Source organism: Salvia splendens, chromosome 17 (genome assembly GCF_004379255.2).
Source record: "Salvia splendens isolate huo1 chromosome 17, SspV2, whole genome shotgun sequence".
NCBI lineage: Eukaryota > Viridiplantae > Streptophyta > Magnoliopsida > Lamiales > Lamiaceae > Salvia > Salvia splendens.
This window is the reverse complement of record NC_056048.1, coordinates 13,831,325-13,903,413: the sequence shown is the minus strand read 5'-3', so window position 1 is coordinate 13,903,413 and position 72,089 is coordinate 13,831,325. Positions and strand designations below refer to the sequence as shown.

Genomic DNA, 72,089 nt, shown 5'->3' with positions numbered 1-72,089 from the left:
ATAATCTTCTAAAAATATTTTCAAAATACTAGACTCCTTGGGAAATTTGAATTATCATCTGTCATATCCTCGACCGGGGAGTCTGGCGTTTCATTTTTAGTTTGATGTTTTTTCTAAGTGTGGTATTGCATAGAGCATTCACATGGGGCTAGGAGTTAAGGAGCAAAATTTTGGAGGGAGGTGGCACCGGTTCGAATTTTAAATGATGACTTTATGGGGAGCCGTACGGTTACTCGCGTCACGCCTGCAACCGCCTGCAAAACCATTCATCCATCCCTATAAGGCCTATTTTCGGGCCATATCTTTTATTTTCCGAAAACTCATTTCTCTCTCACTCTAAAAATTCTCAAAACCTTCTCTCTCTCGCAATTTACATCTCTCGCTAACCCTAATCGAACAATTCTTTCCGAGTTCTTGTGAAATTTTACAGATTCCGACATGGAGAACACCACATCAAATGCAGGAAAACCCACTGGATCTGTCGATTCAAGCGCATCGACGTATATGGCGGAGTTAATGCAGAGGTTCGGTGGCCCGGAAGAGGCGATGAAAGCCTTCGCCATGTTCACGACAATAATGGAGCAAACCAGAACATCTACAGCAATAACCACTGCACCACCACCACCACCGCAAGTTGCAAAGACTGCAAAACCCCAACCTGAGGTCGTACATGCTGTGGCCGAGTCGTTCACAAGTGTATCAGAGACAGACGCCGCTGACAAACATGGGCAGGAGGCAGATTTGGCTGCGGAATTGGAGCTCTTGGCGGTTAGTGAACCAAGGTTAGCGTCTATTGGTGTATTTGAGAGGGTGACACCTGTTATTACTGTTGCGTGTGTATCTGAGGGGGTGACCCCTGTTATTACTTTTGTTGGTGTCTTTGAGGGAGAAACCCTTGTTGTATCTGAGAGTGCTGATGTTTCTGCGGGGGAAACCCCTGATGTTACTGTTAATATTTCTGGGGGGAATGTTGTCCCTGTCGTTGATGAAAAGGCTGGAAAGGGGGAAACCCCTGTTGTTTTGCCTACTGGTAATTCTGAGGAGGTTGCAGAGGGGGTCACCCCTGTTAAAAATTTTGGGGGGGAAACCCCTGTGGATGAAGAGATTGTTGATAAGGGGGTAACCCCTGTGAAGGCTGTGGGCACTGAAGCCCAAAACGAACAAGAATTGGCTGGGGTGTAAACCCCTGTTTATATTGCAGGGGCAACCCCTATGCTGTCTAAGGAGGGAAAAGCCCTCGTTGCTGATGACATTTCGGAGCCCACAGAGAGAGGGCTAGATTCAATGATAGAAATCGATGATAATCCAGTGGATACAGACTCGCCGGTGGATAAATGAGAGGCCAGACAAAGGGCCCGACAGAGCCTGAGAGAGGAGATCGAGGATCTCACTACGACGGTTGAAGAAGAAGTCTAAACCCTAGAAACAGAGGGTGTGTTAGAAGAGGACGCCCCCGGGTCTGGAGGGGAAGAAGATGACGCTGAGGAACGCCGCCTGGCGGAGGAAAGGAAACGAAAGGGCAAGCAGACTGCTTCTTCCCAGGCCAAGAAAAGCACAAAGGCCGCAGGAGGCAAATCAGAGGAAGCTTCACTCCCAGCCCCGACTAAAGTTCCCTTCGCCAAGGAACCGGCTGACCCTCCTTCGTCTGGAGAATCTGAGGAAGAAAGGACCGAGGAACCGGAAGAATTGTTGAATTTTGAGCCAGCCGAAGTCTGGTTAATGAAAGGATTGATGGAAGCCATGAAAAAGTTTGCAGACCCCAAGAGAGCGGCAACAGACAATGAGCGATGTGGGTCAGGAAAGTTGGCAAAATTGGGAAAGAGATATGATTCGGAGGAACTCAAGGAGATAGATTTTGATGTAGAGTTCCGGCACTATATCGGAGCGATCGGGTTCGAGTGGCTTCTAAAGCACAGTGACGCAGAGGTGCCGACGGATTTGGCACGCGAGTTTTTCTCAACCTTTCACCTTAAATCCACTACCGATTTGGACGCCAACTCAATCACATTTCGACTGTTCACGGAGGAGCACGAGATGAGCATAAGGGAATGGTCCCTCCGTATGGGCCTGTTCACCCATGCTGAAGACGAAGACGGTATTTGGAATGAGAGAATGGTCGGTCCGCCGAAGTTCAAACCAGGTTTCAAACCACAGTCTGCTTGGGAGTTTGTTACCCACCCGAACGTGGGTGCAGTTCAAGACCAGCTACTCCAAGGCGTTCCATATAGACAACCGCATTCTGTGATTTGCCAAACTTTTGTGAGTTATAACTTGATGGGGACCAACAATGCTGCTTTGACTACAGCCGACCTATACTTTATGTGGTGTATGGCCAAGGGCATCAAGGTTCATTTGGGCTACTGGTTAGCCCAAGCCTGCCATCAGATGACTGCTAACCTTGCTCGCCATATGTACACATGCCACCTTCTGGGTGCCTATCTCCAGCGTAATACGGTAATGAAGGTTGTGAAAGATGCGCCCGTGATACACTTTTGCGAGGCCCCTGAGACTTTCAGTGTAGAGTATTTCTTCAACAAAGGCTTGTTGTATACACATGGAAAGGAAGTCTGCTTCTATGATGTCGGCAGGGTGGAGCCGCAAGTGAAGGTCGAGCAAGAAGGCGCCGAAGCAGTTGCTAGTGTTGACTATGACGAAGTCAAAAGGAGGTGGGTCTGATGAGGAAGGAGGTAGTCTAGATGAAGAAGGAGATCAGGGGAGTCAGAGAGGAGATCGTGACCCTTCGGGGACGTATTACTGAGCTAGTGGGGCAGTCATCGAAACATACCGATAGGATGCCAGAGGCCGTCACCTTGATGATGATGATGACGAAGTGGATGAAAGAGAAGTTTCCTGAGTCGGAAAAAAAGTTACCTCTTGGCCCTGGCAGTGTTTCCAAAACGCCAGGGCAGAGAAGTTTATCTCTCCAGAAGCCCCCATAGGCGACGAAGCCCCTGACGACCCCCCATCCGCATCAAAAGCTGTGATAATGAAGAAGCCAGTGCCCAGACCAAGTGAGGCAGAGAAGGAGAAGCCGGATTCCCTGGCGAAGAAGAAAGCAAGAGTGACCGAACCATACGCCCCATCCCAGTCTGGCTCCCGCGGGGGCCAGACCCCGAATTGATTCCCCCCAAGAACTAGTAACTTTTACTTTTTCGTTTTTCATTTTTTCCTTTTATGTTTTTGTTTGTCTGTGCCCAGCATGCTCTAATCTGTATATATGTGTTGTACCTTCCCACACTTAGTCCAATCTTTGGTCTAAGTGTGAGAAGGGGTTGTTCTGTTTATGCATGTTGGCTTTGTATGTTGCGCCTTCTCCCACTTAGCCCGGTGTTCGGTCTAAGTGTGAGAAGTTTGTTTTGTTTATGCGCATTGTGGGTTTGTTTTGTGTTGTTTGTGTCTGTTTTGTGTTGTTCATACTTCCCTAATTCCCCCCTTCACTAGGATTGCTTGGGGACAATCTTGAGTGAAGTGGGAGGGGGAGGGAGTAAGTGCAGTATCTGTTTTTGTGTTTAGGAGTCTTTAGGTCTAATCTAGGTGTAATGCTTGTTTCTGTGTGTCGCATGAGCTAGTGAGATAATAAGGCAGGATTCCCTTAGTGAGAGCGATTGAAGATATGATACATGTCAATTTTGATGTCATTTTACTTAATAAACTAAAAGCGGTCTGAATGAAGTAAGGACGATAGAAAAAGCCTTAGATAACCTAGTTGTGCAGCCCTACTATAAGAGCGAGTTATAAGCCTAAACACTTTGAGCTAACATGTAAAAATGGGTCGCCACTTGATGCTTAGGGAGTAGAGTATAAAGGAGAAAATATGGGTTATGGAGGAATAAGCTGGACGAAGTCCAGAATTGGTGGTATAAGCTGGACGAAGTCCAGGAAAATGAGGTATAAGCTGGATGAAGTCCAGGGGAGAAATAGAATAGGAAAAGGAGGTGTATATATATATATATATATATATATATATATATATATATATGTGTGTGTGTGTGTGTGTGTGTGTTAGGATTGGTATACTGAAAAGCATATTTCGAGCATGTTGCACGGATAGAATTGCTTGTATACAATAAACTCTACAATCCACTTTTAACCTAAGGCGAGAAGAAGTAATTTTATCGCATTGGTGTTTGCTTATGCATTTATAAGATGTTTCTCAAACATTTAAATGTATAAAAAGCAAATAAGTCTAATTCTTCTGCATAGTAGACTGGTCGTGAACGACGTTCACAAAAGGTGACGCAGTCGGTCCTTTGTAGAAGAGAAATAGAATTTCACAACCTAGATAGGCTTTGGCTACCTATCGTGAAAGGTTGCAGTGTCAGTCTGCATGTTTCCTTACCTTAGGAAATAAACGACACTGGTGTGGTATAGCACTGAAGGATCTAAGAGTTGAGATAAGTTTTTCTTGCTATTTACTGAAAGACGAGGTCTCGGTGATTGTTATTTCTTAATCATTGTTGATATAACATTGAGCATACGATATTGATTATGCACTACTTTGATCTATCAAATGGTGCATATTTTTTGCAATCCAAGAATCCTGATATCTTGGGTAGTGGTGACTAATGTCTAGAGGTGCTAGTGTTGTTATTGCAATGAATCGTGTGCTGGGTGAGTCCAATTTGATAATATCCTCAAGAGGTGTTCGAAAAAGATTTTATTATTCAGAAACCCGGCCGGTTGGAATTTATTCCAGAATAATAAATAAAGATTTTGAACTAGACAACTCTTGGAAAAAGATATTGATTAATTAAAGTCAGATAGTAGACTTAAATTAATTAATGGATATTTATATCTTAAACACGTGAATAATAAATTAAAGAGGTAAAGCCCGGATTACTCGTATTTGGGATTGGACGGGCAGTCAATATTATTATACTATAGTGGATGATAATAATATTCTATTGGACTTGTATTAAATTGTGGCTCAATTTAATTAGTAAAAGTTCAACAGGTTTGGCCCAAGTCCAACCTCCATGGATCCCTAATCTGGCCCATCATATCTCTATATAAAGGAGACTAAATAGAAGACTAAATTAATTGATTTTAATGATAAAATTTCGTGCTCCCACTCTCCAGGGAGTGGATGAAATTTTCAGTTTCACGGAGCTGAAGTTCAGTCTTCTGCCTAGTTAAGTCCTTTCAATTGCCTAGTTAAGTCCTTTCAATTCTGACAAGCTTTGCCCACCCTAAGGTCAGATGTCAGATTCTGAGTTCGGGATACAGATTAGAAGGTTTGTGGTTGAGTACGAAGAACTTCACGTGGAGAAGGCGCAAGCAATCGATGATTCTTTAGAGAATCAGATCGGTAATTCTAAACCGTAGGAATTCATGTTTTAGGTTTTAATTCCTTTTACATGAATTATGTGCGTTCTTGGATGCAATTCAATGTTTAACATGTGAATCAATTAATCCCATAATCGGTCAAATAGATCTGTAATTATGATTTATTTGTGAATGCATAATTTCCGCTGTGCAAAGGGCACCAAACCCCAGCAATTGGTATCAGAGCCAATTTTTTGCTCTGATTGTGTGGATTAATTTCATGTTATTGAATTGCTTGAATGCCTGAGTTTCTTTGTTTGGTTCGCATATTATTTGTTTATCGCAATGATTGAACACGAGGAACAAAGAGCAATAGAAGCCGCGAAGGGGCTGCACGTCGCCAATCGGAAAACGCCTCCGTGTTATAAGTGACGATGGGCTACCGACAATTTGCATCAATTTGGTCGGTGGAATCTAATTCCAATATATGTAATCATTATGTCCATATATAATGATTATATGGTGTTATACATGTTCGTGTGTTGTTTGCAATTTGTATGCGGCATGATTAACATATGGTAATCATTACTAAGTGTTTCCTTATTGTGATAAGCTGAATATGTTTGAATCGATTAAATTGTTCGTTACATGTATTGCGGGATATCCCCAATGAATTGCGATTCCAAATCGTGGTGGTCTGTTCGAGATTTGCGGGGATAACCTCAACTCCGCAAAAGAACAAGAAGTTACCGCGGAGCGACGCATCAGCGGGGAAACGATGCAGCGACGACGACGCAGCAGCGTTGATGACGGACACCAACATGGCGGCTGGGTGTCCCTCCGTGAGCAGCTCCATCAGCAACGTCGGGCTGGGCAGTATACTAAGCAGCCCAGGTGGCGGAACGAGTGGGAGCTCGTTGGTGACGTTTCCGAGCTCGTGTGGAAGCGCAGCTTTCCAAATTAGTTAGGGTTTCCCAAATCCTAGGAACTAATTTGGAGAAAGTTTCGAAATTAGTTAGGGTTTCCTAAACCCTACAAAACTTAATTTTGGATAGATTCAAGATTAATTGTGAATAAGAATTGAGTATATCTAAAATTTAATCTTAATTAAATTATGAATTAATTGGATATTTATCCTTATTTTATGGATTTTTGGATAGATTTAATTCTATCTAGATAAATTCTAGATAAATTAGGATAATAATTAATCTTATTTAGTTTTGTCTTATGGATTTATTTAGATTTAATTCTAGGTGAATAAATCCTAGCTAGACTAGATAAATAATTAATTACATTGGATTTTATCCTTATTTTATGGATTTAGATATATTTAATTATATCTAGAGAAATCCTAGATAAATTTGGATAAATAATTAAATTTATTTCCGTCATATGGATTTAGATAGATTTTATTCTATCTTGTTGAATCCTTGATTGACTAAGATAAATTTTAATTAAGTTTATCCATATCTTGTAGATATTGATAGATCTATATCTATCTAGAATACATTTTAGTAGATTTGGATGATTAAAATCCATGTTTATCTTTATCTTGTGGATATTTATAGAATTAATTCTATTTAGAATATATCCTAGTATCTTTATCTTATAGATATTGATAGATTTATATCTGTCTAGAATATATTTTAGAAGATTTAGATAATTGTTAATCCAGTATTGTAATTATCTTTTGGATTTAAGATAGATTTAGTTCTATCTAGTTAAATCCTAGTTGAATTAATTAATATTAATTCTAGTTTATCCTAATTTTATGGATAAAAATAGATTTATTTCTATTTAGAAAATATCCTAGATAAATTTGGATAAAGATAATACAAGATAATCCTAATCTAATTGGATTTTGATAAAGTTAATTTTATCTAGAATAAATCCTAATAGATATGATATACTCTAGTTTCTTATTCTAAATAATCTAAGATAGTTTAAATCTTAGAATGATTGGATTTTATCTTCGTCTTATGGATTTGGAGATTTTATCCTGAAATATCCTAGTAAGATTTAGATAATGATAATCCAAGGTCAGTTTTATATTGAATTTTAGGATTTGATTTTATCCATGTAAAATCTAGAATAATCCTAAAAGGATTTATATAGATTCCATTCTATCTAGATAAATCCTAAATTAATTTGGATAGTTATTATCCAAATAAATCATATCAAATCCGAAATTCCTATTTTGGATAAGATAAGGAATTAATTATTTAATTAAATCTCCCTAGATTTATTAAATAATTTCAATAATTATCCAGTGTGATTAATTATCATGAAGTAAATAGATTATCTGTTTATTTGGTGTTAATCTGGTTTAAGTGGATTATCTGCATTTTCTGCTTATGTGATAATTATGCAAAAACCATGTTTAAAATGACTAAGTATTAATTACAACAGTGCGTTGTATATGGTCTCCATAAATTGGTCAATATATGAAGCAGTTTCTAATATTATCGCGACCCACCTTAGTGGGAGCAATAATCCTACGAAATAGCAAGTTCATAAGATTAGACTTCTTAATAGTAAATTGTTTAAACTAGAAGCGAGTTTCTAATATTATCGCGACCCACCCTAGTGGGAGCCATAATCCCGTGAAATTGCAAGTTCATATGTTTAAAACATATTTATAAGATAGCTATGGAATTTTGTTAGTAGCGTACGACCTTCCCTAGAAGGAGTATCAAAACAGAAATGAAATTCCTATATGCAAATATTTATGGTAAATGCTTAGGCAATATTTGGCGACCATGCCACCCTAGTGGTCTCTGGACTATCCGTCGGTATTGTGACTAGGAAATTGTTGGAATCCGAATTTGTATGACCTCCCTAGAGGCGTACTTATTTTGGTTTTCACGGTTGCAAGATACATAAATTGTTTTGTGGTTGTTTGCGATTATGTATTAAGCATAGCATGTGATAAATAGTTTTATTTCTTCTCAGCCAAATTCTTAATAATGTCTGCGAACCTTAATGAAATCAAACTCGAAGGCCAAAATTATATAGACTGGAAATGTAAATGGGTAAGATTCTCATTGCTGAAAACTTAAAGTTTGTACTCACCAATTCATGTCCTCCATTTCCTCGACAAAATTCCACAAAGAAAGTTTGAGAATGCATTTTATGCATGTACTTGACAAGTTCTTTGAGGAAGAAGATCATACTACTTTCTTTTAAGTAGTGAGACAAGTCTTGGTTTTTATTGATGATAAAGAGATATCCAATGAGGATGTTGTCCAGATTCTATTGGAACATCCAAAAGAGATAGAAAGTTTTGATGAATCTTCTGATTCAGTTACTCAAATAGTTTCTACACTCACTTCATCGCCAAATGTAATAGGAAGTGATTATATGAAGGTTGCTACTGAAAAGTTGGAAACCTTTGGCATTATATTCACATTATTACTATTGGAGGAAGATAACATGATACTTGACGAATTCATTAAGGTTGTATCTTTCATATGTCTTAGTTCAATCGAACAGGAGACTAGCAATGGAAAGAGGGAAGAGCTGAATTGTCATCAATGCCTGCTGAAAGCAAGAAAGGCAAGAAAAAAAAATATTTGGTGAAAAGGCAAAGAGAAGATGCATTGTAAGTCGGATTGACCTCTTATATAGAAGGACAATGGCTTAGATAATAATGCAACTTCTAAAGGAGAGATCTACATCCAGTTGGGCAGTTGTTGCACTGGGAGCTATTTATTTATGCTCACTTTATTGTTTTGTTTTGATGTTAGAGATTTTGTTTTATTGGTACAGTCTTGTTTAGAATGAATTTATATTCAGTTTCTAAACTCATTTATGATTCTACGATGTTCAATTTCATTTTATAATGCTTGCATTATTGAGAAATGTGGATCGAATATCAATCATGGTACCATAGAAAAACAAATTATACATCATAGTATCTAAACAATGTAACTGGAACAAGATTGAGTTTAACACAACAGTTCAACTTCTTATACACTGAACAATAAAGTATTTATGGCACTTAGACTTAAGGCCAAGAAAATACTTAGTAATTGGTCAAACTTATTTTGTCTAACTCAAGTGACTATCAAGATTTTAACAACTTGTTTGTTAAATAGCTTAAAGGTCAAGTAAGTCTGGTTGATGCACTATAAGTTAGAATCCTTTGGTGGTTCAAGAGATTCAGAATACTTATAGAGATGCAACATAGAAAGACTAGTAAGTCTCAATAGTTTACACCATGGGAGACGAGCAAATGAGTTAAGATCAGTAGTGGGAGTTAAACCCTAGTTGACTACTCCAAGCATTCTTCTAAAGAATGGGATAGTCATATAAGAAGATATCGAAGTCTCTCGAAGACAAGTTCGATAAGTGAACAGTTTTACTCAATAACACCTTATCATTGATGGGATATACGTTGGAAACAGCGAATTATACCTTAAAGAAACTACTATAACATCAGTACCTTCTACAACACATGAGTTGTGGACTAGAGGCAAGTCTAATCCAGCACATCTCAAGGTGTGGAGTTATTCCAACACATGTTTTGGAAAAGATATCCAAGTAATTGGAGTTGTGTACTGAGGTATGTTTTAAGGTTGTCCCAAATGATAGAAAAGGTACAGGTTTTATAATCTTCACGGCAAGATATGTGTTTGTTTACACGAATACTAGATTCTTTGATGAAGATTATGAGGAGAACTACAAGCCTAACAAACATAATAATTCTCAAGATAATGAGAATATCTATTTTCCATCTTAACCAAGAAGTCATACCCTTAGAAACTTATGCACTAAGAAAATCAACGTTTGTACCTAAGATTGTAAGAGTCGTGTCGTAGTGGGAGCGTTCTTTGCGAACATAATAAGTTCATGGGTCTAAAAGAGTCTTAAGACTCTGTCTTAGATCAACTTGAACATAATCCCTGTAACTACAAGGACGCAATGACTTATTCAGATAATCATTCTTGATAAGATGATAGATTCTGAATAACAATCTTAAATAGACAAGAATGTTTGCAAGACTTGCGATACTACCCATAGACTATTTCAGTCAGTGGGAGCTAGTGGACCTGCAAGTGTAAGCATGGATCTCAAAAGGCTAATAATGGCAAAGGGTTATACCCAGAGAGAATTATATTCTTGCTTGCCATTTTTACCTAAGTCGATCTGTATATTGTCTATTGTAGCCTACATAAATTAGGATGTATGTACTATGATTGTCAAGGCAGTTTTCTTTAAGTAGAAGTTTTGAGGAGATCATATGTATGGAACATCTTAACGGTTATGTAATACAAGACAAGAAAGTTGAAAGTGCACTATATTTGGTATTCTTGGTACTCTACGATGATGACATCTATAACAGTTGATAAACAACTAAGAGGGTTATCTAGCATAGGAAACTGGTCGTCTACCCAGTTTAAGGATGATGAATTTAAGATAATCTAGTTACATTCTAAGCATCTATGTCATCAGATTGCTAGAAAAAGAATGTTATGTTTCTTAAAGAATCCTACATCTACATAATACTTAGACACTTTAGCATTGGAAATTCCAAGAAAAGGTTTTACTTTTCTAGATGGAATTATCTTGTCTCTAGTAAGTGTTTTTCACATTGAATGAGATCAAGAAGAATGAGACAAGTTCCATAATTAGAAGTCTCATATATGTTATGATGTGTATTAAGTTAGATATTAGCTTTGCCGTTGACATAAAAGCATGATATCATTTTAACCATGGCCAAGGACATTGGATTGGGTAAAGAATATACTATAGTACTTGAAAAAGACTAAACGGTATGCTCTAGTTTACCAGACATCCATGTATGTCCTTTAGGTTACATCGACTCTATTTTATAATTGATCGGTGATCGAGTTATCCTCTGACTATGTGTTAACGTTAGGAGTTGAAAACTGAGTCATGAAGGAGTGTGATTACATCACAGACTCTATCATGAAAATTACAAGTGTGGTTTCATCAGAAACTACTAAGGTAGTTGTTAATCTCAGTAACTTCTTAATAGCTTTGACCGTGATTCCGAGTATGTGTATGAGTATTATATTATGTTATAAGTACCCTAGTCATATGTCTAACTCGAGGGAAACACGATCTGATAAAGCTAAGCAATCACATAGAGATGAAGTATGAAATTAATTAAGGATTAAGTGCGCAGCAAGACGTTATGGTGTCCAAGATATCATCAGAGAACAACCTGGCAGAACATTTCACAAAATGCCTATATGGCAACATGTTTTACACATGAGGTGAAAAGTACGGTAGTTCGATGTATCATGGCCCAAGACCTGCTTAGAGTATAAGTGGGAGAGTTTTGGCAGTGGGTATACTCGAAAGCATGATTTTGAGTATAAGTGGGAGATTGTTAGGATTGGTATACTGAAAAGCATATTTCGAGCATGTTGCACGGATAGAATTGCTTGTATACAATAAACTCTACAATCCACTTTTAACCCAATGCGAGAAGAAGTAATTTTATCGCATTGGTGTTTGCTTATGCATTTATAAGATGTTTCTCAAACATTTAAATGTATAAGAAGCAAATAAGTCTAATTCTTCTGCATAGTAGACTGGTCGTGAACGACGTTCACAAAAGGTGACGCAGTCGGTCATTTGTAGAAGAGAAATAGAATTTCACAACCTAGATAGGCTTTGGCTACCTATCGTGAAAGGTTGCAGTGTCAGTCCGCATGTTTCCTTACCTTAGGAAATAAACGACACTGGTGTGGTATAGCACTGAAGGATCTAACAGTTGAGATAAGTCTTTATTGCTATTTACTGAAAGACGAGGTCTAGGTGATTGTTATTTCTTAATCATTGTTGATATAACATTGAGCATACGATATTGATTATGCACTACTTTGATTTATCAAATGGTGCGGATTTTTCGCAATCCAAGAATCCTGATATCATGGGTAGTGGTGATTAATGTCTAGAGGTGCTAGTATTGTTATTGCAATGAATCGTGTGCTGGGTGAGTCCAGTTTGATAATATCCTCAAGAGTGTTCGAAAAAGGTTTTATTATTCAGAAACCCGGCCGATTGGAATTTATTCCAGAATAATAAATAAAGATTTTGAACTAGACAACTCTTGGAAAAAGATATTAATTAATTAAAGTCAGATAGCATACTTAAATTAATTAATGGATATTTATATCTTAAACACGGGAATAATAAATTAAAGAGGTAAAGCCCGGATTACTCGTATTTGGGATTGGACGTGCAGTCAATATTATTATACTATAGTGGATGATAATAATATTCTATTGGACTTGTATTAAATTGTGGCTCAATTTAATTAGTAAAAGTCCAACAGGTTTGGCCCAAGTCCAACCTCCATGGATCCCTAATCTGACCCATCATAACTCTATATAAAAGAGACTAAATAGAAGACTAAATTAATTGATTTTAATGATAAAATTTCGTGCTCCCTCTCTCCAGTGAGTGGACGAAATTTTCAGTTTCCCGGAGCTGAAGTTCAGTCTTCTGCCTAGTTAAGTCCTTTCAATTCTAACAAGCTTTGCCCACCCAAAGGTCAGATTCTGAGTTCGGGATACAGATTAGAAGGTTCGTGGTTGAGTACGAAGAACATCACGTGGAGAAGGCGCAAGCAATCGATGATTCTTTGGAGAATCATATCGGTAATTCTAAACCGTAGGAATTCATGTTTTAGTTTTTAATTCCTTTTACATGAATTATGTGCGTTCTTGGATGCAATTTAATGTTTAACATGTGATTCAATTAATCTCATAATCGGTCAAATAGATCTGTAATTTATATTTATTTGTGAATGCATAATTTCCGCTGTGCAAGGGGCACCAAACCCCAACAATATATATATATATATATATATATATATATATATATATATATATATATATATATAGGTATTTGATCAAAACAAAAATGGCCTTAAACCAAGAATTACAGACCGTTTTACATCCATTGGATGAGACAATCTAATCTTAAGATTAAAGTATTTAACCGCCAGATTTAATTAGAAAATATTATTATTTTAATTATTTATAATCTACAAAGGTTAATTAAGTAAATGCAGTATATTGTTAGTTATTGTAATTCCTATAATTGTGCTCCGTCTTCTCTCCACTAACTGCTCTTTAGTGTAGTGTATTAGCCCATAATTTCTTCTCCTTCAATCTTTCGTCGAATTTGCATACCCTATTCCAATTAATGTAGTTCTGCTTAGTCTTAACATTTGTAGATATGCAAAAATTCTCCGTCGATGTTATTATTGCGGTGTAGTCTAATTCCTTGTCAACATTTGAGTTTCCATTCCAAAATCTCGATGCTAGCCATTTCCGTTTAAATTGCTATCTTCCATCCAGTGTTTGAATTTGTGGTTCTTGTATATCTGTCAAATATATACGGTGAGTAATTTTTATGTAGACGTATGAATTTATGTTTCTGAAATTTCATTGATATTGTTTAGTGTTTTAAGAAGAAGATTTGCTCTATTTTGTTATGATATAGACATCCGGGAATGGATTATGAAACGCCATCTACTTCGCATGTAGATAATCAGTCACCCGTAGATGACATTGTGCAGAATACAGGTTATCCTTTTAAACATCCTTTGGAGAATTATACTTATATTACTTTATTTTAATCTTGCGTATTTATCAATATTAGTAACGATGTAACTCTTACTTAGTTGGCGTGTGGCTATGACATTTTAGTGCAGGCTGTTAGTATAGAATTGGTAGCAACGTACCTAATGTATGCTTATAGGTGTGTTTAGTATTACCCATATTTGTAAAGGATAGTTGTATCACTTCTATGAAGCGATTACATCCTATTATGACGTATAATCATACTAATTTTCGTTGTTGGATCTTTGTATTTAATTTATTATTTTCTTGATAGTAGTATCAATTATGAAGCGATTTCAGTTTATTATTACCTATTAGCATACTAATTCCAGTTGACGGATTATTTTTGTTTGGTATTATTTTTTGGGTATTTTCTCATTTTGAATTATTTCAGATTTAAATATTCCAGAATGCCCAATAGAACTTAAACCATATGTTGGTCGTAGCTTCCCTACTTTGGACAACACAATTGAGTTATACGAGAACTATGGGCGACGCGTCGGATTTGATACAAGGAAGAACGGTTCAAAGAAGGTTGATGATATCACCTTATGGTTTTACATGGTGTGTAATAGAGAGGGTGAACAGAAGTTTAACGATCAACAACCCAAAAGACGACGCAAATAAAAAAAATGTGGATGTAATGCTTCTGTTGCTTTCAAATTTGATTCAGATCGTGGTTACGTAATTCAACACTTTAAAGAAGAACACAACCATCCCATGGTTGATGTACAACACCACAAGTTCATGAGGCTAAATCGTCAACTTGAACCAGTTCATCAAAAATTTATTTCAGATTGTGCTGGAGCTAATATCGGGCCATCTCTAACTTTCAAGCTGCTTACTGAGTTGATGGGCGGTTATGAGTCTGTTGGTTGTACTGTGTTGGACATTCGCAACTATACACGGGATATCAGAAGATACGCTGAAGGATGTGACGCCCAAATGATCATAGATGAGTTGAAGAAGAAGAAGGAAAATTGTGATGCCTTCACGTACGAGTATGAAGTTGATTCCCGGAGTCGTTTGAATCATTTGTTTTGGTGCGATCCTATTGCCAAGATGAATTTCTTGCAATTTGGTGACATTGTTTCTTTCGATACTACGTACTCAACTAACAGGTAAAAAATTAATTAATTAAAATTGATGCATGTATCTGTTATGTTATTACTTTGTTTTATTATGACATATTATTTGATATATCAGTATGCGCGAGTAAATCTTGTATATCTCATTTTTTCCATCGAAGGTACTCAATGATTTTTGCTCTGTTTACTGGTAAGGACAACCATGGCCGTGCAGTGAGCTGGTTTGCTTTGTAGTGAGAGTGCGGATTCGTTCTCTTGGCTTTTTAATCAGTTTGTGAAATGCATGGGCATACATCCGAAGTTGATAATTACTGATCAAGACTTGGGCATGAAAGTAGCTGTTGAAAAAGTTCTTGTGAATACACGGCACAGATGGTGTATGTGGCACATCATGGCAAAGGTAGCTGAAAAGGTTCCTAAGTCACTTCTTGGAAATAATGATTTTAAAAAGGATTTGAATTCATGCGTTTGGTCTGAGTTGATTGAACCTACTGAGTTTGAAGACAGGTGGAAGAATGTGATGGAGACTTATGATCTTGTTGGCTCTGAATGGTTTGTTTCTATGTTCGAATCAAGAAGGTATTGGGTTCCAGCCTACTTTAGGGACTTTCCTAATAGTTCGTTGATAAAGACGACATCTGTTTCGGAGTCGCAGAATAGTTTTTTCAAGAGGTACACTCAGTCTAGGGCGAACCTTGTTATTTTTTTTAATGAATTTCAATAATGCAGTTGATGCCCAAAGAAACTACTCTGCAAAGCTGGATTATATGGATTATAATACAACTGCAAAGTTGAAGACAGAATGGTCGATTGAGAAGCATGCATCCACGATATTTACTGATGGTGCGTTCAAGGAAATTCAAGAACAGATCATGGAGGCTTATAACCACTGTAGTCTGGTTTCGATATCTAATGATTCAAGTATAGAGGTTTATAAGGTTTTAGATCATTTTTCAAACACATGGTCGGTCACATTATCTGTGGAGGATTCTGTTTGTGTATGTGGTTGTAAGATGTTTTTGAGGACTGCTCTTGTATGTTGCCACATCTTCCTGGTGTTGAAGAACAAAAAATATCGATTGATTCCGGAGTATCTGATTGGAGGTCGATGGTTGAAATCTTCTTTGCTTAAGGCTGTGCATGGCGTCCAAAACTCAGATGTTGCAACTCATGTTTATGTTGATGAGAAGAAGAAGGCTCAAGCAATTTTGTTGGGAGAGATGTTGGGTCTTTACCAAGCGGTGTGTGTTGATATTGATCAAATCCATGAGTTGACATCGATAGTGCGTGAAGCTCGACAACAAATTTTTGCCGACGGGGTTGTAACGTCTACAGCACAGAAGAAGAAAATAATGGAGGAATTTTATGGGGCTGAGGCACCTCAGGAAGTGGATGTTCAACCACCTGAAGTTGTCAGCACCAAGGGATCTGGTAGTAGACTCCCTTCAAGAGTCGAGAAGGCTTTGAAGCTTAAGAACAAGGCTATGCGTCAATGCAAGAAATGTCAGGAGTGGGGTCACCACGATTCTAGGAATTGCGACAAATTTAAAGAGAAAGAAAAGATGCGGTCCAGAAGAAATTCTGATGTTTGATACAAGTTTTTTAGTTTTTTAAAGTGATGTTCGTTTAAATCATTTATGTTGAACACTTCGTTTGAGAAGTTAAGAATATAGAAATTAATGAAGTTCAGTCTTTTACTGTGATGTGGCTGTATTTTTGGCCATAGGTATATGGTATGAATCAATTTTTAGATTATTATGCTTAAGGTTACATTTATATGACCATGACTTATTTTTTTGTTTATTATGACACAATAGAATAAATTCATCTTTTGAGTTATAAAATATAATCAATGTGTTATGACTTGAATGTAGTTATAGTTTGACCCTATATTAACATATTTTTGTTATGACACATAACATTAATTAGTATGACCCAAATGGTTGTCTATTATTCTAAATGATATTTGTGGATTGCTTGAAATTTATATTAACATATTTTTTGTTATGACACATAACATTAATTAGTATGACCCAAATGATTGTATAATTTGACACATTGTATACTAACAATTATATGACCTACATATGCACTCTATTATGACACAATATAGGGAGTACTGTTTATACCACCAGTTTCCGATAAACATATCCACTAGGAACCCAATAAGATGGTATTGCTCGAAAAAAATTTCATAATTTATAATAGATCAAACAGTTTAATGTTGTGTTTGATATCCAGGAGCTGTGTAAAACGCAATTCCTAAACAAGGGTAACATTGTCAATAAAGAAACGAACAAAATGAAAAACTTATTTAACCTATGCAATATACATTTGCACCGATCCGTAGTTTGCTATCATGTGTTCTACGTTGATCTTGGTTTTCTTGTTTTCCTTCGCAAAATGTTTATATGCCACATCTTTATTGAGTAACGCGCTGTGATTAATTCCTGCCAACATCAACACACGGTTGTATTTAGCTCTTAAAAACTGTAGCACACCTTTGTTTTTTGTCGTTAGTCCACAATTCCATTGTCCCTCCCTTTCACCCATGTAGACTTCAAGGTGTCTAAGCAAATAAACGCCACTGTCTTCTGCATTGTCTGTTGTTCTCCAACTCATCTTCATCCTCTGAATAGGAGCGTTTATAACCGATTTGCATTGATTGTGACAACCAATTCTTGATAAATACTTACAAAAGAATGTCCTCTGTAATGCATGCAAAGTGTTAGTATCAACAATTATTTTGTAGTACTGTGAGTTGTAATGTTTTATTCATACCAATGCCTCTGGAATACATCCGTAGGTGATTCGCAAGTCATTGTTTTCTCCATCTTTACAAGCATCTATAATCACCACTGATCTTCGTTTGAAACAAAAGCACACAGTGTAGTACCTTTTTGAAACGCAGAATGCAAAGAATACCTATTTTGTGTAATAGGTTAGTCCTCAATGGTAGAATGAGTGTTGTCTTTTGTCTTAGTAACGTACTAGTATGTTATTGACTATGTAGCAACATACCATATCTATGTCACCCCATGCGAAGTGTGGTATTTCGCTGACCTCTTTGTCAATGTTTGAGGCAAATTCGTCTAGTTTGTCTGCATCATCATCCCGGCCATTACTCATAACAACCGTGTAAAGCTGCAAATATTTATATCAGTAGGGTTAGTTATCATGTTTAGGTTAACAAATAATCGAATAGGTAAACTCACAGCAGGGTAGGTTGTGAAAAATAGTCTTTTTGGAGAGGTGACAGATTTCAAATCTTCCATATGGTTAAGTACAGAGCAGAAGGAGCTAATTACTCCACTTGAAACCTCATGATGCGGCAGTAGCGAACAGAACTCCAAGAGCATGACCTCAACTACTCGGTCATTGTAGATAATTTGTTCTCTGTAATTATTACAATTAGTTATTTGATTGAATTCAGGGCAAAAAAACCAAAATCTATGATGATATCAAAACACTTACTCATTTCCGTGGTGAGTGGTCATCAACCAGTAATACATTACTCGTTCATCTGGAGTAAGCTTTCGTGACACAGTGACTGCTCTCTCAAGAAATGGTGAACGCAGTGCATTAGAACATCTCATGTCTGTCTTGGTGCGAATGTTCATCTTAAATGTTTGTTGCCTGTCATGTGGCTAGAAGTAGAAGGTATTGATCAGTGGTACATGATGTAGATATAATTTGTTTGGTTGGATTAGAAAGTACACGACCTACCACATACGTCTACATTTCTAATTACAACAAAGCTTACTTGTTTGTTTGCAGTGATGACCAAAGCTTCGCCCAATTTTGGTTCTGATTTTTTTGTGAAAGGTGTGACAAAATCCGCATCTGCCTCATCACATTCCATGTACGCTTCCACTGCAGATTTTACTATGGCCTCCACATCGATTTCCTCACCCTACATGTTGATTTTAACAAAATAGTTCATAAGATGTCATAATAAATATGAATAGATGTCATAATGAGTATGGAAATCCACATACATTAGTATCATCATTGATTCTAAGCTGATTATCCAAACTTGGTGTCGTTTTCGTTGCTGAAGCCTCCGAATAAAATTCATCAGCAGCGTCATCACCACCGCCATCCATGTAGTCAGCCATTGCTGATTTTACAATCTCTTCAACATTGATAGTTCCTTCCTGCTTATATATTAGTGCGTATTAGGCAGTGTAATAATATGTGGATGATGTTGTTATGCCTGATATATGGTTAATAATGGGTCCATACAAGAATATGTATCCATATAGTTTGTACCTGTTCTTTACCCTTCTGATTTGATGCAACGCTAATACCGTTAAATGATGTTCCAATCATGTTGTTGCGTTCCTGTTTATCACTCTGGATAAAAAAATGTCAATACGTATATAGGAACTCAACAAGCTTTGCAGTACACATAGTGTTCTAAATTCAGTTTAAATTTTGACATTCACCTTTGATGCACACAAACGTGCTTCTTCAGATCCAACACTTATAAATGATTTTTCTGTATTCGAGCTCTGAATCATTCCTACAGCCGTGAAGCTACTAATCTCCGCCACAACCTACATTAAATATTAATATTACTGAATGTGTACGTATGTCAATGATGTACAGAAATCGCCATTGGTTTCATATTATATGGCAGAGTCAGTTTAGAAACATATTTATAGCAGTAACCAATAAAGCTATATTTTTAGTACAATAGAATTACCTTGTTTACTCCATTCTGTGGTGTAACATCACAATTTTGAATTACATGTACGTTTGTAATTTCAATTTGTTTAACACCGCGTCTTCTTGCGAGTTCACCCTGCAATTCACTATGGTTGTCGAATCGTATTGTTTATATAATGGAAAAAACCAGCTAAGTAATAGATAACTTGTTTTACAGTTCTATTCAGGCATGATCATGGCTGCCAAGTATTAGCACGGTCGAAGATTTCTCGTACAATTACGCCTAATGTATTTTACCTGGTTTGGGCCATATTAATTGAATATGTAGGTCATGAGTACATATGCTTATAATATGCCTGCATATCATGCATTTGGGTCATACGTTTAAACCGTAGGCTGATCATATTTACATATTTTAATGAACAATTCAGGGTCATTATATACACTAAACAACGTTATAATAACATATTGATTGCAGTATGATCATAATAAGCATTTAACAAGTCTTACAATATAAACAATTAACTGTACACTTCAGGTTAAAAAAAATGCACTAATCGAAGTCATAATAACATATAGATGAGTTTGGTAATAATAAGCATTTAATTCGTCTTACGTTTATAATAAGAATATTTGATTGATTCCTGTTGGGTCATAATAGTGCTACAACCAAAGTCATAATAACATATAACTACGTTTGGTCAGAACAAACATTTACTTAGTAATAAGCTTATAATATACATAATCTAACCATTAAATACATACCAACTATATGCTAATCGACGGTATAATAACATATAGTACATTTTGGTCATAGTAAGCTTTTAATATGTCATATGCTTTTAAGATTAATATTTGAATGAACACGTCAGGGTCAAAATATGCGCTAATATAGGTCATAATAACATATATACAAGTTGGGCCGTGATAATCATTTATTTCGTCATACGATTATAATATAGTTTACTTATAATAAGCATTTAATTCGTCTTACGCGTATACTATAAATATTTAAATCGCCATTCTTGGATCATGATATGCGCCAACCGAAGTCATGATACGCGCCAACCGAAGTCATGCTACGCTGATACTATAAATATTTAAATCGCCATTGTTGGGTCATGGTATACGCCAACCGAAGTCATAATAACATATATATATCAAATAATTGGCTCATGGATAAAAAAGGTTACACATTGTAACAAATAAGATGGTCCTGGGGTTCACAGTGTCATTTCAGCAGTACAAATCAGGTAGGTCTTGTGCACTAAATTGTTCAAATATGTAGTACAGACCAAAATGGTTCACCATCCAAAATAAGTTTCAGGTTTGAGTTAGCTTTTAACTTACATTCTTTTGTTCAAATGAAGGATGGATGTCGAAGGGTGGCCCATCCTCAGCAAGCTTGGTAAGCTGTGTTGTGACTTTGAACATGTTCTTCACAGCTTCTACAAGTTCGGGTGAATTGAGTTTGTCCTTCGCCAACGCTGCCTCAAGAGATGTCACCGTTTTTTTCTCATCCACCGCCGTCTCAGGAATGACCCCAATCATATTGCATGCAGTTGAACCTGCAATCTTCATAGATTCAAAATTCTGGATCATGTTTTTCAGATCAGTCATACTTAACATCAAATTATGAAGGCCCCTCGCAGCATCTTCACTTGCTGTTGCAAACCCCTCGATTGCAACTTCCCACTGGTCCTTTTCCGTTGTCTCTGTCTCTTCAAAAACAATTATGCTCGAAGGACGAGGCAGCTTGTCAGGGGCACCTCTTTCTACTAAGCTTCCCCTCCCGATAGTATGTGATGATTCAAGCTCCATCTTCTCTCTTAGCCTTAGCTTCTCGCTTGTCCACCCAAAAACTGTTGGGAAAACGCGCGAAACCAACATTTTTTGGTGGAAAACACGATCCACATAAAAGGCCTGATATAGATGTGTAACAGATTAATAGTAATTGACAATGATGAAACATATGAAATCTAATATGTAAGTCACGTATGTCTATTATATTGGTCATATTATCATAATGCTTCAATAAGTGTTGATACATCGCTTACCACCAAGAATGATATGGGTCCTGTGAAAGGTGTATTTTTTGTAGACCTCCAGCTCTTTACTGCAACAGCTAGTGTCTCCAGCACATATGCACACCAGTTGTACTCTTTCACCACCGAAATATCTCTGAACAAATGGTCTATATGTGTCCTACACTTACCATCACCACAAGGATTAATGAGTACTGTGTCAACTATTAGAAGGAAAACCTTCCGAAACCACTCGCTGCCAGTTTTATACTTTAATGCCTCCTTAATCAGGTCTTCTGGTAGAACACGCTCGACATGCTTCCCAACCCGTCGAGCCACCTCATCAAAGAATGGTTTCTTCTTTTGTCTGCTTACGCGGTTGATCAAGGTTCCCCCGATAGGCAGCCCTAAAGTAACATACACATCTTCTTGGTATATTGACAGACGTTGGTTTTCCAACTGCATAGTGCAGTCTACATAGTTGAATCCTTTCACCAGGTCATACGCCAATTTTCCAGGGACCTCTGCTATTCCAAAATGCTGTAACTCACCAAAACCCATGTCAATCACTTCATGCAGCTGTTCTTTGTTTAGCGATTGAAACAACTCGATTATTTTCCTTGGACTGGTTTTCAGCTTCAAAGCTTCGTGCCTTACATTTTCCTCATTTGTCTCTCCCTTTTCTACCCCCTCCCCCACTTTATCCTTCCCTTTGTTCACCTTATCTTTAGCAACCTTCTTTGATCCAGGGACCTTGCTTGGTTCTTCAGCATGCTGTATTTCAGCTTGTTTGTCTGCTTCTGGATCGTTTATTTGCAAAACCGATTCTTTCATGCGCTTAGATCCTGTAACAATAATACCAAATCAAAATATATTATTCATATTTGTTTATATTAGCTGGGGTATAGTAGTGGCATACCTTTCGTCTTCTTAGGTGTATTCTTAACCGCATCATTGTCTTGGGCATGGGATGTATCTGCATTCACATTTCTAGTCGTTTCCAGATTCATTCTTTTTAGGTTTTCCTGGGCCCGGGTTCTTTTTCGTATAATCAGTTCATTAGCTTTGTTTAAGGACAGTCCAGTCCTTCCTACAGCTACACATTGTGTTACATTAACAGAAATATGATCAAATTAGTTCAATTGTATTCACTAATCATACCAAACATAGAAAGCGATTTTTGATTTTGAAATTGAGATATAAGCATCATAACAAATCAAAAAATTATTACTCAAATCATTTCAAATACAGCAATGTGGTCTTAAGTTTTTTATTATACTCACCTTTTCCAGATTGAGAAACAGGTTCAGCTTTGTCTCCAGTAGGTTTTTCCACTACTGCAACGTTTTTTGTTGTAGGCCTCGTATCTGAAAGTATATTCCAGATTAGTGCTACTTGTACAGAAATATTGTGCAAACACTAAATACAATGACATTCTTATAAACACATAGTATCCATCAATGATCACACCAAATTATTTCAACAAACAATTCATAATTTCAATATTTCAGTTAGAGGTAGAAATGACATGCTCCAGGAGTAGTATAATAGTGAGAAATCATTATACGTGCATTACTCATTGAAGTTTAAACTGCATACATAGTTATTTGTTTTCATAAATGTCCAATGTACAGTTTAGCCATAATAATCAACTCATTATTGAGACATATTGTTCACAACAAAACAGTTGTTTAATACTCACATCATAACAAACACAGCAAGATATGCACGGTATATTCATGTATATACCTGTTCTAGTTGTTGAAATATGTTCAGCCGTGTACTTTTTTTATCCTGTCTCAGTGTTTTGTTTACTCTTTAGATATTATTTACAAACATTAAAGTCAATGATACTTTTATACACACACAGATGCCACCCATGTCACACCTTTTTTTCCTACAAACAATCACATGGTTCTGAATAGCAGAGATAGTTAATAATGAGTTGTTCCATCTTAAGCCGTAGGGGTTTAACACAACCAAATGCGTTTACATATATCATCCCAAACATCACAACTAAGTACCAGTTGGGAAGATCACAGACCGTTAACAGGAATTGGAGTTTTTGCATCAGCCTCCTTCCCTTTGTTGGATTGCGGTGTTGTTTTGTTTTGTGGTACAACCCCTGAAACATAATCACATTAGCTTTTAACTCAACATTTAAAAATTCACATAAATATGCCTGGTAGCCAAGCAATTATTTTTCTGTTCTGTATCTCTTTATTTTGCCTTTTTAAGAGTGCATCGGTACAAGAATGAAACAAATTAGGCATAATAATAGTTAATTATGTCATGCATAAACTCGTTTGCTTCTGTGGTTGGTGTGGATGCAGAATGGCCTTTTGTTTATTAAAAATATCACAATTACATACGCTGCTTCCAAAATTGATATGGTATTACATCATTAAATAAACTAGAAGGGGAAAGCAATTTACTGGTTTGAGCTTTGGGGATCCGCGGTGGCTTGGTTTTAGTGTTCATCCTCTGATACACTGGTTGAACAAAAAAAGTCGTTTTAGGTATGAAGTATTTGAAAGCGGTGTAGGCAATGGTATACTACAAACATCTAACCTTTTCCGTCAGTCGTTGCAGATCCAGATGCCCGAGTATTCACCATTGCCGTCGTTGATTGTTGGATTTTCCTGGTCGTTGCTTGGAGGAATCGGGATAGATTGTCTGGGCTCGAGCGCTGATTGTGGATGGTCGATTTAGGTGAACTATCTGACGCTTCTTCGATTGAACAAAGACTGGTTGAAGTTCCTAATTGTTGTGCCGCTTCAGAATTTACAGAGGTAATGTTTGATTTAGGTGATTAGGGTTTTTGGGGGGGAGGTAGATATATGGTGGGGGGAGAGACGAAGTGAATAGGCGGGAACCGAACATTAAGGTTAATGGCGTGTGGAGTTATGATCCCTTGATTTACGCGAAGAAAAACCGGAACGTCTGTTCATATTTTTTTTGTTTCCATTTTACCCTTTTATGCCTCTGTTCAGTCTTATTATGACATAACAAAATGGTTGTCAAGAATAAATCGTGGCCGCCCATAGTCAGATCCTACGCTCCAGATTTGGTCTGTATTTTTTTACTTAAGGACGTATTTTGATAGATGAATACCCTATATATATATATATATATATATATATACAAAAGGGATAGAAAACGAAAAAATATCCTTAAGGGCAGGAAGCAATCACAACCTGACCCAGGAAATCAATAGAGAAAATGAGTAGTAAGAAGGAGAAACTCTCATAACCCGACGCATCAGTGGTATAACTTTAAGTTTAGAGCGCTTCGATCCTAACATCCCTGGTGAGGAATGAGTGATCGAGCGAACCTAACCGCTGGGAAATCAATAGGCTATCTTGACGAACTGACAGACCATTTAGGTAGAAGAGGGTAGGGGGAGGATTTGAAGACTGTACACGATTGGATAGAACTTAAACTTGTGGGGACGATCGCCTAAAAGTTGAAACTAGTTCATGCTTATGTGTTGTGTTTTGTTTTTCTTTGTGTGTTTGTTTTCTTTTGTGAATCTGTAGTTGTTTAGGTCTAGGAGTCTGTGCCTTGTTTGTGTCTTGTTTGTAGAGTCGTTCATGGGAGCTGTGCATTGAAATTAGGTAGTCGTTTACACGGTCTAGGAAGAGAATTTAATGTTTCGCAGTCTTGATGACGTTTGATCTCAGCATGTTTACAGTTTCCTAGGTCTAGTGATTACATTTCTTGCATAGGTCTAGTAGTAATTAAACCTCAACCCAGTTTGCGTGGCAGCAACCGCCCTTTTACAGAGTCTCTAAATGCTTTCTTACGTGTCCATCTTCGTGGGATCGACCCCTGCTTCTCTATACTAATCCATAGTATTCGGGTTGAGGGATCTTTGAAGGGGAATTTAGTGTGTACAACGACAAAGTATTCCGTGTTTCCTTGAGTTCCTAGACCAAGTGATCTAGTGGATTTATCGGACTTGGCATCTCGATCCAGCATAGCACATCATAACACACTGTCGTATTCCGAGCTCTTCAATCGCTTTTCACATGCATATAGCTAGATCTCTAGCACACAAGTGCCCCGTTCAGGACATACATATCCTACTCATATCACATCACATATATATACACTTCATTTTCAAGAAAGCATAGCACATTTAGAGCACACACATTCATCCATATTAGGTATTAATCAATTCACATGTGCACATTCAGATAGCCCGCTTTCGTCATATAAAACTTAACATATATATCCATACGATTTATCAAAATCAAATACAAAGGATATATCCCATTCTTATTCATAACCAACACATTTACAGATCACAGAACACATATGTTATGAAGGGGTTGGCAGCGGAAGCGTGCATACAATAGCCAATTACAATTATTTTATCTATTTAGCAGATTATTCAGATAAATTCTATTCGTGCAATTTTCACATGTATCATCCTCAAAAACTTGAATTAAAACATGCTTTAGATAATAAATTCCTAAAACATGCTTTCTACGGAATTAGCCAAATTACCTTGCGGATTCTCCAAAGAATCGAAGATGGCTTGCTCCGTCTCCTCGTGAAGATCTTCAGTACTCGACCTCGGATCTTCTGACTGGTATCACGGACTACACGCTGATATTTGTGTGGGCAAATCTCACCAACGTACTAGGACTTGAATAACGAAGACAGAAACTGCTCACGGAGGAAGCAAAAAATTGTCCTCTCTCTCTTAAAGTGTATTTTTTGTCTCCTTTATTCTCCTATTTATATTAAGTCACTTATTGGGCCCAGTCAGGGATCTAAGGAAGAATTTGGACATGGCCTCACCCAATTAGCTTTTTACTAATTAAATTGAACCCACAATTTAATACAAGCTTATATTGGAATATTACAAGCAGCTATAGACTTAATTAATTAACATATTTCGAATTCCAAGAGTAGACTTAGCAAGAAACTCTTATTTATTATTCATAGAGTAATTAAACTCCAACTAGCTAGGTTCCGAATAATAAAACCTTGTTTGGAGCTCCTCTTGTGGATGTTATCAAACGAGACTCTCCTCGCGCACGATTCAACATAATAGCAATCCTAGCACCGCTAGATAATGATCACCACTACCCAATATACCTGGATCGTTGGGTGACGAAAAACCCGCACCTCTGGTAAGTCAAAGTAGTGGATACTCAATATCGTATGCTCAATGCTAACGTACATTGATTAAGAAATTAATTATCAAGACCTCGTCTTTCAGTAGATAGCATAAAGACTCGTCTTGCTGTTAGATCCATTCAGTGCTATACCACACCAACGTCATCTTATTTCAATAAGGCTTAGAAATAATCGGACTGACATTGCAACCTTTTACGATAGGTAGTCTAGGCCCATCTAGGTTGTGAAATTCTTATTTTTCTTTGTTTAGAACTGACCGTGTTACCTTAAATTGGACGACGCCCACAACCGGTCTACTAAAACAAAGACTTAGACTTTGTTACGTTTGCTCATACATTTAAACATGCAATAAACAACCATTAAATGTAAAACATAACAACATTATGACAAAAATAATCTGTTGCAATCATTGGAAAATAACAATTAGAGTTTTACAGTATTCAATCACTCGAAAGGTGATTTCTAGTATACAAAACCCTAACATGTTATCCGTAGGCTAATACACATTATCATATACGCATCATCAAATAAATTATAATAGACATTATCACATCTTTTTTCACTTATTTTCCTAAGTGTGCTTAACGATAAACAGAGGTATACATACAAAGCAAAATGCACCCGCATGGGGTCAATCAAATCCTCCCATCACACCAATCGTCACATCATATTATTTCATTCAAGATGTCTATTTTACATATTTATAAACAAATTCATTTCTCATTTTTCCTCATTAAAATATTTAACTACTCCCTCCGTCCCATTCAAGATGGTCACCTTTCCTTTTTTGTTTGTCCCAATAAAGATGGTCACTTTCCAATTTTGGAAATGACCTTCTCTCTCCTCATTAAAATATTCAATTACATTTTTCCTCTCTAATTTATTCCACCTAACAACTCTTCTTAAAATCTCGTGCCACTCAAGAATGTGGCCATCTTGAATGGGACGGTGGGAGTACATTTTTTTCTTTATTTACTCCACCTGACAAATCCTCCTAAAATCTCATACCAGTCAAGAATGTGGACATCATAATTAAACAAAGGGAGTACTAATGAATGAATATTCCCTCATTGCAATCAATCTGAAAATCAACTATTCACTGGATTAGATTTAGTATCTTGTATACATCAATTCATGATAAGATATAAAATTTGGCATTTTCAACTTTTCACAAAAATGGCCATATTAATTAACCAAGATTTTAATCACATTCAACTAAGAATTTGTTCGTAGGGAGCAGGAATTATAGACAATAGCTAAGAAACTTTCCCATCTTATTTTAACTAAAACTTTTTAGGGTTTAGGCGGCCTGCTTTAGGGTTTAGGCTGCCAGCTTTTTCGAAGCTATAAGTCCCCGTCTTTTCAATATCAAAATTATTGACATGACATCTCATACTTAATTATACAAAACTTTGCTAAAGATGAATTATATTGGTAGGCTTCAGTGGTTCTTCATATTTTAACATATGATTTGGTAAAAATATCATTAAGATGGGCGGGAAAAATGAATGGGTCAAAACTGTAGCTTTATATATTTATAAATTATAGATTATAGACAAGGATATGATACTAATTTTACAATTATTTACTATAAAAATTATAATCAGGATCCTGTTAGGTTGAGATTTTTTTAGCTTAATTGAGAATTGAGATGCATTTTCAGCCACTCATTTCGAAATGTCAACTGCAAGTAGATTATGTCAACTAGGGGGTATTATCGTCATTTCATTTCAATAGCCAGAATATCAAATGTCAACAACTCTATTAAAATGTCAACAACTAAAAAATAACACTTATAATTCACATATCAATACCGAGAATATCAAATGTCAACAACTCTATTAAAATGTCAACAACTAAAAAATAACACTTATAATTCATATATCAATACCGAGAATATCAAATGTCAACAACTCGTATTAAAATGTCAACACCTAAAAATAACACTTATAATTCACAAATCAAATGTCAACAACTTATAGCAAAATTGAAATTTTGTTGTTGACATAATGTCTCAAATTGAAGGAAAAATGAAATAAAACCAACAAAATTTCAATTGTATCTAATGTTTATCACTATTCGGGGAAGACTTTATTACTGGAAAAAAATTCTAAGGGCAGGAACCATTAGTAACCTGACCCAGGAGTTAATAGAAAAAAGGGGATTGTAAGGAGAAACTCTCATAACCCGACGCATCAGTGATGTAACTTTGACTTAAGAGAGAATCGATCCTAACATCCCTGGTGAGGAATGAGTGATCGAGCGAATCTAACAACTGGGAAATCAATAGGCTATCTTGCCAAACTGACAGACCGTTTAGGTAGAAGAAGGGAAGGGGATGATTTGATTATTGTAGACGATCGGATAGAACTTAAGCTTGTGGGGACAATCGCCTAAAAGTTGAAACTAGTTCATGCTTGTGTGTTTTTCTTTAAGTGTTTTCTTTTGTTGTGTTAGGTGTAGGAGTCTATGTCTTGTTTTTGTTTGTAGAGTCGTTCATGGGATAACTGTGCATTGAAAGTCGCCTTATTTCTTTTTCTTGTCTTTCATGCTTGAGGGCAAGCATGGTTTAAGTGTGAGCAGTTTGATAAGGCTAATTTCATGCATAGGTCTAGGGGTTGAATTCATACATTTACGGGGTCTAACACATCGTTTTGAGCCAGGTGTGTAGAAGTATTCGCCAGGTCGAGGAACAAAGAAGAGGAATTACAAGGACCATGCAAATTCGGCGATTAAGTGAGCATTTTGGAGGAAAATGACTAGACGGAGGAGATCGTCAAGCTGAAGGGCGGAATGGAGATTTCTGTGAAGGTTTCTAGAAGATCCAATCCGCATCTATATAAGGAGGAGGGCATGCAATGCTCAGGGACTTTTGACACTTGAGCCTTTGGTACCCAGCTCACTACACTTCTGCACACTTTGGGGGATTTCTGGGGTTCAAAGGGTTTTCGTTAGGTTTCACATTTGCTTTCTCATGTTTGATTTGTGGTGCAACACCGTCCTTGCAGAGGGCGAAGAAACAATTTAATTGCTTTCATTTTATTCAGTGTTTCGAATCCTACCGAGCTTCGCTGTTCGAAGCTCGGCTCTGTTCTTACGACTTTTCGTGATTAATGCTAGTTTTATTTTCCGTTATGATGATGATGTTGATGTTTGATTTCGTTGCTGTGAGTTTCTGGAGTTCATGGTTATTTACTTGTTTTTGGATGCTTTTCGCACTTGCTTGTTGAATTGGTGCAGAGCAAGGGTTGGATCGGGTTGATCGGAACGTGTTGGTTGAATCGGAACCTTTGGAGTTGAGTTTGGTTGTGTTTGAGTTCGGACTGCTTGGATCTGGAGTGGATTAAGCATCCGACATGGAGATCTGAAATAGAGTTGATTTAATCTGATGCCTAGTGTTCGAGTTTTTATTTCCTTCCATCTAGTTTACGTAGATCTGCTTTATTTCCGGTTGATTGTGACTTTCCGGCGTCCTAGCTTTTATGTTCTGTTTGAATCGCAATGTTTACTCTGTTTTCTGCATATTCGAGTTTGAATCTGGTGAAGGGGTGCACGCAGTTGTTAGTTAGTTTATAATCTGTTATTTGCAGCTTTTTTCTTCCGTACTTGCCGTTTATGGAAAATGGTCCCCACTGCATGTTTCCTTCTGTTTGGCTAGTTTAGGTAGTTATTTACTTGGTCGAGGAAGTCAGTTCGGAAAGTTGGAGTTAAGTTGTTGATGCATGCTTAAGTGAAGTTTAAGTTTCCTAGGTCTAGTGAGCACTTTAATTCCTTAGTCTAGCAGTAGTTAACCTCAACCCAGTTTGCGTAGCAGCAGCCGCTTTTGGTCCAGAGTCTTTAAATGTTTTCCTACGTGTCCATCTTCGTGGGATCGACCCCTACTTCTCTATACTAGTATATAGTATAACGGGTTGAGGGATCTTTGAACGCGAGAATTGTGTGTCCAACGACTGAGTCTTCTATATTCCCTTGAGTTCCTAAACCGAGTGATCTAGTGGATTCATTGGATTTAGTAGCTTGACCTAAAACATTAGAACGCGCACACACTTCACATACCATCGCAGCTTTCAATGATCTTCATTTGTCTGTGCTCAACACCACCGCCATCATCACTGCTCAACCTGCACATTTTTAAAACATATGCAGGGCTGAGTACTCAGTGGACACGTGCCGAAATATATTCTAACTGAAAAGAAACTGGTTTTGTCAAGCCACTACTGAGTGAGCTTGGGGTTTTAAGAAAAATCCGAGAACACTAAACCATTTCCTTTTCCTTTATCAAAAGCGATCTATTTTCCTGGAACATATGCCATATCTGAAACTGTGTGAACTGAGAATGTATGAGCTCATCCCACATACAAACCCGCATTCACTAACTCCTGGTGAACCGAAATTCATGAACTCCCGGTCTAGTAGGGACATCGCCCTCGCTAGACAATCAGATAGGCAACGTTCAAAACAAAACATGGCTTGACATAATTTTCAGAACTTCATTTTTCTCGTAAACATATTTGGAACACAGCTCATTTCTATCGGTCAAAACCGAACACGGATATCAACAAAGGCTACAGTTCATAAGCACCTGTAAAGCAGCACATAATATCGCATACTATAAATCGCATCACTTTTCACTTTGTGTAAATAGCACTCATCACAAAGTACTGTTCATAAAAACTGTATGGTAACTGAAAGCCCACAAAATCATATAGGATAGAAAGCCATGTAAAACACTTCTCATAAAAAATGTAAGGTAACTAAAAGCCCACGTAAATACTTTTCGTAAGAACTGTACATTAAACAGAAAGCCCACCTCATTCGGTTAAAACTCCTTAACTTGAATTTTCCTGACTCCACCTTTAACTCGTGGAGATAGCCTTTTGAAACAAACAACATACTAATAAAACTCAAGAAATTCTTATACTTATAGGAATGCATGCCCTAATTAATTTCTTTTATCCTTCGTTCATTTCTAAGAAAATTTTGGAACTTGCATATTAATTAAATCAGGAAATTTATTTAATAGCCTTTCTTTCTTAAACTTAATTATTTCTGTGACTTGAGAACGCCGTTCTCCTTTTTCTTTCGGTTTCTTTTGCACCCCGTTCGCGTCCTCAAATTCTAACATTTTCTCTCTTTGGAAATTTAATACTCCCTCCCTCCTCCGTCCACAAAAATTAGATCACGTTGTGTATGGCACGGGTTTTAATGTAGAATTGGTAAAGTAAGATAGAAAGGAAAAAAGTAAGAGAGAATGAGAAAAAGTAAGAGAGAAGTAGTGTTAGTGGAATGTGGGGTAAAAAAGAAGGAGAAAAAAGTAAGAGAGAAGGATAAAAAGTAAGAGGGGATCTTTCCATAAGTGATTGTAATCTATTTTTTGTGGACGGCCAAAAAAGGAAACTGCAATCTGTTTTCTTGGACGGAGGGAGTACTTTATTTGGAAATTATTTCTTGGACAGAGGGAGTACTTTATTTGGAAAATAGATGATTAACCTTCAAACTGACACCTCATTTAATTTCGTCCCAAACTGTATTTAAATAAATTCTAGCCCAATGATGATTAATCTGAGATAACAAAATTAATCTGCCCCATCATCTAATTACAACGCTGGGCAGCAGCCCACTCCTTAAATTAAATAAGCTCAAATACTAATATATTTTTCATTTATCTCCTTGACCCAACTAGCAAATACAATCAGCCCAATGCTCCCTCCACTATCGATGCCTCTCAGGGGTGTCGAAACGGGTACCCACGGGTATCCGCACCCGATTTTGCAGGTACCCGAACCCAAAAAATCCAATTTTTACCTACCCGAACCCGACCCGCAAGGCTAAATGGGTACCCCGAATACCCGCATCGGATACCCGAACCCGCAGTTGCGGCTACTCATACCCGCCGCTGAGTGCATGTTTGATGTAATGAACCACTAACATAATTATATAGATTTTGTCTAATTAATTCTCTCAACATGACGGATGTGGGATGAGCATTGTGGGATGAGCATTCATTCCATACAAGTTCACATTAATATTTAATTTAATATTGTACTATGATAAAAGTTTAGCTTTACTTATTTTCTTATTTCTTATTTCAATATGAATTAATTAATTAATATATGGACAAATAATGGGGTAAATATGAACAAATAATTGTGTAAACAATTTCTTTAGTTTAGGCTTTTTAGCACTATACTCCAGTAATAATAATACCAAGTAGAAACCCTTCAATAAAAATAATTGTAAATATTCTATGCAAAAGAAAATTTCATTAAAATATTGCCAAATTGATATATAAATTTTTAGCAAATTTTAAAGCTTAATAAGAAATATTCTTAGTTAGTTTGGTTTACTATACCGAATTATTTTTGTTTATTTTATAATTCACATTAATGTTGGTTGATTGCTTGTATGATTTTTATCACAAAAATATGTATACGTATATGTATATATGTATGTAATCAGTGGCGGACCTAGTAGGTGGGGGTGTGGGGCTTAAGCCCTCCCCAAGAAGTTTTTTTTTAATGTTTTTCTACTTCTATAATTTTCAAAAATTTTAAAAGCTATTATAAGGCCCTGCAAAATCAATATTGATGAGGACTAAATCTACAAAAAATGAAATGGTAGGATGGACTGAACTAAATCTAAAATAAAAAAGTTATAGAGGAAATAAGTAATGACTGTGTGTGAGTGAAGAAGAAGACTTAATTTTACTAAATTTAATATGCTATTATTATATTGTAACAAGGGATGAGTTGTCATCTCTTAAGAGATGCAACGTCCACTTATTATTGCTTTAAAAAATTTGTATTTTGTGTGAAAGTTTCTTTTTAGTCATAATTCATTTTCTAGATTACTTAGTTTTAAAAATATGATTATTAAATTTTAAATTAAATAATAGTTGGTTGATTGCTTGTATGATTTTTATCACAAAAATATGTATACGTTTATGTATATATGTATGTAATCATAGAAGTGCACAATGTTTGTGGTTAGAAAATTCAACCATCAATTTCTCTCGGAAACATTGTGTTTATAATCATCTCTTCCAAAGATATCTCTTCCAAACATATTTCATTTTTGCATGAATTTTCAGTTGTCCCACATTGGAGGTGGAATGGATGGTTGTTTGAGTTTGTGTAGTATAAGTATTATAGGGTGAGTGAATGCTAGGCTATTGGGTAAATAAAAGGTTCAAACAATAATGAAGTCGGGTATTGCGGGTTACTTAGGTATACTCACTCGGGTGACGGGTATGCCTGATACTCGATATTTTCATACATAGAGTACCCAATCCCAAACCCGTACCCGATTTTTTCGGGCAGCGGGTATCCGATACCCGTCACATGTTTGGACACCCCTAGCTAGAATTATGCGGTGTTGTTTTTCTTTGTTAATAAGTAATTCCAATTAGCCGGCGGAAAAAGAAAAAGAAAAAATATGGTTTGTGTATATCCACTTAATTATAGGTGAGGACTCTCCAGTCAGCATGAGGTCATAACTACACTATTAAAATTAATCTTAAGGAAAATACTTATTCATCATTCTCAATTTTAATTCGTTAAAAAATTCTCCTACTATTACCTTATTCATTGGTTGTTCTCAATTTAATTCGTTAAAAAATTCTCCTACTATTACCTTATTCATTGGTTGTTGTATCTTTTGAGTATACACAAAGTCTTATTTTTATAATTGAACCGAAACGTTTATACTTTTGGTTTTTCTTGTAGAAAAAATAGATAGTTAAGTTTAAGCATCAATAAACTTGCTACTCGTTTGATAAAAAAGATGGTAGATGAGCAGATATGTAAAACAAGATAAGAAATATAAGTTTCATGTCAAGATATGCAAGATATGATTTTTTTTCATTGTTGTTTGATAGAAAAAAAATTAGCTAAATTTGTATAATATATTAAATAGAGGGAACATCTTTTTTGGTCCACGAGCTTTGCCAAAGTATCATTTTAGGTCCGTGAACTTTGAAACTATCATTTGAGGTCCACCAACTATAGATTAAATATCATTTGAAGTACTTTTTACTATTTCCAAGTTTTTTTGGACGAAAATACCCTCAATACCTTAAAATGTATATATTTTTAATAAATTTATCATATACTCATATTTTTTATAAATATCTTTACAATATATTTTTGACAAATTTTCTAAACATAATTGGACCTTAAATATTATCACTTAATTTTGTGACATGCAAGTAAAATTGCTTCTTCAATTTTTTATATTAATTTTTTTTAAATTGAATAAAGAACTTTTCTTTAATACTAAAAAATTGAATAAATATATTTTCTTGCATGTCACAAAATTAAATGATAATATTGAAGGTCAAATTATATTTAGAAAATTTGTCAAAAATATGTTGTAAAGATATTTATAAAAAAAAATATGAGTATATGATAAATTTATTAAAAATATACAGTGGACCTTAAATGATATTTTCAAAGTTCACGGACCTAAAATGATACTTTGGTAAAGTTCGTGGACCAAAAAAGATGTTCCCTCTATTAAATAACATGGTTTAACTTGACAAATTGGTGGGTTACATAAGCATGGTTAAAGTTATAATTTCCGTAAGATTGGTTAGGGCCCTTGTCTTATATTGGGCTTTGAGTTAAGCTTAACTATGATACCAAACAATTAGAAATGCCCAATATAATGCTATATCTTGGTATTAGTAGTTTATCAAAGATGCTTGGTATTCTTATGTAATATGATGATAAAACTTGCAGTCTTGGTTTATGATCTATTTTTATGCTATGAAAATATTGCATAAATACTTCTTTTGTCCCATTTTAAGTGGAGTTTATGATCATTATAAATCGGAACTCCTATTCACGGACGAACTAAAATGAAAAAATGGGACTCCTATATGCAGAAGGAGGAAGAACATATCTCTTCCTTTAGATATGGATTTGGCATAGGAAAATTGAAGTGTAACACGTGTTGGTGAGTAATATTTAGCATGTTAAATACTCCCTTCGCTCACGAATATGAGTCCCATTTGTTTTCGGCATGAGGTTTAAGAAATCTTAAGAAAATGGGTGGAAGAAAGTTAGTGGAATAAAAGTCTCACTTGTATATATTAGTTTTATATGATGTGGGAGTAGAATGAGTTAGTGGAATGTGAGGTCTCTTTACCATTTATGGTTATTATGAATCGGGACTCTTATTCGTGGACGGACTAAAACAGAAAAATGGAACTCCTATTCGTGGACGGAGGGAGTAACTACTCATGATCTAGGCTTCACCTTCAAATATGAAAAATATGTATAGTATGGAGTACTACTATTAAAATACTCCTTCTGCCCCATTTTAAGTGGAGTATTTCTATTTTGACACAGAATTTTATGTAGTATTGTTTTACACTTTACTCTCTATTCATTTCTCTTATTTTACTCTCTCCATTTTAACCCTACCACATCAATTTTTTAAATTCTGTGTCCAAAAAAATGCCCCAACTATCTTGGAATAGAGGGATACTATATTTATATTCCCTTCATCCCACTCAAGATGTCCACCTTTCTCTTTTAGTGTATCCCATTCAAGATGTCTATTTTACATATTTATAAACAAATTCATTTCTCATTTTTCCTCATTAAAATATTTAACTACTCTCTCCGTCCCATTCAAGATGGTCACCTTTCCTTTTTTGTTTGTCCCAATAAAGATGGTTACTTTCCAATTTTGGAAATGAATTTCTCTCTCCTCATTAAAATATTCAACTACATTTTTCCTCTCTACTTTATTCCACCTAATAACACTTCTTAAAATCTCGTGCCACTCAAGAATGTGGCCATCTTGAGTGGGACGGTGGGAGTACATTTTTTTTCTTTTTATTTACTCCCCTGACAAATCCTCCTAAAATCTCATACCATTCAAGAATGTGGACATCATAATTAGAACAAAGGGAGTAATAATGAATGAATATTCCCTCATTGCAATCAATCTGAAAATCAACTATTCACTGGATTAGATTTAGTATCTTGTGTATATCAATTCATCATAAGATATATAATTCAGCATTTTCAACTTTTCAAAAAAATGGCCATATTAATTAACCAAGATTTTTAATCACATTCAACTAAGAATTTGTTCATAGGGAGCTGGAATTATAGACAATAGCTAAGAAACTTGCCCCTACTTATTTTAACTAAAACTTTTTAGGGTTTAGGCAGCCTGCTTTAGGGTATAGGCTGCCAGCTTTTTAGAAGCTATAAGTCACCGTCTTTTCGATATCAAAATTATTGACATGACATCTCATATTTAATTATACAAAACTTTGCTAAAGATGAATGATATTGGTTGGCTTAAGTGGTTCTTCATATTTTAACATATGATTTGGTAAAAATATCATTAAGATGGGCGGGAAAAAATGAATGGGTCAAAACTGTAGCTTTATATATTTATAAATTATAGATTATAGATTATAGACAAGAATATGATACTATTTTTACAATTATTTACTATAAAAATTATAATCATGGTCCTGTTAGGTTGAGATTTTTTTAGCTTAATTGAGAATTGAGATGCATTTTCAGCCACTCATTTCGAAATGTCAACTGCAAGTAGATTATGTCAACTAGGAGGTATTATCGTCATTTCATTTCAATAGCCATAATATCAAATGTCAACAACTCTATTAAAATATCAACAACTAAAAAATAACACTTATAATTCACATATCAATACCGAGAATATCAAATGTCAACAACTTTATTAAAATGTCAACAACTAAAAAATAACACTTATAATTCACATATCAATACCGAGAATATCAAATGTCAACAACTCGTATTAAAATGTCAACGCCTAAAAAATAATACTTACAATTCACATATCAAATGTCAACAACTTATAGCAAAATTGAAATTTTGTTGTTGACATAATGTCTCAAATTGAAGGAAAAATGAAATAAAACAACAAAATTTCAATTGTATCTAATGTTTATCACTATCCGGGGAAGACTTTATTACTGGTTACCAGCGACGACGTGGCGACATCTACAAATTTCACTGAGCTCATCTCCATCTGGCAGATCCTCATCGCGCCAAATAGCTTCTCCGACAGCTCCTCCTTCGTCTGCCCCTCCGCAGCTTCTCACGACGTCAACGACGAATTCCCCGTCGGATTGACCAGATCTGAGAAGGCTAGAGAGTAAATCCTCATATTCAAGCGTCGATCGCTGCCGTAGCTCTGATTCCTTCTCTCTCATGATTTTCTTCGCGAATTCATGAACCTCATCGATTTTCCCCCTTAGCTTCTCTCCTTCTCCAAACCTAGGGCGCGATTGATCTTTCAGAGAAAATGAATGTTTGAATTGAACCTCTCACTGATCAAATTGAGAGCGTAATCGAACACCGACGAATTGCAGCTATCAACCGCCGTAACAATTGAGGAATCGCCGGAATTTACCGGCAAGCTCTCAAAAAACGCGTCGGTCATTGTCTCATCCGCCTTGGAGAAATTGAGCAAATCATCCACCATAAAATGGACGGCATTAATGTTGTTGCCATTATCCACCGACGAGAATTCAGCATATCAGCCGCGAAGTACTCCATTACTTAAATTACAGATTAAAAAAATCACAGTTTCTCTGTGAAAAAAGAAGAGTAACGGTGGAGAGAGGAAAAGTGTGTTGAAAGTGAAGGAGAGAATGCTGAAATTACCATTATACCCTTTCATAATTAATTAATTGTAAAATAAATTTTATGTGGCAAATTCTGGACCACTCATTTAATAAAAATGAGTGGCTGATAATGCATCTCAATTCTCAATTAGGCTAAAAAATCTCAATTGATCACAACTCATCATGATAGTTATTTATTAAATAATGTACCTCGACTATTTTGATCACAACCATCCAATTCAAGGATCCAATGGTTGTGATCTGCTTGAAGCTTAATACTAAAGAGTTGTGATGACCCTAATACAACCCGTAATACATATATATACACTTTACGAACAATTTAGAGTAAACACAGGAGAAATATCTCCTTGATATATATCCGTTTTTTGATTTATCAAACGAATGGATATTTTTTTTATTTACTTGATACATATATATCCGTTTTTTTACCGTTACTTTAAAAAAAATTATTATTTTTTATCCCAAAATCATCTATAAATACCCACATTAGTCATCCATTTTATACATCAAACTATCTCTCATTCATACTCGTCTGATAATTTTTCATACAACTCACACATTCATCTTCCTTTCTTCACTCAAACGCTCTCTAATTTCAAAAATGGATCCGAACAATGTTGACCTGATCCTTGCGGAAGCGGAGCGCGAACAAGAATAATATCGACAATACTATGCCGCGTACGAAGCCTATGCAGCCGCCGCCGCCCCACCTCCTCGACCATCGAGATTAAAACGCCGCTACATCCCTCGTGATCGGAAGGGAGCCCACCAAAGGCTCGTGAACGACTATTTTTCCGACCAACAACGGTTCCCGGCGGATTACTTCCGTCGCCGTTTCCGCATGTCTAAACGCTTGTTAGACAAAATTCGAGCTCACAAAGTAAATTCATTTATATATTTACCTAATTTATCTTAAATATTTAGCAACTGAGTCCCATTATATGCTAATCCACTCCTTATTGCCGAACCTCAGAACCATACTAAATTAAGACTTTTAGATCTAGTTTTTTATGGATGAGATGCACAAATTTATAAATTGTTTTCACCTTCATCACGAGCCTATTTTAATTCATCCGAAGTCAAATAAGTCATACTAACATGTTACGAAGATTTAACTTCATTCAAGAATATATTACTTCATTCTAATATGTATTTACTTCATTCCAATAGGATTATTACTTCATTCCAGTAAGTAAATGCGGTTTTGCCGTCACGTACCGTTCTTTCTCTCTACAATGTCTATCACTACCGCCACAGCGCTGATATGGTGTAATAAACACATGGAATGATGTGAAAAATTATTTGAATGAAGTATGTGTAGAAACATTTGAAGTCCCACTGGAATGAAGTAAAATCCTTATCCAATGAAGTAATGACGTTTCTGAATAAAGAAATAAATCCACTTGAATAAATTGCATTTTCCTAATTTAATCAAACTACTACTTGTCTGGAGAGTTGAGTTTTTTTCCTAATTAAATTACTACTAGATTCATGCAATTCGTCGTTTATGTTATTAGGGCTAATTTCATTGTCCTGAACCCTAGTTTATGAAAGGGAAATTTAATAATCCATGGCTTAGATATATTATTACTTTTTATGAAATTGATTTAAAGTGAGCTCTAATGTTTCAACTTTTACTTGTGTATCTTCAAAAAATAATCAAAATTTTTATTATTGGCCATTGAGTGTAAATATATGCCTACCTTCGGATGGACTGGTCTCATCCTTTCCAAGTGACTTTGTAGGGAGCCATTTGAGAAGCTTAATCTACCATCTGTGAATGTCGGCCATTCTAACCCCCTCCACTTACAGACTCTTTCAACTCAAATCAATCCAAGGCGATTCTTCTTTTTAATATTTTTCAGGAATTAGATATCAGTGAAGTTTTTGATTGACGTGAGTTATACAAAGTCCACATATTATCAGGGTCGGCGGCTGATACGTTTTGGCAACCTTCTACTCCTCATCATTTTTGCATGTAGTTAAATATATAGTATATAAAGTGGTGAGAGTCTCACTCCAGTTCAGAATGTTTTGAATTAAGTACCTGATAAATATTAGTTTTTGAACATATATAATATGTGTTTCATTTACTAGCCGTGTGGATTATCTATTTTAAAATTTGAATTAATTTATTATAAGAATATATGTCATAGAGGTTGTGGTGTGACATAAACTTTCACATAACGAAAGATTTTCGTAGGGTTTGGATAGCTTCTTTCTCGTGGGCGGGGCACCGTCAATTCTTGTGTTTTCCTCTCTAACCAAAATAAAAAATTTCCCAAAAAAATTGACAGATTGAACAAATACTACAAACAAGTCATAATACATAAATTTGAAAAAGGGAATGAATGTGTTTTAGTACAAACCTAAAACGGTATATTTTATCCTAAAACCAAAAATAGATTTGCTTTTGCAATACCATGTCATTTATCTATTTTATTTTAGTTTTACGAGTATTTTAGAGTATAATTAGAGACGTTCTAAAGTAATTACTGCAAAAATAAATGAAAATTTGCAAAATCAGTCAGCTTAAATTATAATTTTGATATGAGAGAATCATACCTTGGTTCTTTTATTACAAGTGAAGATAAATTTTAAGGACGTACATACAAATTCACGAATACCGTTTGTATCTACTCATTTAAGTTATTGTGGATAGGTTGTACTTGTATTTATTCCATAAAGTGAAGATAAAAATGTTTGCCATTTTGTATTACAAGGTTATGATACTATTTTTACAATGATTTACTATAAAAATTATAATGTAATTTATTATAAACGAATTAAAATCAAATTGTGTGTTGTTAATATGCAGTGTAATTATTTTTGTTGTGGCTATTACATTAATTACAAACATAAATAATACTCCAACAAATTTAGATTGCAAAAGAAAGGCCCAATATAGTGAGCCCATTTAAATCTGGCCCACACTTAACCGGTCCGCTTCAGAGTCCAGCCGTTCACCAAAAACGAGCTCAAATTTTCTCCCCATTTTTCACACCCTTCCTCTCGTCAGTCTCTCGATCTTTTGTTCATGATTCTTGCGCTAATTTCATGGTGCCTGTTCTTCTTTTTCCCTCCGGCCTGAACCCCTCGATCTTTTGCACTTGGTAAGTCACCTTTTTCCTCATCTTCATCCTAAGCTTTTCTTATTTTTTAATCACACTACTACTTGTCTGGAGAGTTGAGTTTTTTTCCTGATTAAATTACTACTTGTTCGGCGAATAGATTCATGATTCTTGCGCTAATTTCATGGTGCCTGTTCTTCTTCCCTCGATCTTTTGCACATGGTAAGTCACGCTTTTTCCTCATCTTCATCCAAAGGTTTTCTTATTTTTTAATCAAACTACTACTTGTCTGGAGAGTTGAGTGTTTTTCCTAATTAAATTACTACTAGGTTCCTAATTTTATAAAATGGAAAAATGGCTTCTGGAGAGGAAAACTGAGCTAACAGCTCTAAGTTTCCCAGCGTAAGAAAGATAAATGTAACTTAATTGTTATACCAAACTCATTGCTGACCCAGCTGACTCATGCAATTCTTCGTTTATGTTATTAGGGCTAATTTCATTGTCCTGAACCCTAGTTTATGAAAGGGAAATTTAATAATCCATGGCTTAGATATATTATTACTTTTTATGAAATTGATTTAAAGTCAGCTCTAATGTTTTCAACTTTTACTTGTGTATCTTCCAAAAATAATCAATATTTTTATTATTGGCCATTGAGTGTAGATATATGCCTACCTTCGGATGGACTGGTCTCATCCTTTCCAAGTGACCTTGTACGGAGCCATTTGAGAAGCTTAATCTACCATCTGTGACTGTCGGCCATTCTAACCCCCTCCACTTACACACTCTTTCAACTCAAATCAATCCAAGGTGATTCTTCTTTTTAATATTAAACATATTTTCCTGTAGTTTTCAATGTTTAGATATATATATTATATTTGCAAATTTAATTTGGAGAAGCATGACAAAACGGAATTCATTTTTTGCCATGAATATTTTTCCCTGATTAAATTACTACTTGTTCGGTGAATAGATTCATGATTCTTGCGCTAGTTGCATGGTGCCTGTTCTTCTTTTTCCCTCCGGCCTGAACCCTCATTAGGGTTAAACTTATTCAATTCTTAATGTTTTAAAAAATAGAGTAAATTGCTGAAAAAAAATTCTTGCAATTTGGTTAAACTATGGCTCTCATACAACTTTAAAAATCATAAAGTTTGAGACGAAATACTTTGGTGATACTAAATCTGATATGACAACTTGAAAATCAAATGTGAACATAATCACTGATAACTAAGAATATCATCTAGCCCGAAACCCGAGCTTTTAGGGTTATGGTCGAACCCGAGATATAATATTTCTTTACGAACAATGAGAATTGTAGTTGAACAATGGTACAGTTAAATAGTCATTATACCCATCAAGTGGAATTTCTTGATGACGTTAGTAGTTGGGTCTTATTCTCTAAACTTGGTTTTGGAGATTAATGTTTTCCTCTTGATTGGAGAAAATTGAGAAGGAAATTGCAAAAAGTTGTAGAGGGAATGCCTTTATCAATTGTTGTAGTGGGAGGTATTTTGAAAAATATAGAGAACACACAAGAATGTTGGGAATCAATAAGTAACATAACTTCAGTAGTAAAGACAACAATAAGCGATGCTTGAGATTGGTGAAAATGACCTACTATAATATTTTAGTCTACTTAAAGCCTTGTGGTCCCATGAAACCCCCAACTATTTCAGGATTTTTATTATGTATATTCATTGTACATATATATATGTGCACTCATAAGCTCAAGTGGTTAGCTACTAGGCTTAGCAATTTCATTGCCTAAGTTCGATTCCCGTTAAGCTTTTTTGACTTTTTGTATTTCAATTTGTCTTTTTGCTATTCTTTGTGATGTTTCTTACTATTTTTCTTAAGCCATTATGCACAAACAAAGTTTATGTTTTGTACTTCTACATGACTAACTTATCTAAAAAATTATTCATAATTAATACTAATATTAAATGCACAATTATGCCAAGACTCTAATTTTCATATCATTTAAATACTTTTATCTCATTCATATCTTTCGCATCTTTATAATGTCACAATTTTCGGCAACACCGATATTTACAAAATATCCTAGAATTGGATCCCCAACATCAAAATTCTGCGTCCACCACTGCTTAAAGCCATGTTTGTTTGAGGAAGATGGTGCAATTTTGATCTCAACGCCCACGAAGCTTTGGGTTTGTGAATGATTTCTTAGATGATGATTGGGAAATGATTTTTAAAGGACTTAGTCAACATGTTGTTCAATAATATTGTGATTGTTGGTTGCATTGTGCGTGTTCAATAATGTTGTGATTGTTGGTTCATATTACCTCAAAAGGTTATGAATTAATTATCTATAATATTATATACAGTTTTATTAATTATTTATTTACACCCGTCGTAAGTTACAAGTTAATTACACAATTCGTATGTATAACGATGGGCTAGTATATGAAAAATCAATACTAAAATTTTACAATGTATAATGTGTCACAATCCTTCTAACTATGAGTGATATCATTGTTTGATGGTTAAATTAATGGGGAGTTTATTGGTGGTTACATCAAGTAGTTATTATAATTAGTTATTGTAATTCTTATCTTTATTTCCTTAGTAGTATATATACCCTTGAGGTTTGAGACGGTTGTGAACTATTGAGTTTAATTTAAGGATGGTAATTTTACAGTAGCGCCTCGTTAGAGGATTGGTCTAGTACGAGGATTATCATTGTTCATTTTAGTTCAAATTTTTATTTCTTGCAATATACTCCCTCCGTTCCATAGTAGTAGAGCTGGTTTTTATTGTCTTTAATTAACCTTTAAGTGGCTTAATTTCTGGAAATTCACTCTCTGTTTTTCCTTCTATGAGTTGTTCTTCATTCAGTTGAAGATTTGTACCGACTGATTAGGGCTAAAGATGGTTTCCATGAATTGATCATTCTCTGTGCTTTCGTTTGGTTGGTTCTGGTATTGTGTGGCTGTAGAGACAATGCTGTATTTGATTTAGTTTAAATATTTCATTCTGATATCTGTTAGATATTTCTGTGTTGATGCTACTGTGACCATATCTCTAACACTGAGTTCATAACACAAATTTGTGTAGTTGAATAAAAAGCTTCTCAATTTGGTAGGCTGATTCCTGTTTTGCCATATAATTAGGAAAATGTGGTAACATTTTTAAGTTTTGGTTAACTGGCTGATTCCTGTTTTGCCTGAACCCTAGTTTATGAAAGGGAAATTTAATAATTGTTATTTGAGTAATTAATATTTTGGGTTGGTCTTCATTCAGCAGCATATGGGGGGTGGTCTAGGTCTATGCTTCATTATGTTGAAGTACACGCCTCTGAGTATGAATTACTGTTGTATTGACGAGGTGGAATTGAAGGATGATACTGAACGTAATCTAGAAGAATTAGAATTTAAAGGAAATTGTTTGCATGAGGACATTCCGGCTAACCCTGGAATTGTTTGTGTCGGTGATACCATGTACATGTTCGGAGGTGTCATCTACTCGGTCCCACAACCCGTTTTAAGTAAACAAATTACGTTGACAAACTACTTGTCATTTGCCTTGAATATTTTCTGGGTTGGGATATTTCAGTTTCTCGAATTGTTTTTCGTCTCATTCTCTTCCACTTACTCACCCTCTCGGTCTGCATCTGCTTGACACAGCCATCATTTGCTACCACTTGTCGCCGTTCGGCCGGCTGTATCATATTATCTCCTTCATCTCTGCAAAACACACGAAAACAAGTCAAAAAGAAGAAAAAAAAAATTCTTTTTAATTTTCTCTGTCTCACCTCCATTGGTCCTTTCTTGACTGCTGTCTCTTTATCTCTACTGTATATCCTTGGAGTTTAAGTCGTTGCGTAGTTGTTGAATGTTTCTCTGTCTCACCTCCAGTGTGTTGTTGGATTCTGTTTTTTTTTTTTTTTTTGATTTCTCTTTCTTCGTGTCTGCATATCCCCACATTTCACTCCAGTCCTGTTTTATTTCATCACCCGGTGAATTGAAATTTAATATCTTATGAAAGCATAAGTAATAGGAGTACTATAACTAACAAGTCACTTGCTTTCTCTCTAAACTTTCTCGATCAAGAGAAATTCAATTCAATGCAGATCGAAGAACAAAGTCATCTGTTTGCTTTAGGCTGTTCACAGAGGTTTCGTTCAGAAGTGCAGTATGAACTAGTGGAAGATCCCTACTACAAATCTTTCATGGCAGCCATAACCGACATGTCGTCGAATGATCCCAACACTGTTGACGCTAGTGATTCAGAAGTCTATACCTGCTTTAAAAACACCCATACCTGGTATAAGACTCAAAAGAGCTTTGGTAAATTTGAAAATACCTTAAAAGTTGTGCACTTTGACAAGCAGAATTCAGTTAAAATTAACTGAAAAAGTAGATATGTCTTTGCATGAATGGCTTGCCTGGGAATTAGATGGATTTAAGTCTAAGCCAGCTGCTGTTAACCTTTATAGTAAACCAAATCGTTCTATAAATTGGTGGGAAAAGATCAAGCAGAATTTTGTGTCCATTTTTGGCTCTATCATTTGTGGTCTGAGGGCACTCACAAGGACGTCAAATAGCATGGTAACTTATTGAAGGGAGTTGCTATTAAACAAACAGATAAGTCTTTGAAAGGCATATTGTTTAACATGGTTCAAGGTCCTACTGAGAGTTATCTCACGAGTCAGACTCAAGACATCATCAGCCTTGATAGTTTAATTAGATGGGTGTTAATGTACCCATTTTTACAACAAGATCTTGCTCCTGCCCTTCCAAAATTTGTGGATGAATGTGAGCACTTATGTTTCTTGCAACTAAATCACAGGTAATGTTTGTTTCAGAATAATTTTAATATTTCAAATTCAAATATTTTCAAATATTAATTTTGTTAAAATTTTTATGCAGGATTGAAAATGAATTGCCCTTTGGTAATGAGTTAGCAAATTGGGATCTTAATATGGCTATTTTCTGGGATGAGATGGAGAGAATACGCTTTTTTGAAGAGTGTTCACCGCATGATTCAAGATATAAGTGGAATAGAAGTTCATATTTCTTGTTCGTTTACTCCAGATTGGAAAAAACGGGTTCGAAACAGGGATATGCAAAAGATCTTGAGGAATAGTACTTACGAAGATAAAGGGATTGACAAGGTCCGCTTTTAGCGCAATTGCATAGAGCACGTATGTACAATTTAACATATGTATACCTAATTACTACAAGAAATTTTACATTGTAATAATTATGTTGTATGCAACTTGTAGATCAATCTTCCTCCGGGTAACAAAAGCGTAGAAGTTGTCATCCATAGACTTGTTATTAAAGACCTACCTGAACTCTTACACGAAGTTGTGGCTGCCTATCATACTTTCTTGATGCAAGCAAATAAACGGATATAAGTTTTATTAAATTTACAGCTTTAGCTTTAGGCATGATTATTTATTAATTTTTCATTTTGTGCAGGTGTGTTAAATCATATTCTGTATTTGAAGACATGCGTTGGACCTGATCCCAAACAGAAGCTTCCATTTAGTTTTTCAGCATGCAGCAACCAACTTGAAGGTTAGTGTGTGATGATCTATGGCTTGACCCCTTACGACAAAATTAGTCCGTGTGTATAGATATCAACTTTCCATCTCTACCCTCTGTAAATTCAATGAATTTGATATCCTCAACTGCCGTAGAACCAGATTTGGGAAGAAAGAGATTCAGATTTGGAGATAGAGTGAATCTTTGCTTGATGGAGACTATAATACCTATGAACTTGCATTTGACAAAGGCTGTGTGAGCAACTTTTCTTCAAAAAGTTTAGACATGTTGCTAGAGAAGCTGCATCTGGGTGATATGTTATTCTCTCATGTTTCCCCTTAAGTATTTCCTGGAAATGTCATTTCTGCTTCAAGTTCTTCATTGGACTGGATGAGTACAGCTCCATCTGATGTAAATCACAGTAGGTATTTTTTTTACGTAGTTACCTTTTCCTTTCCATCATAATATAATTATGTATTCTACTGAAATTCCAGTATGGGATTAACATGTCTGTACATGTGTGAGACTACTGATGACTGCCTACTAGATCCCCAAGGAGGGGATTCGTTGCCTAGTTACTGGTTTGCTTATAATGATTATCTTGCTATAGGACTGCCTAGAAGAAAAACTTTATAAAAGTGTCATGTGTCAATCTTTTGTGATGGAATGGGTATTTTTTGTGGGTTTCAAAAGTTACTGCTTAGGAGGTTTATACTCTATAGGAGACCATAAGATGAAAAACTTGCCATCAACCACTAAACTGTAACTGTATAGCTCTATTTAAAGCCCAAATAAGCTACAGGTAATGTATGTGATTAAGTTGCCTCTGAATTGAGTGAAGTCTTGAAAATTTGCATAGGTAAAGGTGCATATTCTCAAAGAAGGTTGTCACCTTAGACCACTAAACTCCCATCACCATATCCATGTATCATCATAAGAATTATGTCAATTTCCTGATACAACTTTGTTTCCATAGGCCATTTGTTCATGGTTTGGCTACAGGAATATGTACTGTTCCTATTTTGATTTTTTGCTATTATATACTCCTATATTGTGAAATATTTCATCTAACTCGTTTAATAACCTTCAGGGTTGATCTCTTTGCTATCTCCTACTTCTGGAATGTTGTTCAGTATCTATAATCTGCCGTTGCCTGGGCATATTCTAATATGCGGACCTGCAGTAAGTCTCACCAAAACCAATCATTTGAGGCCTTTTAAAGCAAATATTTTTCTAGAAGGATTTTTTTTGGCATCTTTTGTCTGTATCTTTCTTAAAGAAATGTAGAATAGGCTATATAAATATATATGCACCATGATAAAACAATGTCAACTTATCTATAAGGGAAAATTAAAATATATAATTCTTGTTTCTGTTACCTTACCTTTATAAAGCCAGATTATTATCATGTGCTGGAAAATTTTGTTTTGTAGGGTTTTGGAAAAAACATTATTGGCCAAAGCCTCTGCAAAATATATTGAAGGCTGTAATGATATTTTGGCACATGTGTAAGAATTTTCTGATTTAATCTTACTTAATCATCAAGAATTTGGGTCTTACCTACCTCTAATTGATGCATGAATCTGATTGGATAAAGGTTCGCTTTTGCAGAGTCTTATCGTTTGGTGTATCATGTTTAATAGTGTATGGTGATTCCTAATAATGAGTGAACAATGAACCACAATAAATGATGGCTATTTCCAGGTGGACACATTTCTTTTATATTTGACATAATGTTTTTTTATGCTCTCATGCTTGTAGGGAAAGCAAAGGAGCTTTTGTGGGACTGGTCCCACTGTGCAATCCCTGACTAATTTTCCACAGAGCTTGAGCTGTTCTGGTGTGTTATTCTGCATTAAGTGAAAATAATTGTTTTTCTTTGAATAATTGTTTTCTTTTATGACTTTATCTGACAACTAGAATTGATTGAATTCAGGACGGTTTGACTTTCATATCAATCTTCACGCACCTGCTGCTGCTGAACGGTCAGCTATATTGAAGCATGAGATGGAGAAACGATCATTGCAATGTTCTGATGATCTCCTGTCAGATATAGCATCAAAATGTGATGGATATGATGCTTATGATCTGGTAAGTCATTGCTAAATAACTTATATACAACTTACTGCTATATGGATGAAATTCAACTGGTATCTAATTGATTTGGATTTTTACCCTTTATGACAACAAATTTTGGTTAAAATATACTCATGCAAATTATATATTTCAGAAAAAGCTGGTAAACCGATCCGTGCATGCAGCCATTGGTCGCTCATTATCTGCTGATTTGGGATCTAAAGAAAATAGAAAGCCTACTTTGATTCGGGATGACTTTCAGCAAGCAATGGAAAATTTTCTACGGGTGGCCATGCGAGACATCACTAAACCAGCTACAGAAGGTGGTCGCTCTGGTTGGGAAGATGTTGGTGGTCTTAATGACATTCGAAATGCTATTAAAGAGGTATTTTTCTGTAGGATATAGAGTTTGTATTCTTTCAATCGTCCATCTCAAAAACTGACACCAGTTTTGTGTGACTATTTTCTTTTAGATGATACTAATAAGTTGAGATCTTTTATCGATGATATTTCCTTATAATTTCACAAAAGCGAATGAAAGCAGTAAAAAACAACCTCCCAATTGTGTAACATAGTAGTGTTGAATATTTCTTCCAAGTGTTCTCATCCATTGGACTTTGACAATTGACATTAATTTTCAGCTAGCTTCCCATCTCAGTTTGCTCTTCTCGAATTGCATGTAAACTGGTTCAATGATCTTAAATTGGTATAGTAGACCAGAAACAGCTATGTCCAATATAATAATATAACACTGATGTTTTCAAGTTTCTCATTAGCAGTGAATTAAATGTCATTTTTCATGGCTGATATTGACCTGGATTGTGGTTTTGAGGATCTTTAACTAACAAAACACATCTTGAATTTACTACTGGACTTTAAGTAACAAGAAGAAGGGAAAAAGAGTTATTTGTCTGGAAGAAGCAGAATTCTGTGCATGTTTTGAATTTTTCAGTGGCGTCCTGTTATTATTTGTTCTACTGTAGAAACCTCTTCACTGCCTTTATGCTTAAATTCTTCAATCCTGCAAATAACTTTCTGAATCTTCTTGCTCTTTATCTAAAACAAATTATTCTTTCTCGCATTTCTGTAATTTCCATGCTGGATCTGGCTTTTGTGCTGTTCTGTTAAAAACATATGGATGTTAATTATTTGAGGCTGTAACTTCACATTGTACATATTGGCCATAGATTGATTAATGGTGTATTGTATTTTGTGTCAGATGATTGAGCTACCTTCAAAATATCCCAACATATTTGCACAAGCACCATTAAGATTGCGATCCAATGTTCTCTTATATGGTCCTGCTGGTTGTGGGAAAACACATATTGTTGGTGCAGCTGCTGCAGCATGTTCACTACGGTTCATCTCAGTGAAAGGGCCCGAATTGCTTAACAAGTATATTGGTGCTTCTGAACAAGCTGTAAGATATGAGCTACCTTGTATAGATTTCATTTTCTACTTTTGGAGACAATATGCATCTATATTTGTCTTTTTAATTTCTCCTACTATAGGTAATCTGTTGTGATAGCTTGTTAGTTTTCATATCGCCTCCTCGAATACTACTTCATACCTTGTGGAGTAATTTGTAATTGTTAGCATGCATGTTACCAAGTGCATCATCCATTGGGTACGAATACAATACTGGAAGAGGCTTGAAATTGATACCATTATTCGAAATCTTGATCTAGTTCATTACTGTGGTGGTGTGCACTAGAATGTCAATAAATATAGGGCCTTTATATAGTCTAGTTTTCCTTTAGCAGTCTACGTTTTCCTTTGTTGGATTATGATACCCGGGAAACTAGACATCCAAAGGGCCGGGCCTGCTTATGGTCAGTTAGGGTTATACGTAGAATTCACTCAGATGTACTTTTTTCATTAATGCATGAAGCCATTTGGCGCGTACTATATCAATGCATGAATTTGATTCTATCACTCCGAAGAGAGGACATGATAATACCGGTGTAACTGATAGAGTTGTCAATCAGGTCAGTTCCTTCATCCAGTAATATTTCTTTTGCTGTTCCGCCTCAGCTACCAATACCTTCGTCACATTATATGCCAGTTTCTAACATAATTGGATGGTGTTGAAGTCTTGACTGGTGTATTTGTTTTTGCTGCTACTAGGTAAGTTCTGGTCTTCAGAAGTTATCTGAATATGTTGATGAAATGAACTTTTTCAGTGCAGAATCGAATTCCTGTTTGCACAACTAACTAATGTCTAATCCGGGAACCACTGCAGTTACCAATGGATGGTGATGTCGACTTGGATCACGTAGCTCAAATGACTGAAGGCTTCAGTGGAGCTGACCTTCAAGCGCTTCTCTCAGCACAACTAAAAAGATGCCCGTAATCACAAATGCTCTCTTGAAGTCCAATGCTAAACCATCGGTATCAGAAGCTGAGAAGCGAAGGTTGTATGATATCTACAGCCAGTTTCTTGATTCAAAACGATCAGCCGCTGCACAGGTCTTCTTTTTCTCTCTCTATCTCTCTCTTCCGACTCATCTCTAACCATGACATCAAGTGTAACCTTATACGTGCTTGTGAACTATGTGCAGTCGAGGGAAGCAAAAGGTAAACGTGCGACGTTAGCCTAATGTACTCGTGTTTGGGGGAGCAAGCTGCTTAGGTATGTATCCAAGATTCTGATATACAAAGGGTATTGGCGGCGCGTGCTTATGAGCACTACATGCCGAGTTTAAAAAATACGGAGTTCAATTTTAGATCGATTGAATTCATTCTTTCTAAAATGAACTAAAATTAACTAATAATAATTTATGTGTTGCCTTATAATGAATTATGTGTTGGTTCGACAGTATGACATTAAGATTGAGTTTTATATATATCACAACCCTATTCATTGATCGCTACCCTATATATATTTTATTAGGGCTGGGTATTCGGTCGGTTAACCGACCATATTTCAGCCCCAAAACAAGAACCAAACCGACCATATTTCTGCCCCAAAACAAGAACCAGAACCGGCACCGAAAAAAATCGGTTAGTTCGGTTAAAGCCGACAGGTTAAAAAATAGAAATCGAATTTACTTAAAATTTTTTACTAAGCTTGCCGTTCTCGAGAGTTGAACTTAGATACAACCAATCATCGAATCAACAGATTGATCTAAAACTTTGTTCCATTTTTCTTCCTTTTATAATGGCATATTCTCTCCCTTCTCTGTTGTTACTGTGGGACAATGGTAAACATAAACTAGCTTAAGAAACATTACTTATAATTGTAAAAATTTTGGCTAAATTATTTTTTCTATATAATTATTTAATAGCTACTATATAGGAACTTGTACAAATATTTAACAGTTGTAAATTTGTAATCTATTAATCTCGGCTAAATTTGTAATTGACAAAGAAGCCTATTGAGATTTATTTAATCTCAGTTTTATATCTACTGTACTAATATTTATACAAAGAAAATAGAAAAGGAAATTTTAAAAATGAAAAGGAAATTAACAAGCAGGGCTGAAATTATTGCCAACATATCATAAAATAAAATAAAAATAAATTTATAATGTATAGTATAAAGCAATCGTGTTAATTTATTAGTAGTAGTAGTTTTGTTCCATGTTTTTCCCTCTGGCAAATTAAGTAATTTTGCATATTGTGAATTGATAGTCGACCGAAGCAAGTGAAGGATGTTGCGCACCAAGATGAGGTCGTTCGAGTTCTTACCAACACTTTGGAAACCACTAATGTAAAATTTCTCTCTTTTTTCTTGCCTTTCTATTTTGAAAATTTTCCCCTCTTAATTTAAATATTTTTTTTTCTGGTGTTGTTTGATTAAATTTCCAGTGTCCGCACATGCTATTCTATGGTCCTCCTGGTACGGGGAAAACGACCACAGATCTCGCCATTGCTCACCAGCTTTATGGGTAATATAATTTGATGAAAGCTTGTGAAAGTTTTTTGTATAATTGAGTAAATTATGAGTTACAGAGAGAAAATAGAAGTGTATATATTGAGAATAACATATCTGAAAGTTACATTATCTCTTAATTGATGTTTGATGTTGTTAAGAGTATCAGTATTAGGTGAGTTTGTATAGTCTGGTGTTTTTGACTTGAGGTCTAGCATGTAATGTGGAGATAATTAGGGAAAATGGGGATATATTGGTAATTGAAAACAATGTTGTGCTATTTCCTTACATTTTTTCGCTGCATACGGTTGTTTTGATGTGAATTGTGAATTTCCTGAACTAAATCAGTCTTTCTCTATAGGCCCGAGTTATACAGGTCTAGAGTACTGGAGCTGAATGCTAGTGATGATTGTGGGATAAACGTTGTTCGTACGAAAATTAAGAATTTTGCTGCTGTTGCTGTTGGCTCTGAACGTCAAGGGTAGTAATACATTATATGTTTTCAAATGAAGCTTATATCTTATCTCTATGATGCTCTTCCCTTAGTATCATTTTAATTCCTTTCTTGTTGATTGTAGTGGTTATCCTTGCCCACCTTACAAGATCATAATTCTTGATGAGGCTGACTCGATGACTGAAGATGCCCAGGCAAGTGTGCTGGTTCTGCGTGTATTGTTTTGTATTATGGATATGTTAGTGAGTATTTGATTTATGGCTTCGCAGAATGCCTTGCGACGCACTATGGAGGCATACTCTAAAGTTACAAGATTCTTCTTCATTTGTAACTACATTAGCAGATAGAGATTTGGTAATCCCTTTTGTATCTGAGTTGCATATTGTTTTCATATCAAATATTTTTCTCGGTGATAAATGTTGAGACTATAACTACCGCTAGTAGCTATGTTGCCCGGTTTCTGTTACAACACATGTCTTAAGTATTACCATTTAAAAACATCTTTGCATGTTGTTTCTTGTATCTATCTGTAATTTTCTTGTAGTATGATTCATTAATATTATATATTGATAGCCCCCTGACACAAATAGAAAAGAGAGAAGAGGATGCACACTATTGTTCTTTGCAAGCAAATACAAAGGCCCATCTCTGTGCTAGAGGAAAATGTTGTCAAATGTTTAACATGGATAACAGTCTTTGATTGGATCATGATATGTTACTAAATCTTTAAATTCTCGGAAATTTAAAAAGTACTGACCCATAGATACTTTACTGGTAAGTTGGATACCAAAGGAAAGGGGATGCTTGAACCTGTAATTTGTCATTGTTTTGTTACATATTTCTGAGCATTTTATCTCAGTTTTCATATTCCCTTTTTGTACAGGGTGCTGCTCGCTTATTCGGATCCTCAATTTCATCTAAGGACTTAATCAGCGTGTCTGGTGTAAGTTGCACTACAGAATTTGTGAATGATGACTTAGATGATTTGTCATGTTCTGAGACTAGAAGTGCTTGCTTCTGATCATGTGCAAGTGTGCATTTAATGGTTTTGACACCGATGTGTTTCTCTGTTTTGGTTGAGTCACCTCAAAGCTTAGGCTTATATGTTCATGATATTGCTGAATATCAGTGATCAAGGGACAAATTATGCGTTTTAAACTATTTATGCCATTTTTATCTAATTAAAAACTGATAACACGCCCTTGGTCAGGTCATCCCCGATGGTATTATGCAGGCTCTCTTTACAGCTTGCAAAAGTGGTGATTTCGACATAGCTGATAAAGAAGTAAAAAATGTGATTGCTGAAGGTTATCCAGCTTCTCAGATGCTCAATCATGTACGGCCTGATACTCTATTCAACACTGTTTTATTGTGCTTCTTCCTGCTGAATATGCTGACATGTTCGTGTTACAGTTGTTTGATGTAGTTGTCGAATCAGACGATATACCAGATGACCAGAAAGCAAGAATGTGCAAGAAATTTGGAGAGGCAGATAAGGTAAAAAAAAAAAAAGCTGGTATTTCTATGTTTTCGTGCATCTTTTGCGGTGGTGTCCGATCCAGAGCTGATTTAACTCATTGTCGTGTTGCATTTGCAGTGTCTTGTAGACGGAGCAGACGAGTATTTGCAACTGTTGGATGTGGCCAGCAATATCATGCGTGCGTTAAATAACAGGAGAATTCCCTTTCGGAAGCTAGGCGCCTGCTCCTCCGTTGAGACGTCAACTTTTTGCCCAACTACATACACCACAATGTTTCACCCGTTGTCAAACTACGTCGTTTAGGACCACTGATTGTTTAAGCAATGTAGGCATTCAGTTTAATTCTCACTGGAATTTTTTCTCAGAGTGAAAAATGAATTCTATGTAAGCAAAATTTGTGGTTAATGTGCAAAGCGGGAACCTTGTCAACATTATCGCGTCAAGATGGACTTAAACCTGGGACCTTTGGTTTCACGCATTAGGCATCCTATCTCAATATTAGAATTTTACTACTCCTTATATATTAGTTTTATAATAGAATACGAGTGTAATGAGTTAGTGGAAAGTGAACTCCATTTATCGAAAATGGAGAAAAGCAAAATGGACAACATTTTATGAACGAATCGAAATGGTAAAAGTGAATAATTTTTCACGAACGGACGGAGTAGTATATTCCAATATTATAACAATATTCTCATCAAATATTTAAAGAAATTATGGATTCTATTTGGAAATTTAATACTCACGTAGACTACCTATTTCCAACAATAATTGCATGTGACAAAATCAATAAAACATAGGATATGATTGAAGCGGTGAAGCTGCAATAAATTTGCCATTCTGAATATGTCGTTCTGCCTTAAAAGAATTATAAAATAAAAATGATTTAAGCGGTGAAGCATCAATAAATTTGTCAATCTGCCTCAAAAGATAATGTAAAAATGATTGAACGGTCAAGCCTCAATAAATTTTATTTAATATTTAGGAGTTAGGATTTAGTATAAGTATGGGCATTTGAGGTGCAATTTTACCCGTGTATTATTACGATAGCAAACGAAATCCCTATAAATAAAGGACGGTAAAAATGATTTTGAAAATATCCATTTATTTTTTTTTAACAAAACTCAATACTCAACTCATTATTGATAAGAGAGGAATGAACAATGTTTGATGATCGCAGTTATCAATAAATTAGTACTCCATAACTTGGTTGGCCTGGCCCCTCCGATAATCACTAACGCTTATAGCCTTCGTTAATCGTTATGTACATCCACGGCGCACTAAAAAAATAGGTATGGGCACGTGCGCGATGACATATGTGAGGAGTGAGATGATGCATCCGCTGCAGCTTTGACTAATTTATTTTTGAGTGAACTACAAAATATGTATTCGACAAAAAAGTGATATCTTTTTTAGTAGGGGGAAGGGGAATAGTGAAGTATAGATAAGAAAAGAAATAGTATTAAATTAATGATAAAAATGAAAAACCTTATAAATAAATTACATTGAAGATGGAATATCTAGATGGTACGAAGGTACATTGAAGCCTACATTTTAGAATTGAATGACATAGTAGCCTTTTAAAAAAGGAGTGAATGACATAGTTTTGTAATGTCAAACGTTTTGTGTATATTTTCAAGATTATTAAATAAGTTGACCTTTAACGATGGGTTTAATATAATTGAAGTCGAGTTTGGGATATTCAAAAACCTATAATTGTACATATATGAACTCTAGGGAAGTGTTATATTGTTAACTCAATACTTAATTGCTAACTATAACTAAATAATAGTAATCATTAGATATTCAAATTATGGGTCTGGATCATCAGCTTCGCAATACGGTCAACAAAAAATAGCAATAAGGGTATTAAGGTCAATTTACAACAAATTAGTTGTAACTAAGTTTTGAAAAATATCCCATAACTTTAAAACGCATATAACTTTCTCGATTTAAATTATTTTTTTGCATAACATATATCAAATTAAAGATAATTTTATAAGGATTCTAACGAGATCTCACTTGTATATGGTCAGATGTCAAATTTTTTTTTAATTTTTTCATATTGGAACAAATGTGAACATAGTATATGAGTATGTCAATATAATACATGTAAAATGTCAATATAAGCAGTGTGTTAACATTCTCAAATCAAATGTCAAAGCATTGTGTTGATATTTTTGAAACACTATATTGACATTAACATCCAAAATCTTAATTTGATAGTTTTTTTTTATTTTTTCGATTTAATTAATAAAAACAAAAATTACACTTGGAAAATTTTAAACCACAAGATTTCGAAAATCCTATGGTCTTTGAATAACACTATTGTTGGAGGGTTCAAGTTTTGAATCTATAATATATTTATTTTGCTATTTCTTCACAAACTCTTGTTTTGTTTTGTAGGAATAATAAATATTGAATGTTTATTAACAATATACCTGAAACAAATAGTAGTAGCAGTATTAGTTTTAATTTTTTAATTTTATTAGTGTTTAAACACTAGATATACTACCAAACGAGTCCCGAGTGAATAAATAAAAGACAACACGCTACCTCTCATCCCTTTGTTAATTAGCTACGGCAAGTTTCATGACACACTTCGATTTTTACCACAATCTTGAATTTTGCTTAAGAAGCTTGCCAAGAGCCTTTGTCCAATTTAATCACTATTACAATAATACTAATTTAATTGATTAGCAACGTCTCCTTTTTGAGACGAATATTATTTTGGTGGATTGGATATATAGCTTCCATAAAACAAAGGTAGCTATTATGAGTGGAATTAAATGAGAGGTTGTTGGGACAGGCAATATGCAAGATTCCTCCAATATAAATAAAAGGGTTTATTACAGAAATTTTCACTAAAGAAAAAACACACATTCACACACATTTACTGCTACAATATGGCAAGCTTGCAGCAGCAGCAGGGCAGTGGCGGTGGGAACACCAACGTGTTGTCGCGGTGGCGCAGACGCCGCCCGCCGCCGCCGGAAATAAAGAATTTGATCAGGTATAATGTTGGAATCGTACTTGGTCAAATGATTTTTGACTAATAATAAATGTTACAAGACGTTTAATTTTGTAAAATTAAATGCAATAGCGTCAATCTACGTTCTGAGTAGATGACTGTAGTGTATTCATTTTCTCAAATCCCATTCCCGGTGAGTAGGAAATAATATATTAAAGTTGGTTGCAATAAAGCTAGAAATGAGCTATGGGAAAAAAACCAAGGGATTAATTAACTAAGTGTTAATTATCCCACATCGGGGATGATAGACTTCTTTGATGAAGTATTTAATCAGATGAATTATCATGTGCAATAATTATCGTGGAATAAGACAGGCGACAGAGCCTATACGCGCGCACACGCGCACCGCGCACCGTGCACCGTGTACCGTGTCCCGTGCACCGAGCGCCTGGTGCCGGGTGCCTTGGATCTTGGCAATTGGTCTTTGGGTGGTCTTTGGGCTGTTCTTTGGAGCTGGTCGTTGAGCGTGGTTCGAGCCCCACTTGTTCTTTTTAGACCACCCCGAACTCCACGCTATCCCCAACGGGTCTGGTCCACGTCAGGTCCCCGCTGAACCCCGACGCATAACGGGAGACAAGGGTCCCCGATGGACCCCGACGGTCCATGGTGTATCTCGTCGTGTAGCATGTCCAGGTGCGTCGTGTCTCTTCAGCTCCCAACGGCTAGTGCACCAGTCAGTAACCCCTGGCGGTTACAGTCAAGGCCTTGATGACAGATATCATGTCTGTTGACTCCAGCAACCCCTGCAGGTGAACATTGCCTATAAATAGGCATGCATCTTCTGCATTCTCTACACAACATACTCAAGCATTTTGCATAGGGGCTCTCTCCCTCGCTGCATAAACTTCCCATCGAAGCTCTGCCCCTCCTCACTCCCGTTCTCCGGTGCTCTGTTGCTAGCGGTGCTGCTACTCTAGAGACGAAGCATTTTTATCTTTGAGGACGACACGCCAAACCGTGAGCACTACCGGGGCGTATCTCATCTTTCCTCTCATCTTGCGGAAAGATGACTCCTCGACTCGGCTTACCGCTTTCCACAGTTTGTTCCGTGTAATTGTTCAGTTTGTTTATGTGTAATTTTCATTGTTTTACTTTCCGTGTAATTTTTTGCCCGGCAAGATTTGTATCTCTCTCTTTTAACAACAATTGCAAGACGATATATTCTTGCTACTAAGGACCTTACACACACCAACTGAACATAAATCAACACCTTTGCTTGGAGATATCGATTGACCCGTCTACCGCCGCTACAACCGTTCCATCCACCGCGTCCCCCGTCACTCCCGTCAACACGTCGTGGGAGATAACGATGATCCCGACTCCTGGCTTCTCAACTTCTCCATCAACGACCCCGTGGGTGTTTAACATATATTGCATTTATATTAGATGAACCAACATCGATAAAAGTAGCCTTTGATTGCCCAGACGGGTTGCATTGGAATGAAGCTGTTCAAAGCGAAATTGATTCAATTTTGCTAAACCACACGTGGGTGTTGGTTGATTTATCTTGAATTTTGCTTAAGAAGCTTGACCCCTAACTAGAGTAAATCCAACCAATAGCCTTTGTCCAATTTAATCACGATTACAATAATACTAATTTAATTTATTAGCAACGTCTCCTTTTTGTGACGAATATTATTTTGGTGGATTGGATATATAGCTTCCATAAAACAAAGGTAGCTATTATGAGTGGAATCAAATGAGAGGTTCTTGGGACTGGCAATATGCAAGATTCCTCCAATATAAATAAAAGGGTTTATTACAGAAATTTTCACTAAAGAAAAAACACACATTCACACACATTTATTGCTACAATATGGCAAGCTTGCAGCAGCAGCAGGGCAGTGGCGGTGGGAACACCAACCGTGTTGTCGCGGTGGTGCAGACGCCGCTTGCCGCCTCCGGAAACAAAGAATTTGGATGATAATCCTAGATCAACGTTATCTTGAATTGTAGGATCTGATTTTATTGAGATAAAATCTAGAATGATATCAAATGGATTTAGATAGTTAACTCTATCTTGATGAATCCTAACTAAATTTGGATATTTATTATCCAAGATAAAACTTAATTATTTAATTGATCATCCCTTGACTAGATTAAATATTTGTCGTTAATTATCCGTGTGTTTAAATGCCATGATTTTAATGGAATTATCTGTTTATTTGATGTTTATCTATTTTAAGTGGATTATCTGTTTTATCTGATTATGTGATAATTATGCAAAAACCATGTAAAATATCTAAGCAATAATTACAACAGTGCGTTGTATATGGCATCCATAGATTGGTCTGCAAATTTATGGAGCCATTTTCTAATACTATCGTCACCCATGCCGTGGGGACAATAATCCTAGCAAGTTTGTAAGGGCAGACTTCTCAAATATAAATAGTATGAACTAGAAAGTAGTTTCTAATATTATCGCCACCCATGCTGTGGGGACAATAATCCTAAAAAATTACAAGTTTCAGAAGTCCAAACAGAATTTATGAGATAGCTTGGTTTTGTTATCAGCACATGAGCATTGTTTGGGGGTGTGTTGTAGAAACAAGATTCTGTAATGCTAAATTTGATGGTCGTGCTTAGGAAACATTTGGCGGCCATGTCGTGCTGCGGTCTCTGGACTATTCGTCGGTGTTGTGACCAGTAAAAATGCTAAAATTTTAATGCGTATTGACCTCTCTTGAGGGTACAAAATTTTGATTTTACAGTTGCAAGATACATGATTGTTTTGTGGTTATTTGTGATTATGTATTGAGCATAAGTATGTTATAATAAGTTTATTTGCCAAATCTTGATTATGTCATTCAATATTTTGTCTGCGATCCTTAAAGAAAATAAATTCGAAAGCAAAAACTTATGTAGACTGGAAACGTAAATGGATAAGATTCTCATCGCTAAAACTTAGAGTTTATACTCATCTAGTATTACACCTGTGCATATGCACAGACTAAGAATTTTTTAAACATTGACTATAGATTGAAAATTTATTAAACAAATTTAGAAATAATGTTATTATATTAAAATTATAAAAAAAATGTGATGTATATAATAACTACTATGAATTATACAACTTCAGCATATTAAACTTGAAATGAATAACAAATTACAAATATTTGGATAGCTATGAGACACACTGCATGAGTGGGAATCATTTAAAATAACAACATTTGATTAAATTCCGAGAAGAAAAAATGATCACCTATAAAATAATAAGTTTCCATCGTGACCGGGATAGTGAATTAAACATCCATACTAGTATTACACCCGTGCTATGCACGGACTAAAATAATTTTAAAATATTAATTTTAAAATTTAAATTAAATAAATAAAATTATAAACGATATCATTATATGAAAATCTTTAACAACATATATATAATAAGTATAGATCGATAATAAATACTGAAACAATTAATCTGAAACTATAATATTCCAATGTTAAATCATATTATAGGAGATAAAAACCTATAGAATTGAACAATAGAGGAGTCGCTCGCCCATGAATTTTAGAAAATATATTCTAAAATTTTGAGCTCAATTAAAAATAATCTCTATATAACATCCCAAAATTGACTCTAGACGAATTCATGGTTCAGGTTAAGAAATCGACGACTCAGGGCTTTCGACGAATAAATCTATATTGGAAATAATGATTGTTGATAAAACATAGTTGATAATTTTTATAAGGATAAAATGTGATGAGGACTAAGTATTAGAAATAGTATATGAGTTATGCTATAAATAAGATAAGGTTTGTGTTAAATTGTCGATTTAGAGTTATCTGTGATTGATTCGATAACAGAAAAGATCCAAGTTAATTAAAATAATTAGTAATAAATATTAATGATTAAAGGATTATTAGAAGTAAGTATTAGAAGCTTAATGTAGGTGGAATTGGGAAAGAAATCAGAATTTAACCGACAATTGTATATCGAAATCGATGGAAGGGCAAAATCGTCTTTTCACTTCAAAAAGAATACTATACCTTCTAGCAGCCAAGGGGTGGACAATTTTTTTCACATTGTTGGATTAATATTTTGACCTCCAACATGCCTTAAAAGTGTAGAAATGTCTAGATAATTTTTAAAGATTTAAAATGTGCCATTTGGAAGAATACTATTCAAAGTAATAAATAAATGAAAGAAGTGCATGATAAATAGCTTAAAATCAGTCACTATTCATCACCTTCCATCCTCAAGCAACACCATAGGGTGAAGAAGAAGCTCCTTTCTTCCATATTATCATCATTTTACGGTGAATCGAAGAGCTAAATGCACCAACGAGGGATTATCAAGGTGTGACTATCTTTCTAGCCTATTTTTATCACTTGAAATTAACTATTATGAGTCTAGAGATTCTCAGAATTGTTTTGTGAATTTCGGAGTTCACTTACTATAAGTATAAATTGTTATAACAATACAGCTACAAACTGTCAAAATTCTGGTACACTGGCATATTTTGGTATGTGTTATCCGAAATATTCAAGTAACTTAAGGTCGATAAAAACTTGATTGCATAATTTCTAAATTAACTATAAGTTGTTTAGTTGTTCTCTGAATTTTGTGATTAATTAAAGAGTTTAAATACTATTTATAAAAATTGTGTAGAAACTATTGCCAGAAACTGTTTGATTTTGTTAGTCTCTGGTAAAAGGAGAATATCTCTCAAACCATTAGGAATTTTTGAGTGAATCTTGTTTCATTGTAAATAAGACTTCATGGGGTATTTAAAAATGTTATATTAAGCCTCTAAATCCTTTTGAATGGATATAGAACATTAATGTGAAATCAGTTCAGTGCAATTGTTATATAAGAAGTTAATTGATGAATCAATGAATTACTAAACATTTGGGATATTAAATAAGGTTAAAGGAAAGATCTTAGCTCAAAGTAGTATTCTTTTTCTATATATTAATGTGGATTGCATGTGAATAGTAAGTAAAGCGAGAGCTTTCTCGGCGATAGCCGAAATGGAAGAGAAAGGGATCCGGAGTGACTAGAACATTAAGATGGAAAAAGGGCTTATGCTCATAAGCCTGTCAGGTAGCATGCTCAGCACTTAAATGGCCTGATTCCCTTATGTTCTTTAATGTGATTATTATGTGACATATTGCTTGGTAAATCATGATTAATTATGTGGTAAAAGACTTATGAGGTAAAATGTTAATGTGTGGATATCACGTGGAATATTAGAAGCTTCATATGAAAGCTCATGACTGTTTATAAATTATGGGTTTGATATCGCCTATTATTGGGTTCTAAGCATGTGTTGGTTATAGAGGAGATGGTTCCTTATTTATGTTAGAAATTAATAAGACAATACTAATATGATATATGCGGTAATGATTGGTAAATAAAATAATAAGAATTTAAAGAATTTTAAGTTATATGATTATTGCTTGTAGAGAATTTTGGCTAAAGTGTTGGGTGTGCTACAGGTTAGTCGGCATTGGGGAGTATCGGTCGATGTTTATTCAAGTCTGCGTCAGTGCTGCATCATCGTCGGGTCACTGAACGTTATCTATGGTATATAGTGGTGGCATGTTTAGAAATCAGATTATGATAAATCAGTTGCGTTGTAGTTTAATGTTGATAAATTAATTTTCGAGGAAATATAAACTTATATGCTTTTGTATGTAAGTAATGGTCTCAATTTGTTACGATAATGAAATTTTAAATTGCCATAATTGATGGCGCCTCTTTCGTGACATCACCTATTCGGCCGGTAGATAATCGGGTCGGGGGTGTTACACTATAACTAATATTTATCTACAAACTATATTGTAGATTTGAGATGAATAGGAGTGACTCGATACATTTAAATCATAAATCATAAATACTAAACCCTGAACCTAATTATTTCCCCATACTAATATATAATTAGACTTATAATCTATGAGTGAAGAAAGTAATTAAATGTGGGAATAATTAGACTTAGAAAAGCACATATAGTACTCCCTCCGTCCCACATTAGGAGTCTCGGTCACTTTTGCACACCCGTTTTGTAAAAATCATAATAAATAGTTAAAGTAAAGAAATGATAAAATAAAAGAGAAAATAATATAGAGAAGAGTCTTGTGTACATTATTATCTCTTTTACTTTGCAATTTCTCCACTTTAACTATTTATTATTATTTTTACAAAACGAGTGTGCAAAAGTGACAGGGACTCCTAAAGTGGGACGGAGGGAGTAATATATAATATTTTATTTCTAAAAAAGAAAATATCCCCAAAATGTAACTTTAAAAGATCGACTTTAATATTGCAAAAAAATATTAAGATCTGTTTGCAAAATCTTTTCGATTCTTCACCTCTTCTAAAACCTTTTCACTTCTCTCCGTTACTACGCGAACCCAAAAAATCTTTTCATTTCTACCTCCCCAAAGATTACAATAATAATAAAAAAATTTAATATTATAGAGGTTTTATTAGTAGTGGACTACTGCTATTTAACTTCAAATTTTTAAATAGGTAATTAATATATCTTCAAAAAAAACTTTATACTTCCACCTCTCAATTAAATTTGTTTTCAAAAACCTTTTCATTTCTATTTCTCATAATTATCACACAACTAAATAATACCTTATTATTATTATTATTATTATTATTATTATTATACATATTAATATTGTGATAATCATCTAAAAATGCAAAAATTTAACCTATTTTCTTATATTATTGTAAAAATGTTTGAAAGTATGTATATTGCAATCATTTCATCACTTGCATTACCAATATGCATAATATCTTCAAATGATTTAAAACTAAAAGGCATTCTAATTATGTGAAAATATGAATTAATCGTTGAGTTATAATTGCAAGAGCAAGTTTACGTTGCAATAATTTAAGATTGCACTGGTGAGACACTTCCTGGTTGAGCTTCATTTCATTGCAATATAGTGACCATATACACTAAAAACCCAAACCTTGATACCTAAATCCTAAACCCTTAACTTTAAAATATACTCATTATGACCAACAAATGAGTCAAATACCAATTAATTCTCCCTCCGCCGCCCTGGTTCAATTTTACTTTGTTGATCACTTATTCTATTTTGAGGGTTTTAGATTTGTATTCGATATCTTACACTGGGTTGACCTACTTGATAATCCTTACTCATATCAACAAAGTGCAATTTTAATTTAAAAAAATAAAAAACATGTTGAAAATTTTCCCCCTAAACTCCACTTTTATATAACTCATAAAAATCTATATGAATATCATTGTAAATATTAAAATTTATAAAAAAAATTAGGTTTAAATTATATTTCATATATTTGATTGGAATAAAAAAATTAAATATCATCATTATTATTGAGCATTAAATATTACACAACATTATTATCTAATATTTAAAACTTTTGATACAATGGAATTGACTCGATCATGTATCAGTACAAGTATATTGACAATAATGATCCATAATTGTATAATATTATTAACCGGGATTTCATTCATTTATACTATGGCCGTTCACATCACATACCATAAACGATAAACCCCATCTCAGAACCCACATTTAATTATGTCACGTTATTTTACTCCATTTTGAGTGTTGCAATACCAACAATAATTAATACCCTAGAAACACCAAAACTATATCACAAATTAATTTAATTTTCTCAAATATTTTTAGTTCATCTTCAAAAAAAAATTCATTTCATTTTCCCCATTCAATTCAAAAACCTTTCTTGTAATTTATTTATATTTTAAATAAAATGTGTATATTCTTTAAAAATTACATAGCTTGATAATTAAAATATGATCCATTAAACATAACTACAATAAAATGTAAACATAAACATATTTAAACATTGGACATCTCAGTTATATGGAGATATGTATTAGTATTAATTTTCTTTAAATTTCTCACTTCCTCTTCTCCAAATTATCATAAAAATAAAAAATAAATAATATACTTCCACTCTGTAATTTTTTAAAAATATGCATAATGATTATTTGTTATTTTCTCCAAAACCCCCTTTTATATATGAATCTAAAACTTGTTCAAATACTGAGTTGATTCATTTTATTTTGCATTGTACATATTCAATTAATTTATTGTTCGACACATGCTTATTTTTTATTTGATCATTTTAAATTAGTACTATAATTTTCATTGATATTATTGTACCAGAAAATCAACTAACGCAACTCATGAAGTAATCATTCTATAATTACTTATAGTTTTTAAATGAATTCATGAATACGATTTTAAAATTTGTGATTAAATTGTAAAGAATAGAAGCATTTTTTTGTAAATTCAAATACGTACAAAGTATTTGAACTCGATAGTTATAGGGATATATTGCAACTGAATTATCTCTACTAAAATACTCAATAACACATGATATTTAATATAATTAATCCATATATAATTATAGGGATAGATTGTGCCAAACCAATTTATTATAAACAGAATTTAATTATTTTCCAAACTGAAAAATTGAATATTGAGCCAAATATGATAAAAGAAACCAAAAATCATAAAACAGCTAAACCCCGATAAATAACTTCTTAAAATCAAATAATTGAACAAAAATAAATTTAAAAAATGTAAATTAAATAAACTGGGCTAAAAATAATTACCATTGCAAAATAATTATAAAATTGACCTATATCTATTATGAGTTACTTAATTTAGTTAAATATTGATAGTCTCCCTCTTTCTCACGATTGCGAAGCCCCCTCCATCATCTTCTCTACTCTTCATTGCCTCCTCAATCTTCTTCTCTATATTTCATCGCCTGCAATTTCCAGCAACTCCTCCATGCTTCATCTGTTATTTTTGATAACTCCTCAATCTTCTCAGACATAATGTTCATTTTCTTTCTTCCTTTAACAACGCATTTGCTGGACTTTCGCCGTGAAACCTTTCAGTGCATGACGACAATAGCACGTCTTATGCAGCAACACATGAGAATCACAACACTTTTTTTTCCACCACGGTCATTACAATTTTAATTAAGAGAATTGGTATTTATAGAAAATTTAGTAGCTTTTGGCATTCTAATCCCTTTTGTATTCTTCTCTATTGACTCTTAATGATCCTAATTTAATTTATTATAAATTAAAGTAGTAATAAATTGCATTGGAATTTTTAACTGTTCTCAATTATAGGTTTTATTGAATGAAATATAATTCCAATGGTCATTGTCTCCCATTGATTAAAAAAATACGTTATTAGTTATTAGAATTCTCATAATCATACGTTTTAACATTTAATCATGTTTAGAGACCCTTTAATCACACATTTTATCTTTATTCGTAGTATTTTTTAACTAAAATGACATTTACATAAATATCCTCAAAACTCCCCCTATATATATGTATAGATAGATTACAGCATTATTTAATGCTCAAACGAACATATCATAATAATTAAAAATACTACTCTTCACACGAAAAATAGTCATATTTTATTATTTTAAGATGTGCAAAAAAAAATAAAAAATAGTATTACCATTGAAAAAATTTAAACTTTTATTCATATTTTATCTATTTTTTATCCTTCGTTTCTTACTCTCTTTTTCTCCATTATCTAATCTCTCTTAGTTTACCAATTTCTCCTTAAAACTCATGTTATCCACATATAATATAATTTCAAAGAGAGTATATTAGAGGTGAAAATACAACATCTCATGAAATATTTTCTATATACAAATTCTATAATATAAATAAACAGGTTTCAAATCAATGTTAGACAAATTTAAATGAACGTATTACTACTTTTTATATATTCTATACATTTAATAACAATAAATTTAAATTATTGACATAGAGCAATAATTTATAAAACAGTTAGCTAAACAATTCATTTAAATTAAAACATTAAATAAGAATTAAATACAAAACAAAATATTAATACATTCAATTTACCAAAAGCATTGATAATTCATACGACTCAACCTATATATAGATCTTTAATAACAATAATAATACATAAGGGCCACTTAAATAGGAAGACTATTCGATGAATAGCTTAATGGTTCATCCCAATAACTAAAACAATAATCTAACAAGATTAGCTGCATTAATCCACATTTTGTCATTTACCTCATTCTATAGTACAATTTTCTGTCAAGAGACAAAAAAAAAAAAAGATTAGAACTACACTAAATATTCAACAAATAATAAACCTGAAATTATACAAAATCAATTCTTTAAGTACATCACCGATGTAAAATTCACCGAACCTCAAAACAAAAAATCACACGGTCAATACTCTAAACTGATAGACATTAGTTTTGACTTCATGAGCGGTAGTTTCATAAAATGAATGCAACAAATTTTGATAACCGAATATATTGTGGAAGGCTCTAGATCATCGAGCAAGGTATGAAATGACTCAATACTTTCAAACTTTCTCCCTATGATAAGAATAAAAATATCAAGCTTTAGTTATCATAACCAAATAAAGGCTCCATAGCAATTAGCAAGGTGTGGAACCTTTCCTTATGATAAGAATAAAAATACCAAGCTTGAGAATGTGTGGATAGTTTCCAAATATCATATTTATAGGCAAAAAAATAATCATGATACTCTTCTAAAAGCTTTCACATTCTCCATGATAAAACTAAAATTGCGACTAACGGCTGATTATCTTTATTTTGAATTAATATGATCACATTAATAATCATTCATTGCATTAATTTCTTGAAAGTTTGAAACGTTTACAATGATAATATAAATTTTATGCTTGAAAGTTGAAACATTTACAATTATGTAAAAAACGTTCATAATGATTAAATAAAATTATATTATTAATGAATATGTAGTGTCACCAATCAATCATAATATTAAACGTACATAAATATCATTATGAATAGTATAACAACCTTGCATTTTCTATATTAATTATGACATATTTTATAAATATTAAAATTTATACCCATAATTTATAAATATTTCTATATAAGGCCAGAACTCGCCTTTTGTATATGTATAAATGATTCATGTCCTCCATTTCCTCGACATAATTCCACAAAGAATGTTCGAGAATACATTATGCTTGCACTTAACAAGTTCTTTGAGGAATTATGTCAAGCTATTTTCCTTCAAGTAGTGAGACAAGTCTTGGTTAATGACGATGAAAGATGGATATCAATAGAATCTGTAAAGATGATTCGATTGGAATATCCTGTAGTAACAGAATGTGTTGAGTAATCTTTTGATCACTAAAATAGTTTTCTGACTCAAGTCATCGCTTAAAGTAATAAGAAATGACTACAAGAAGGTTTAACTGAAAGGTAGAAAACCTTAAGAATAATAGTCGTTATATTACTATTATAGGAAATAACACCAATTCATAAAGGCTGCATTTTTCCTAAGTCCTAGTTCTCTTGAACAAAAGACTAGATATGGAAATCAGGGAGCCTGAATTGTCAATCAGTGTTTGTTTAAAAGCGAAGTGAAGATGCTTTGTAAGTTGGATTGACCTCTTTTAAGAAGGACAATGACTTACATGACAATGCAACTTCTAAGTAAGAAAATCTTAATTCATTTAGGCATTTGTTGCAGTGGGAGCTATTGATGCTCAATTATTGTTTTATGATTGATGCTTAAGACATTATAGTATTAAAATATTATAAATACAATAAGATTGAGTATTAAACAACACATCAATTTCTTAAACAATGAATGCTAAAGCATTTATGGCTCTTAGTCTTAAGGCAAAGAAAATACTTAGTAATTGTTCAAACTGATCTAAACTATCAAGATTTTAACATTTTGTAAATAACTTGAAAGTTGAGAATGTCTGTTTGATGCACTGTAAGTTAGAATCATTTGATTTTTCAAGAGATTAAGACTTACAGAAATGCAACATAGAAAGACTAGCGAGCCTCAATGATTTATACCATAAGGAGACGAGCGAAAGGGTCAAGATCAGTAGTGGGAGTCTAATCTCCATTGACGAATCCAAACATTCTTATAAAGAATTGGATAGTTATGTAAGAAGAAATCGGAGTCTTATAAGACAAGTTTGATTAAGTGATGAGTTGTACTCATAAAAATCGTATCATTAATGGGATAAGCGTTAGAAATAATGAGCAACACCTTAAAGAAACTACCAACATCAGTACCTTCTACAAAACACGAGTTGTGGACTAGAGCTACTCTAGTCTAGCACATCTCAAGGTGTAATGTTGTTCCAACACGTGTTGGAAAGGTTTCCAAGTAATTGGAGTTGAGTACTGAGGTATATTTTAAGGTTGTCCCTAATAATATAAGAATATAAGTTCTGTAATCATCAAGGATAGAATTCTTGTATAAAGATCAAGAAATGAACTAAAAGCCTAACAACGTGATAACTCTCAACATACAGAGAGATATCGGATTTTCCACATTACCAAGAAGTCATATCATTAGAAACTTGTGCAATAATTAGATCAACTTCAGTACCTAAGATTGTAAGAACCATGTCGTAGTGGGAGCGTTCCTAAGGAACATAACAAGTTCATGGGTCTAATAGTGTCGTAAGACTCAGTCTTATATTAACTTGAGCAAAACAAGTTCATGGGAGCGTTCCTAAGGAACATAACCATGTCGGATTTTCTCACTGTCGTTGTGCCAGGATGAATAAATCCTTGAAAAGATCGAATAAATGTAGCACTACAATGTGGGGTACTACAATCCTTGAAAAGAGAACATCTGGGGTACTACAATGTAGCACTGATTTATTTGGATATTCATCCTTGAAAAGGTGATAGGTTCCAAACTACAATCTAAGATAGACAACCTATTTTACAAGACTTGCAATACTACCTATAGGCTGTGTTAGTCAGTGGGAGCTAGTATATCTGCAAGTGTAAATGTGGATCTCAAAAGGGCTAGACAATGACAATGGGCTATACCCAAAGAGAACATTTTCTCACTGTCGTTGTGCCAGGATTTATTCGATCTCATTGTCTATTAGAACTTACATAAATTAGAATGTATGTATTATGATTGTCAAGACAGTATTCTATAAATAGAAGTCTTGAAGAGAAAGCTGGTTGTGGAGACAGTCTGGTCTTCAATCAGGATGTGACAATTTCAAACAAATATGTACAAGATAAAGCTTTTATATGTGATGCAGATAGGGGTGCAAATAAGCCAATATACTAAATATGGTAGAGATATGGAAGATGAAGTTAGCGAACATCCTAATATGGGTGAGGCAATGCAAATTAAAGGGGATGCTATCATCTCTGATGTCAGATTTAAAGATGCTAACTCAAAGGACTTTCTCCCAAACCATGCTGATACGCCCCAAGTTATCTTAGATGCAAAGCATTTCAGAAGTTTAGCTTTTACAGATTGTCCAAATGTTGCTTTTGACATCTCAGTCGGTTCCTGCATACTTTCGGCGAATAATAAGGAGACTTTACCTGAATTTGAAGCATCTTTTTCAGATAATATGGGAACTGTTCCCCCACATAATGTTTACTCTATTGAAGTATCTCCCGAGATGATAAGTGGCAGAGAAACTTGTGTATCCATTGATAATTCATCCTCCAAGGTGATAAGTGACAGTGAAACTTGTGTACCTGTTGCGAACTCATCCAAGGTTACCAGGAAGAGGGAACATAGAGGTGATCAGATAGGTGTTTCTAGTACGAAGACCAATGTGAATGTCGAAACAGTTAGATTCACTGATGGTGGAATCACGAGCTGTTTGCCTTGCAATGGATGGTGACTTTGTTGGTGAGAAAGACAGATGCAAGGGGGTTAATTGCTTACAAGAAGGCCCATCTGGAGTACAAAATTCAGACCTAGAGGTTCGTGTTACTGCAAATGGCTCACCCCAAGGCTCCCAGAAGAAGCAGAAACTTTCCAGCCCAAGATCGACTATTTCATCTCTTTCTGAAGATTATACAATTGCAGATGGGTTCAGATGAGCAGCATCCCACCAGGCCATCTGAATTGGGAGCTGAGCCAAGTGGGAATACTTCATCAGCACCCACAACCATCTCACCATGTCGTACCCCAGATGCACGAGGTGAAGACTTAAATGCTGCAAATCGGGAAGAGATTCTGGTAGATGGATACAGATTACTAGGGATTGATGATCTGGCTTTAATTACTAGTGGCATATCGTGTTCTTACAGAAATGGTCCCAGTGCTTCTGATTCTGGAGATGAATCGTTA

General features: G+C 34.8%; 3 protein-coding genes and 1 long non-coding RNA gene across 9 annotated transcripts; all 4 read left to right on the top strand.

Annotated features, from left to right (window-relative positions):
- The first annotated feature begins 13,759 nt into the window (after window positions 1–13,759).
- On the top strand, window positions 13,760–16,548 carry LOC121774337 (protein FAR1-RELATED SEQUENCE 5-like). Its single transcript, XM_042171229.1, has 5 exons — window positions 13,760–13,832; window positions 14,263–14,448; window positions 14,542–14,989; window positions 15,329–15,573; window positions 15,686–16,548. Exons 1-5 carry the CDS (start codon window positions 13,760–13,762, stop codon window positions 16,546–16,548), a joined length of 1,815 nt encoding a protein of 604 aa, XP_042027163.1.
- Window positions 16,549–41,431: 24,883 nt separating this feature from the next.
- LOC121774880 (peroxisome biogenesis protein 1-like) lies at window positions 41,432–51,054 on the top strand. Of its 6 annotated transcripts, XM_042171784.1 has the most exons (11): window positions 41,432–41,571; window positions 41,690–41,751; window positions 42,193–42,339; window positions 46,977–47,075; window positions 47,198–47,463; window positions 48,133–48,224; window positions 48,804–48,882; window positions 48,979–49,133; window positions 49,273–49,503; window positions 50,338–50,538; window positions 51,010–51,054. In XM_042171784.1, exons 5-11 carry the CDS (start codon window positions 47,433–47,435, stop codon window positions 51,037–51,039), a joined length of 819 nt encoding a protein of 272 aa, XP_042027718.1. In that variant the 5' UTR covers window positions 41,432–41,571; window positions 41,690–41,751; window positions 42,193–42,339; window positions 46,977–47,075; window positions 47,198–47,432; the 3' UTR covers window positions 51,040–51,054. The 6 variants fall into 6 exon arrangements, with proteins under 6 accessions (XP_042027718.1, XP_042027717.1, XP_042027716.1 ...); XM_042171783.1 differs by lacking the exons at window positions 41,432–41,571; window positions 41,690–41,751; window positions 42,193–42,339; window positions 51,010–51,054 and adding exons at window positions 46,058–46,341; window positions 46,422–46,666 and having other exon boundaries at window positions 47,204–47,463; window positions 50,338–50,661; XM_042171782.1 differs by lacking the exons at window positions 41,432–41,571; window positions 41,690–41,751; window positions 42,193–42,339; window positions 51,010–51,054 and adding exons at window positions 46,058–46,341; window positions 46,422–46,666 and having other exon boundaries at window positions 50,338–50,661.
- Window positions 51,055–51,366: 312 nt separating this feature from the next.
- Window positions 51,367–55,355, top strand: LOC121774336 (replication factor C subunit 2-like). Its single transcript, XM_042171228.1, has 10 exons — window positions 51,367–51,467; window positions 52,752–52,830; window positions 52,929–53,008; window positions 53,354–53,473; window positions 53,571–53,666; window positions 53,716–53,800; window positions 54,330–54,389; window positions 54,657–54,782; window positions 54,860–54,943; window positions 55,044–55,355. Exons 1-10 carry the CDS (start codon window positions 51,367–51,369, stop codon window positions 55,227–55,229), a joined length of 1,017 nt encoding a protein of 338 aa, XP_042027162.1. The 3' UTR covers window positions 55,230–55,355.
- A 6,819-nt stretch (window positions 55,356–62,174) lies between these two features.
- Window positions 62,175–63,489, top strand: LOC121774891. Its single transcript, XR_006045059.1, has 3 exons — window positions 62,175–62,254; window positions 62,894–63,001; window positions 63,397–63,489. It is a non-coding gene; the product is annotated as an uncharacterized LOC121774891 (long non-coding RNA).
- The last annotated feature ends 8,600 nt before the right edge of the window (window positions 63,490–72,089 follow it).

Coding starts and splice junctions, on each gene's coding strand:
- LOC121774337 (XM_042171229.1), top strand. CDS start 13,760: ATGGATTATGAAACGCCATCTACTTCGCATGTAGATAATCAGTCACCC. Junction 14,449..14,541: donor CATGGTGTGTAATAGAGAGG/GTGAACAGAAGT, acceptor AATTTGATTCAG/ATCGTGGTTACGTAATTCAA. Junction 14,990..15,328: donor ACTACGTACTCAACTAACAG/GTAAAAAATTAA, acceptor TACACGGCACAG/ATGGTGTATGTGGCACATCA.
- LOC121774336 (XM_042171228.1), top strand. CDS start 51,367: ATGGATGGTGATGTCGACTTGGATCACGTAGCTCAAATGACTGAAGGC. Junction 52,831..52,928: donor ACACTTTGGAAACCACTAAT/GTAAAATTTCTC, acceptor TTAAATTTCCAG/TGTCCGCACATGCTATTCTA. Junction 54,783..54,859: donor CTTCTCAGATGCTCAATCAT/GTACGGCCTGAT, acceptor TTCGTGTTACAG/TTGTTTGATGTAGTTGTCGA.
- LOC121774880 (XM_042171783.1), top strand. CDS start 47,433: ATGAGTACAGCTCCATCTGATGTAAATCACA. Junction 49,134..49,272: donor GATATGATGCTTATGATCTG/GTAAGTCATTGC, acceptor TATATATTTCAG/AAAAAGCTGGTAAACCGATC. Junction 49,504..50,337: donor TTCGAAATGCTATTAAAGAG/GTATTTTTCTGT, acceptor ATTTTGTGTCAG/ATGATTGAGCTACCTTCAAA.